We start from the raw sequence: 72,089 nt of genomic DNA on the forward strand, positions 1-72,089 counted from the left end.
CGTCTCTGGTCCTTCCCAGGAACACTGTGAAACAGGACACTCTGACCTCAGGGGCCTTCGGTTTCCCTGTGTCCTATTCTCTTCTTTGCCATTGAAATCGCAGGCCCTCAGCTTCTTTTCTTTGCTTGTTGCCTTTATCAAAACTTCATCTCAGGGGGAAGAATTACCAGCAATTTTAAGATAATGGAATTCAGCACTCTCTTGCTTCCCCTCCTTCTATACTTTCACAAGTGTCTTCTTTGCTTGTTCATCACCAAGAAGGTCTTGAAAGCCTCGTGAGATGCAGGGATCTTCAGCTGCCCCTGAACTCAGTTCAAAAGACAGGCCTGCCTTGTTCTATTCCAAAGATCAGCACAGGGAATCCCATCCCTGGGTGTCCTGGGAGTCCTGGGAGTGATCCAGTCAACTCACAAATGTCACCCTGGTTAGAAACACTCAAAGCCGCACCTCCAGGAGGAGAGTCAGGGGTCACCATTTTCTGCTTTATGTCTCTTGAAGCCCAGAGTTTTGGGATAAAGACATTGTTTTCTTGACAACATGGCCATGAGAGTCATGGCAGAGAGCAACTCTCCAGGACTATGTACGCAATGACCAGCAGCACATGTGCATACACAGACTCGGCATCATACATGACCATGATAAGCCGTGATCGCTTGGGATGCGCTGGAACTCCTGTAACCTAACTCAGAAAGCCAGCGATAATCCTTTTCAGTCCAGGGTTGGAGCTTGGTAATCTGCCTGTGTTCTTGCTTCTTGCCAGGAGAAAACTCAATGATGTCCGGGAGATAATGAAACCTATCGGTCCATTCAGAACACTCACCGTGATGCTTTCTGCTTAAAATTGCAAGACGGCAGAAGCCAATGACTAAGGATGGGGAGGAAAAAGCAGACGAAAATAAAGATGCACAGATGACCCCCAATATTGGACTGATCAGGCATGAACACGAAAGTAGATTTCCAATGGAAACTTACACCCAGAAAACTATATTCTATGGTATTTTTAAATACAAAGTATAATATTAGAACAACAAAAACAAACAAACAAACAAAATCAAAAAACTAAAGGTAAGAACTTTGGAGCTATTGAGATGGTTCATTGGGTAATCATCGGGCAAAGGAGCTTGCTACCAAACTTAATGACCTGTCTTTAATCCCTGGAGCCCATGTAAAGGTGAAAGGACAGAATGGACTCCATAAAGTTGCCCTTTGACCTCCACAAGCATGCTATGGCATGTGCCCAGTGCCCTCTAACATGTCCTGAGTACACACAATAGTAAATGAATACTTTTTTTTTTTAAATTCAAAAAATGTAAGCATTCTCAACTGTAAAGTGGCAGTGGTAATGTACTTTGGGGATACGCTGGGGCTTCAGATCAGAGACTCCATCGTTCGAACACATGCCCGGAGCACAGTAGGAAGTGTTTCTCCTACTATAACCCTCACTAAATAGGGTGGTACTAATTAAGAGTTTAATGGAAAGAAATTAAAAAAGAGTAGACAAAGAAGAGCATCTGTGAAGTGAAAAGTGCTGTCAAAGTAGAGACATCAGTCGGGAAACATATTGATAAATGATAAGCACACCTGCACATATGGTGCACGCAAGCATGTCCAGCACGTGTAACTGGAGCTCCAGAAAGTCAGAAAACCAAGCACATGAGAAACTGAGTGTGATGCCAGCTGACACAGTACTGAATTAAGTCCTCAGTTTAAGGATTCTTAAAACCGTAAAGTGTCAGAGAGATACAGCACATCTAGGCAAGCATGCCCTAGTCAGGTGGGTTAGAAAGGAAACCTTGCAAGCAGCCAACTGGAAAAGATTCCTTACCTCCAAAGAAGTGACAGGAAAACTAACAGTTAACCTCCTAGCAGTGATGAAAAAATGGAGGAGCATACTTTACACACTAAGCAGCAACAACAACAACAGAGTTGATGATGTTGATGACGACGACGAAGGCAAAGACAAAGACAACAGAACGTCTATAATTCTGCATCTGGGGGAAGAATCCTTTAAAACAGAAGGAAAATACATTCCAGAAAAGCACAAGATAATTTCTCATCTGCATAGCTGTACTAAAATAAATACTTCAGATACTCTGTGAAAAAAATGAAGAAAGGCAAGAAGCAACATGTGACCTGGGGGCAGTGGGAACCAAGCAGTAAGGCGCCTGGCCCTATGTAGCTTCCACTGTCAAACAACAATAACAACAACAAGGACCCTAGCTGGTCGTTAAGCTAGCATTTAAGAGATGCTTAACACAAATACATAAACGACAGGTGCAAAGATAAATCTGCTTTGCAGCCTGGATCTCACTGTTCACTATAAGTTTTGATGTATAAGACAGTTCAAAGTAAAGATGGTATTGACAATGTCATTGAGAATAAAGAGTTGGTGTTTTAAAATCAACAAGTAAATACAGAGATGCTGGCTTTCTGGGTAGATAGCAGGGCAGGGAAGTGTGTGTGGGCAGAGCACTCTGAATCTGGAGGTTGTGGAAGAGGAGTCTGGTCTTTGGGACTGCTCCATCATTGTTTGCAGCAGCTCCATTGTCACTTTCCATCCTACTTTGCCCACATTCTCCAAGAGGCAGTTGAGAGCATCATGTTTCAGAAGCCCCTGAGGAGAGGTTTGGAGTAGTCGGGTGCTTGCTACCACATTGCCTAAGAAATGGTAGCAAGTCCCCATAAATAAATATTAGACGCTAAATGCACCGAGCTTGGCTTTAAGCTGTTTCTGAGTCTTTCCTCTTTGCTGTTGCCAAGCAGCTCTTGATGAGTTGGCCCGCTCCCACCTTTCCAACTGTGATCTCAGCTCAAGGAAAATAGTATCTGGATTCAGAACAGCCAATTGTTATATTTTTGTTTGTTTAAATTACCAGATTTTATCCTAGGCTTGTGCCAAGCACATGAGGAGAAGGGAAGCCCTGAGGTGCCAGGCACTGCTCTGCTTTGATAGCTGAAGCAGAAGCAGGCATTGCAACCAGCACGCCCATTGGCTGACATCCTTACATCCTTCTTCTGTAGCAGGCATTGCTTATAGACGTGAGCCAGGGTCCTCAAAGGCTGGAACAGCTTCTAATCCTCAATGTAACCACCTGACAGGGGCATTGTTAGAATGAACCCTGGTGCAAAACTCTGACCAGAGCACCTAGTGTGGGTCCCTAAGCACAGAGCCAAAGCCGTGAGCTAATAACTAATTCTTTAAGGCAATGCAAGGTAGGCTTTCTGAAACAAGTAACTGGTTGTCCTTAAATTCCCTTCCCATTTTACAGATGGAAACACTGAGACTTAAAGAATGAACCGCTTAAGATTGTATAGGTAGTAAATGACAAGGCTGAAATGAATGAAACTAGCCTCTTCTCATCTGAAAACCCTGCTTTCTCCATGGGTCACACAGACATCAGAGAGTAAAACGGTGAACTGTGACATTGAAAAGCAGACCTGCTTCAAGACGGACTTTTGTGTGTTGCATCTTCCACAGCAACCGACCCCTGACCCACCCTAATGTCCAGCCCACACTTGCTATACCACTGACCACCCCCCCACACACACACACACACATCCAACACACACTTTAATCTACTATGGACTGTAATAGAAGATCCACTGACTTCAACACTCTCCTTTGGATCTTAGGAAGCTTCTCTTGTGTTCCCACCGCACCACACCTTTCTTTTCAGAAGCAGGTCTGTCTCACGTTCTTCAGGCTACCCCTGGACTCCCTGTGTGGGTGAGGATGATGAATCTGATCTTCCTGCCTCTACTGTGTGCTGGGGTCCAGGTGTGTGCCTCCATGCCCGGTTTACAGCAATGCTGGGGAATCCAACCTAGGCCTGTGTGCATGCCAGGCACACTGCAGACTGAGACCCTCCCCCAGCTTACCCACCCACATTACTTCTGACTGCCACACTGACATCATTACAGTGGATTGAGCAGATCTAAAGACAAATCTCACAGCTTTCTTTCCTCCTGCCTGGCCTAGGAAGGGACAGTTTCATGTCCTGTAAGCCTTTCCCAGCCATTCTTGGTGGAACTAAGGGTTCTCATCTGGAGCTTGCCTTGGCTCCATGCAGATATTTCTTTCTAGAGCACCTGGGAAGTGGGCTTTTGGCTCTCTTTCAGACCTGGGTGACTTTGAGCTCTCAGTGAAATGTCCTTCCCTTCATAAGCAAACATTTCATTGAGTGCTTGCTTATAAGGCCCCTTCTGGCATCCTCATGGGATGCCTGGGAGGTCAGATGACCTTGTCTGGCTATCCTGGATTCTTGCAGACAGTGCTACAGGAGCAGGTCAGCTCCTGGATCCCTGGGCCACCTCTCAGAGCCCAGGAGCCACTGCTGACTTTTAAGAGTGTTGTGTTTCCATTGGACATAGTACTACCGGAGGATCCCGCAATACCTCTCCTGGGCATATATCCAGAAGATGTCCCAACCGGTAAGAAGGACACATGCTCCACTGTGAGCGCCCGACTCGCCAGCAAGAACGACGCCACAATAGGATCCTTCTGCACACATTTATTGGGAGAGCATTGACTGCATAGGCGAAAAGACCCTGAGCCCAGAAATGGTGCTGCTTATATAGGCCTAGGAGTGACACGTCCATACCTGATTGGTTATGCTACCAGTACCTCATTAATATGCGTCAGGCCAGGCAGTGACTCGGCAAAAAACTCTTATGCACATGCACACATTGGTTGTTTACCCGTAATCATGGACATCAGCTTAAAGAAACCAGCGCCATCTTGTAATGGCGTTTGCAGCTTCCCACACTCCACTATGTTCATAGCAGCCTTATTTATAATAGCCAAAAGCTGAAAAGAACCCAGATGCCCCTCAACAGAGGAATGGATACAAAAAATGTGGTACATTTACACAATGGAGTACTACTCAGCTATTAAAAGGAATGAATTTATGAAATTCCTAGGCAAATGGTTGGACCTGGAGGGCATCATCCTGAGTGAGGTAACACAATCACAAAAGAACTCAAATGATATGTACTCACTGATAAGTGGAACAGCCCAGAAACTTAGTATACCCGAGATATAAGATACAATTTGCAAAACACATGAAACTGAGGAAGAACGAAGACCAAAGTGTGGACACTTTGCCCCTTCTTAGAATTGGAAACAATCACCCATGGAAGGAGTTACAGAGACAATGTTTGGAGCTGAGACAAAAGGATGGACCATCTAGAAACTGCCATATCCAGGGATCCATCCCATAATTAGCCTCCAAACGATGACACCATTGCATACACTAGCAAGTGTTTGCTGAAAGGACCCTGATATAGCTGTCTCTTGTGAGACTATGCCGGGGCCTAGCAAACACATAAGTGGATGCTCACAGTCAGCTATTGGATGGATCACAGGGCCCCCAATGGAGGCGCTAGAGAAAGTATCCAAGGAGCTAAAGAGATCTGCAACCCTGTAGGTGGAACAACACTATGAACTAACCAGTACCCCGGAGCTCTTGTCTCTAGCTGCATATGTATCAAAAGATGGCCTAGTCGGCCATCACTGGAAAGAGAGGCCCATTGGGCACACAAACTTTATATGCCCCAGTATAGGGAAATGCCAGGGCCAAAAAGTGGGAATGGGTGGGTAGGGGAGTGGGGGGGAGCATATGGGGGACTTTTGGGATAGCATTGGAAATGTAATTGAGGAAAATACCTAATTAAAAAAAAAAAGAGTGTTGCGTTTCTTTGATTGGCATCTTCAGAGTGTCTGGGTCCCAGAGACTTCCAGATGTTTGTCTTTAATATCCAGAGCTGGATTTCATGGGCAGTGTCCTCCTCATGGAAGCATTCCCATCTCCCAGGGCTCTTCTCACAGGCAGAGATGATTTTCTGATGACAACTGTGGCTTTGCCAGGGACACTGCTGCTCCATTCCCAGCCTCACCCTGTCCTGTACCAGTCTGAGATTAGAGTCAGGGACAGAGCTATGATCACTGCTTTAAAAGCAACATAGGGTCCTGAGGGTTGATGTAATCCCCCCACGGTGGTACAACTGTTCTTTGGGCTAGAACAGGACCAGAAGACCTTCACTCCAACTTCCCATCATCCATCCACACCAACTCCAACTCACTTAGTTTAGGTTTGGTGTGTGCCCAGCAATCCTGGTTACACAACCAATACCAAGCATGTATAAACAGATGCAAGAGTCTTGCCTCTGAGAATCTGTGATTCAAAATCACAGGACTTGTACATTGTACAGCCAGATGTCTTTAGAAATATGGGAAAGAGTAAAGGCATAGAAATAGCTCCTTTCTGTGATGTTGTTGTTTGTATATTTTTATACCAGAGCATGAAAATCTGCTACCTATGTCTGGCAAGAACACATTTTGGGAATGGTCCTTTAAAAGCGACACACTAGGAATGACTAATTTGTGGCACGCGTCCCTGGAGATGTTTGTGTGCTGCACCATGACGCTCTCATGGCTCTGCCCAGGTTGCCCAGATGCAGTCTTGGCATCTTTTCTGGCACAGCCTTCAGCTCAGCCACACTTGTCACACGGGATTCTAACGTGTGGGCCAATCTCAATTTGCAACATGGGTGCATGGTAGAGCCGTAAGTTTGAGTTGAATGATGTGTGTGTTCTCTACCTTTTGACATGCTGCTCCTTCGTGATCGGTCCACTCTATCTCCATGTCCATGTGTCTGTGCATGTAAGCTTGTCTTCATGTGTTCTTGTGCATGCACATGTGTGTATGTGTCTACGTGAAAGGGAGTGGTCAAACTCAGGAGTTATTCCTTAGATTTCTCCCACCTTGTTGGAAACAGGATCTCTCATTGGGACCCGGGACTTGGTATCAGGCCAGCCTGGATAGCCAGAGTTCTCCAGAGATCTCCCTGTATCTGCTTCACCAGCACTGGGGTTATAAACACATGCCACTGTGCCTTGTTTTCTACTTGGTTCCTGGGATGGATTGCAGGTTCTCCTGTTGGATTTCCTCAGTCCCAAGCTTTCCCCTTTCTCCATCCATGCCCCACCTCATTTCCCAAACAAGAGCAGGAGAGCTAACTTCAAGGGGGAGGTTACTTCATCATGGTTTGTAACAGAAGCATAGCACCTGAAGACCACAAGCAATGGTAATTTCTCAGGGAAATTATTTAATTTGACAGACTCTCTTTCCCAACCACCCCCAATTCTTGGGGCAGATGGCTTTTGTGAGGGCCCCTCCTATTCCAAAGCCAGATGACTCAAATGTATGCCAGCCTCTTCTTGACTCCTGGAGAAAAGCCCCTGGAGAAATTTTCTCTTTCCCTGAGGACAGAGTCTTGAAGATTGAGTCAAATCGTTGAAAAACTATTTTGGGTAAGGGGAATGCTTTCAGCCAAGAGGTAAGCAGGTAGGGAGGTCCTTGAAGCAGCAGCCACCATCTTCACCCTCTTTAGAGACATGTATCTTTGCACATCCCATTGTCAAGGTTAGGTTTTACAGAACAAAGATGCTGAGAGACCTGGACTTGGTCCATATCTGCCTGGAACCTCAGGATGTGAGCTTATTGGTAAATGGGTTGTTTTAAAGAGTTGTTGAAAGATGTGTCAAGGGTGACTCCCAGGCTCAATGAGATTGTCCATTTAACAGAAAAGGATACACAGAGAAACCCAGAAGAAAGTTCTGGGACCAGAGAGCAGAGGCTAGAGGATGCAAGCACAAACCAAGGATGATTAGCAAAACCCAGAAGCCAGGAAGGGATGAGAAAGGATCCTGCTCAGAATCTGTAGGGGAACAATGGCCTTGCCAATCTCTTCTGGCCTCTAGAATGTAAGAAATGTATTTCTGTTACTGTGGGACATCCCCATTGTGGGCATATTTTACACTAGTACATCTTTCAAATGACACAGCTGTCCCCAAAGCCGCACTCATGCTTGGCTCTTGGATGCAAGGAAAGCCATTCCAAGACTGCAGGTTAGCCACACTACAGTCAAGGATGTCGAGACAGCTTTGCTTGCAGCACAGCAGTCGGGTATAAAGTCCTGGCAGCCATGTTGATGCTGGAAAGAGGCTGAACTTTGAACTCTTGTCAATCTGCTACAAAGCTCAGAACTTCTGAAGGGAATTGGAGGCCACGGCAGCTGTGTGGGCTCTAGCAGCTGGCAACCCCCACCCCCAAGAAAAAGGAGGCAACTGCAGGGCCACCATGTGCTAGAAAGTAAGCAATCAAACATATAAAAAACAGGCTGTGGGCGTAGTTCAGTTGGTAGAGTGCTTGTGCCCAGCATACACGAAGTTTTGGGTTCTATTCGAAGCACTGCATAAACTCCTAGCTCTTGGGAGGTGGAGGCAGGGTCATCCTCAGCTACCGAGTGAGTTTAAGGTCCGCCAAGGCTACGTGAGGCCATGCCTAAAGCAGAAAAACAAACAAGCAGCACTGTGTAAATCAAGACCAAATGGAAGGTAGAGCATGAGGTTCAGTCTCTTTCTCATGGCTCAGAAGAGCAGATCACCCAGGTGCTCGGTTGCCAGGTACTGTGTTTCACACCTGGCTTCACTGGTCATGAGGCACTCAGCCTGAGAAAACAACCTAACAATTAGTAGCTCAGAAGGAAACTTTTCTTTCCATTGTCTGATATATTTTCCAAGGCACGATTTCTTATTGTTTTCTGAGAGCCACTAAATGCAGTCTGCATTTCATATTTCAGCTTCAGGGATCAAAAGGCCCTTGCGTTTCTCTCACCCTTTCCCTGACCACAATTATTACTGGAAATAAAAGAAGAACCATCTGCTGCCTGTGATGTGTGCTTTCATTAACCTACCCGGAGTGCCAAGAAACCTTTGTCCCCTTTGGAGAAAAAAATACATTTCCCAATTTTAAAAGTCCTTGTTATGATGACTTAAGCCTCTGTCCTAGCGTTTATTTCTGTCCAGTGGCTAGAGAAGAAGGCATATTCTCCCCCGGAGAACTGAGATTCCAACCTCAACAGTCACCTGGGGTTCGATGCTCGTGTGTGGGGGTGGGGTGGGGGGGCTTCCCAGTTAAGGGCATGGTGCTGAATCGATCAAGAATAGAGGGATCTGGGAGCTAACCTGAGAAGTGGACAGTAGAGCATCTGATGCCAAGATTCCTTGTGGGCCGCATTCCCTCCTCTTCTCCAGTACCAAGCCTGTTAGTTGTATTACGTATGCAGCTTGGTCCCTAGAACTTCTGTGTGAGCAGCTCAGAGGCATTTGTCAGCTCAGAGACATTTGTCTGCAGGCTCCGAGCTAGGCCATGTAGGATGAAAGACAGAGGGAGAAAGTCGTGGGAAGGTGGGGACTTCTTGCTTTAGTGTTCAGAAAGGTAGTGCTGCAGCTCCCGGGATGCCATAGAAAGGATCTGCTGATCCGCAGAGGTGTGAACGTTGCTGACACAGGTCTCTCTCAATGGCTTTGCCATTCACACACCACATAGCTAATGGACGATGCAGAACGTGGCTGAGTCTTGCCATGTGTTAACATGGATTTCAAAATGGGCCATTTCGTATTCTTGTGATACCAAATCTGAGGGTTTTGCTTATTTGATCCAGAGTTTTACTGGGTAGCCCAGGTTGGCCTCAGAGTTTTACTGGGTAGCCCAGGTTGGCCTCAGATTCACAACCTTCCTGTGTCAGCCTCCCTGGTGCTGAAAGTACAGGTGTGTACCACCATGCCAGGCTCAAACTTACAATATTGTTTTTCTTAAAAGTTTCTGGAGCCATAGTTTGATCAACTGAAGCTATTTACAGAATTTATTCAGACCAGCCATTAATCTATTTCCTGGGATTATATTTCTCAGAATACTGTGCTCCTACTCCAGAAGGCTGGATCATGGGACTGCCTGATAAAATCCATACTGAAAGGTGGGAGAGGGGCACTCAGGAGCCTGAGATCTGATGTGTCTGATCCTGCATCCTGCTGTCCTCCTACCTGCTTGTAGCTGGGCAGCATCCCTGGCTAGGCTCACTTCCACAGTGGGTGGCTGACCGTGCTATCCCCAGGCCTCATGTGTTCCTAACATTTCCTTGTCCTCATCCTCAGACCAGTACGTACATGCCCCACTGGTTCTCTTTGGAAGGTTCAAGCCCATCCCCAGCCACCAAAAGCTCACCAATGAAAAAGAAGGACAACCTCTAAGTGGTTAATCTGCTCTTCCCAAATAATAAGCTGAAACAACAGCTCCTTTTCCCGGGGCTGTAAGGGGGCAGGCTGAACAAAACAAATAAACAAGGTATGGCATCCGTTAGTCATCTGACTGAGGTAAGGCTTAGCTACATCCTTAACACATGTGTGGTTTATAACATGTGTGTATCTTATTTAGGGCCTGAGCCAGAGCAGCAAGGCCTGTGCACTCCTCCATGGAGTCATTAGTTCTGGTTTGATAAAATTAGGTTGTTTTCATTTCCTGTTAGAATCTTTGTCTTGATCGTTTAATTTCTTTCCAGTCAAAGGCAAGAATGGAGTTGGGCGTGCAGGTTCACATTTTGACTGACATGACTGAGGGCGTTTGAGTAGCAGGTCCATTGGGTGTCTGTGGGTCTCAGCTCCCAAGGTAAGAAAGAGAAGTGTTGCTGTCTGGAGCAGCCAGGAAGGCTGGTGCAGAGCTCAGGGCACACTGGTAAATCTTAAAGAGCAGCCAATCACCCTCCTGTGGTGGTGTGGATTCAGAATAAAGGCTTGTTGGCAGTATGGGCAGAGGTGATGCAGAGACAATACCGAGAGGGAGGCCAGGTTCCCCTTGGTTGTTATAACCTTGATGTGTTATAAATCAAATCGAGGCCATGTGTCTACGGCTGGTGTAGATTCAGCTATCGATTGCCCAATAGAGAGTGAAAGGATCAAGTGTTTCCAGGGGCTGGGAACAGAATGGCAGCCTCCAGTGAAGAACACATCTCTACTTCACTGTCTTCTCTTGCCCTGTCCTGTTCCCTCCCTCCCTTCTCCTCTGTTCTCCTCTATCTGCCCTATGAATGGGGCCCACAAGGAACCCTACTTTATCTCCAGCCCCAAAAGCTGACCTCCAAGAGGTGTCTGTCAGAAGACAAAATTCTAAGTTCACCTGCAAGAGGGACTCAACAGCCAGAGTGAGGTTTGCAAGCCGCTTTTCCCGGATTAACTAATTTATTCATTCACTTTACATTCCAATCGCTGTCCCAATCTCCTTCAAGTTCCCCCATCACACACTCCCTACCCTTCTCCTCTGAGAGGCTGGAGCTCCTTCCTGGGTATCCCCACCCCTCCATCAAGCCTCTGCAGGGCTAGCTGCATCAGGCCAGACAAGGCAGCCCAGTTAGAGGAATGGATGCCACAGACAAGCAACAGCTTTAGGGACAGCCTCACTCCAGTTGTTCGGAGACTCACATGAAGTCTGAGCAAGCTGGGTTTTTATTACATGAAGAAGGTTATTCTGGTGATAGTGATTCAAGTCACACTCCTGGGATAGAGCCAGAGCCACGCTGATAAAGAGACTCCACAGATAGCAAGCAATGTCTTCCCACCAGGGCTGCAGGTACTGGATCACGAACGCTCTGACTTCAATTCCAGATCTGAAACAAAGAGGGCAGACCCTTCCCTGAGTTGACTGGCTTTGGTCCTAGTAATTCCCTTGAGAGTTGTGCAAGAATCCAGCACCAAAAGGTAGAGATTAGATTCTGTTTATCACAGCTGTGCCAGAGAGTTACATCCACCCATTGGAAAAATGCTTTCAACTGGAGCTAGAGACATGGCTCACTGGTTAAGAGCATTGACTGCTCTTCTAGAGGACCTGGGTTCAAGTCCGAGCATGCACATAGCAGATCACAACTGTCTGTTACTACAAGATCTGACACCCTCACACAGACATACATGCAGGCAAAACACCAATGAACATAAAAATAAAATAAAACAAATGCTTCCAACTGTGCAGTTTCACAGAATGGTGCTGAATACTGAGGTAAAGGGATTTAAAAAGAAATCAAACAACAACAATAAAACAAACAAACAAACAAAAAAAAACCCCAGGATGATATCCAAGAGAAGGCTTCTTACAAAAGCCAAAGCTATGATTTATAACAGGCATTATTTTACATAATTACTGCAATATTGATTGCACACTCAGCGATGTGCTTAAATTAAAGACAAGTTAAACCTGGTAACAGCTCTAGAATAATCTAAGTGTGGACATTTACCATTCAGATCTTTTCACAGTCATTTAATGGGAGCCTCGAGGATGCTAGGCCATGTGTTGAGTGTTGATTTTATGCTTATAGAGCTCCTGCTGCCCTTTCTCCTGACAGAGGGCCTGAGACAGACACCACAGCGCAATGTCAGCTCCACAATTAGAACATGAAATAAGTCCCACAGTCAGTGTCTGGAAAGTCCTCCAAGATGAGGGACTGGAAGGAAGGGGAGGACCTTAAACAGGAAACAATCTCGGGCAAGTCTAGATGAAAGACACTTTGGGGAATAACATGCAAGCTGCATTTTATAGTAAATTCCAAAGGCACTGGATTCCAAATTCTCACAGACACTGGTGAGACAGGTCAGTGGTTAGTAACACACTCCGTTCTCCCAAAGAACTGGAGTTCAGATTCCAGCACCCACAAGCCGTACCCAACTGCCTGTAACTCCTGTTCCAAGGGAATGCAATGCCCTCTTGTGGCCCCTATAGGCAACTGCAGTCATGTGCACAAACCAACCCACAGACACATTCAAAGTAAAATAAAATGCAAACGTGTATGAAGTTACATTCATAACCACTTCTTCAAGTGGACTCTTTAAGGGCTGGCTGCTGTTGAATATTGAGTACATCATTTTGTATTTAGGTGTGGAGGCCTGACTCTCCCCTCAGTAAGACAATAAAGGAATACAGAAGATCTTTGCAGCTATACCCCAGTGTGCTGCTTTACCCACTTATTGAGTAGAACTTGCTATTTTCTTTTTTAATTTCCATTCCCTCTTTCTGTTTCGGAATGTCCGTTTTTATTTTTTGTGAAAATCTGTCTGGTCATTTTTTAGAGCCTTTATTATTTTTGTAATCCCCTTTTCTAGCTTTTAAATATTTTTATTTTTAATTGTGAATATGCATATGTGTCTGGGTACAGATATGCACTTGAGTCCAGGAGGCCAGAAAGTATCCCCTGGAACTGGAATTACAGGTGGCTGTGAGTCTCCCAGTGTGGAAGGGCAACCTGCGTCCTTAACCACTGGGCCTCTCTGGAGCCCCTGGGCATTTTATCTCTTGTTATATGTCCACTCCCACAGCTTCACTGTCTCTGCCGCCGTTCCCGGAGTTTCCGGAGTTCCCGTAGTCTGTGGTTTGGTATCCCCGTCGTTGCTCTTCCTCCCTGGGGCCTAAGTCTGGGATGCTTTTATCCACAGGGAACTCAGATTGGCTTCCGCTGAGGGAGGGGGCACTTGCCCAGTATACTTCAGGAATCCACATCCCCACTCTCTTTTCCCCTGTGGCTCATCTTAGACTACTTAGCCCATGGTCCGTGGCAGCTCTAGCTGGAGGAGGATCCTTGTCTCCTGTTTTCATCCTCCATGTCTCCCTCAGATTCACCTCTTTCCTGCCTGGCACTTATTCTATCTATCATATCCAGCACTTCTAGACATCTTCCTTCCAATTACACGTGTGGTGTTCTCTGTATGTTGTAGGGAAGGAAAGAACTCTCACCCCCAAACACTCACACACCTTATCTACCAAGCACAGGCCTTTGCGTATGGGAAGTATCCATCATGTAACTAATGCTTTGTTCATTAATATTTAAACATGGACCCTGGCAAATTAGTGTATATCTTTGCCAGTTTTCATCTTGAACCAATGCCCTGTCCTGTGTGCTTTTCTAATTATCTGAACTTGTAATTATTCGAAGAGCTTCCTCCCTTCTGTCACAAGTGATGAATTCATTGTTGGTTCAGCTTCGAGCACCGCCACCACCTCCCAGCCTTTGCCAACTGTGGCTAACGGTGGCTGGGCCCACATCCCTGTTTGTTTGTCCTAATGCTCGTTACTGTTTGGCTCTCCTCTACCTGCTGCCAATGCAGAACTATTTATATCAACACAGAGACGCCTTGGTGAGCTTCGCTGTGATAACACATCCTCAGAAATCCTTCCATCACAAAGGACTTTGCCCCAGTTCTCCTCCTAGAACTCCTCTCCTGGCACTGACCCAGGGACCCTCCCCAAGAGGAACTCCTGGCTTCCCCAGGGGAAGTGGCAGCCACTGGTCCATCAGCTTGGATGATAAGTCTTTGCCTTCCAACTGAAGGCCCTGGAATGAGACATGCAATGGAACTTGCCCAAAGAGGTCACGACAGCTGAGTCACAGAGAACAGCATTGAAACTGAGATTCTGAGAGGAGAGTGCCCACTGGGAGTGGAGCCAAGGTGCTGAGTCATGCCCTGGGCTCTGCATCACTTGCTCTGTGTCAAAGCTTCTAAAAGAAGGGGATGTCGCCCTTCCTTGAACATTATACCACAGAGACACATGCCCAGGTATTACACAGCACCCCATAAATATGTACATGTTTGATGTATCAATTTTTTAAATAGTGTGTGTGTCTGTGTCTGTGTATGTGTCTGTGTGGTGTGTGTGTGTGTGTGTGTGTCTGTGTGTCTGTGTATGTGTGTGTGTGTATGTGTCTGTGGTGTGTGTGTGTGTGTGTGTGTGTGTGTGTGGTGTGTGTGTGTGTCTGCATGTAGGTAATAAGACAACTTGTGAGAGTCTGTTCTTTCTTTGTACCGTGAAGACTCTGGGTGAGGACTGTGAGAATTGAATTCAGGTCATAGGTTTGGTAGCAAACATCTTTATTCTTCAGTTGTTTACAACAAAATTAGTTGATTAAAAATGACCAGCATTTCCTATCCAAATTTGTTTTTTATGGTTATCTTCTTTTGACTCAAATAAAAAGAGGATGGAGAACACTTGTCTTCCCAGGGCCAGGGCCTGGCTTCCAGTTCTGCAGTTCAGACGCCAACATGATAGTGCCGTGAGAATATTTATTGTCAGTGTTGCGTTTTATAAAAAGAAAGAGACCAGAGATACGTTTGGTGGAGGCAAGCCATGGTGTAGGGGAAGAAGGTGCCTCTGCGGGGCCAACGCTGAGGCATCCCTTCCCCCCTGAGGTACCAGCCAAGTATGGTATAGAATAGAGTTGGGGTAGGGAGGGCAGGCATGAGCACGTGGAGAGAGAGGGAGAGGGCCATGAGGAGACGGGAGGGGCGAAGTATAAGGGAGCGAAAGGAGAAGAGAGCAAGAGAGAGAGAGGGAGGAGAGGCAAGAGGTCCTGTTTATGGTGAGTCAGGCACACCTGGCTGTTGCCAGGTTATTGTGTGGCAGAGGCTAGAGGAAATGCCAACAGTCATCAATGTGACATTTGGGCTATTGGCGTTCATCTATCCATATAATTTATTACTACCAATATTCCATATGTTGGTATCAGGACCTCTGAAACCCATGACATCACATAGGCAACAGCGCAACCCACACACCTGTTGCCAAGGCAACAGCCACCATATTCCCAGATTCCACTTGGCTCCCACCTTTACCTGTGACTATGTCACCATCCATATATAAAGGAAAGCTCCTCTGATCGATCTCTCTCTCTCTCTCTCTCTCTCTCTCTCTCTCTCTCTCTTCCCCCTTCTCTTTTCAATGTCACCTTGCCCTTCTCTCTCTCTCAATAAACCTCAGATGGAACTGTTTGGCCTGGTGTGGTCTTTCTGGAGCCGCAGGACAATCATACCACCATCCTTAGACACAGGACAGAGCTCCAATCAAGGTGTACTGGCCGAGTCTAATAGGACTCCACAGTCACCAGTGTGAAGAAATCAGAGCAGCCCCCGAGAAATCAGGCCGAGGGAGTGGAGAGCCAATCCACGATTTTCAACTGAACTGAACACATTTGTATTCTTGTTAGCATTCACAGCAGGTGATGTATGAAGGATGCCTGGGAGCTGGGCCAAAGAGACATTTTAAGACCTAGCATGATTTTGTGCTAAAAATAAAACTACCAGTCAAATTTACTTATTTATAAGTCAGTTGTGCCACTACCGGGGCAATGTGAGACCTACTCCGGGGAAGCTGCTCATCTCTAGCCTCGGGCCCACGTTTCTAACAGGGGAATATCCACATTGCACCACTGGGTCAGGGTTGAAAATCAGTGGGTGGTAAGTTTCAACACACTCGCCTAGAAACAGCCCCAGGGCTGCTCACACACTGGGGCCTGGCAGGATACTGGTGCTATTTACATCCTTGTGAAGGTTACTGCTCCTGCCATAAACACAGTATGCGGTCCATAAGCACAAACCTCCAGCTCCTGGCCCCACCCTTTCTTCTCTGCATCACTGGCTACAGTGCACTGCCCTAGGTTAAGCTTCCCTCTGCTCTGAAGGGGTCGCTTTTCTGAAGGTCACTGGAATCAATATGACAGTGTGGACTTTCAGCTTGGAACAAGCAGGCAGATGTCAGTTGTCCCGTTCTACTCATTTCCAAAGAAAGGTAAACAGACAGTGTCACGGGGTCTGTGGGATCCAATGCGTACTTACACCAGCTGCTCTTAACACACCAGCGTCTCCAGGAAAAACAGGCAACAGTATCTACCTCCCGCCTTTGTTCATTAATAAACATTTTAAGGGATTCCTCTCACTTGATTTTTATCATGGAATACTTTTAAAAATAGGAACAGAAATCCAAGCCTTTAAAATTTAATGGCTGATCCTATTTCTTTATTGCTTTCAAGTCTCCTAAGCTATTTCCTTTCTTAATTATCAATAATTAACTTTTTTTTTTAAAGAAACCAAGTAGAAGGAACTGGAAACAAATCTCTATGCCTCGCCTCCCCCTATGCTCCTGCATCTGTTCCCAGGCACCACAGCCTCTCAGCGTCGCTCAGAAGAGCTAAGCTTCTCCCATATCTCCCTGTACCTGTTTACAGGCTCCTCTTGCTTCTTCAATAGAGGTCTTCTCTATAGGGAGGAGGCTGTCTCACCTCTTCTATCCTACACTCAATCAAACCAGCTTCCTCTTCTTGCTTCAACAGTACAGCCACCACTCTGATCACAACTGGTGTGTTTATAAAAAGATAAAGAGGTATAAGATATGTTCTATGGGAGTGTGGTGAGGTATGGGGGAAGGGGATCTCTCAGCGGGTCCAGGCCAAGGCATCTTTTCCCCCTGAGAGACCAGCCACATGATGGTATAGTGTAGAATAGAGTTTATTCAGGGCATCGGGAGGGGAGTTAAGAAGGTAGTAGAGGCAGAGAAAGGCAGAGAGAGAGAGAGAGAGAGAGAGAGAGAGAGAGAGAGAGAGAGAGAGAGAGAGGAGAAGGAAGAAAGGAGGAGAGGAGAGGAGAGGAGAGGAGAGGAGAGGAGAGGAGAGGAGAGGAGAGGAGAGGAGAGGAGAGGAGAGGAGAGAAAAGTAAAGGCCGGCCATAACCATGTGGAAAGAGGAGGGGGGAAGGGAATGGGGAGAGAGAGGGGGAGCAAGAGGGAGAGAGAGAGAGAGAGAGAGAGAGAGAGAGAGAGAGAGAGAGAGAGGCGGCAAGCAGCCCCTTATATAGTGGGCCAGGCCTACCTGGCTATTGCCAGGTAACTGTGGGGTGGACTTTAGACAGAATGCTAACAACAACCATTGTCAGCGGCAGTGTCCAGTATCTGTAGAGAATAGCTACAATGTCTATAGCCAGTGGTGTCTTTACCAAGCCATTCCTGTAGATGACTATGGGTTATTTTTCCTGTTTCTAGGGCTCCCATTCACACCTGGTTCCCCATCCCTCTCCATCTTTCCTGGAGCTTTTGATAAACTCAATTGAGGCTAGTGAGATGGTTAAGGGGATAAAGAAACTGACTGCCAAGTATGACAACCTGAGTTCAATGCCTAGAGGACACACATGCAACTGTTCCTTTTGTGATCCCATTTTGCCTTAAGGTAACCAGAGTTACCTCTAATGTTTATAATAAAGAGCTTTTAATCAATTTACTTTGAGAGCGAAGGGTTGAGAAGGTTGGTATGGGGAAACTAGACTAACCAACTCCTATAAGTAGCTTAAGTTATAAACATATAAGCAGGCTGAGGGGGTGTGGTTCAATAACAGAGAACTTGTCCAGCATGTGAAAGGCCATGGTATTTCTAATGCCTAATTAATTAATTGATTGATTAATTAATTGAAATAAAGTAGACAAGATTGGGGAGAGACTGCTGGTTCTTGCCACCAGGAGGAGTGGGAGGTTCATTGTGGTTCTGTTTTTAGGTAGCTGATAATGGTCTGTTGCTGCTGCAGACATCAGTTTTCCCCCAGGGTTACCATCTTCCTGGGTTGCTCTGTTAGGCTTGACCATGGTGCTCTTCTTGTGCCATTTTGCTCACTCAAACCAGGGACAAACAACCCACATAGAATAATGACCAGATGCTATGGACACAAAAGAGTCCACACTAATAACAAAACAAACCACTCACAGAAGCTAAAAGTCCTTGATCACTAGGAGCAAGCAAAATAAATCCCATTCCTTTAATGAGCTTTACATCTGGCTCCACACAGTTGAGGCTGTGGGAACTTCAACACAGCTTTCATGAAGAAAATGTCCTCAGCATCCACAAATCATTACTACAGTTGTGGAAATCCAGAGGAACCCACACCAAATGCCATCCAAGGCAGCATCGACCATCCTGGGTTTTCTAAGTAGAAATATGGACTTCTCAGCATCCACCATTAGGAGATTAGCTATATAAGTAGTGTGCACATGGAAGGAAGTAACACCCAGCAGTGAACAGGGAACTTCATGATGCTGAGAGATGGAGCAGTAGTTGAAATTCTGCTGAGCAAGCTCTGGAACAGTAGTTTGGATCCCAGAACGCACATAAATGCTGGATAGCTATGTCAGCTCACCCGTAATCCTAACCCCAGTAAGGCTAAAGTCACATTACAGAAGAGGAGAGGGGAAGAATGTTGATATCATAGGACCAGGAAATCAGTTTCTCAATCCTATCTTCTAGATAAGTCAGGATAGCTACACCCATGGGAGCTCAACAACATGGACGCCTAAACAAGGGTTGCACAGTGGCCTTGCCCCAGATGAAGAGCTACAGCAGTGAAAGAGGGAGAATTAGTGTTCTCCAGGCATGAGGCCCCTAAGTGGTGATCTAACCCTGAGTGGTCAGCTCTCATACATACAAGAAGTATGAACTAGGCTCAGCAGGTTGTATTTGAGAGGCAGTGGCAGAGAGGAGGGGGATAGAAGAGGTTAGACAAAGGAAAGAGGGAAATGATATAATCATACTTTCATTAAGAATAAGATAAATTTTAAAAGTCTGTATTCTAAAAACCAGTTTTTATAGCCAGAATTACATGTGTGCAAAGGGGAGGGAGTGGCTAAGATCCCCAGAATGAAGGAATGAGCATTTCTACCATGTCGTTAATATTTTAATAAGCCAGATTGTGGAGACATCTCACAGAGTAAGGGAACGGCTGAAACAAAGGGTTGGGAAAGAAGGGTCAGCCACAGCCACAGGCGCTTTCCCAGTTCCTTAGAGGTGAGATACCAGTTTCCCCACAAATGCCCTGGAGATCAGCACAGACACAGATCTGGCCATTGTTCCCATTCATACAGCCCTGTGTCCCAACTCCTGAAATCTGAGTCTGTTGACACTAAGGATTTGCCTTCCACTGTTTATATTCCACGATCACTGAAGGGAAACATGAGCTGCTGCCAATCAGGTTAGCCCATGTCATTTCCTGCTTCTTGTAATAGGTGAAACTTATTTAGGGGGAAAAAATTGGTTTCTGCCAGTGCTTTCTTCTCTCTGAGTTCCTGGCCTTGTGCTCATAACCTACAGCAGTTGGCTTTAATTGACAATTTGACATAATCTTGAATTACCTGGGTTTTAGTGAGGGATTGTGCAAATCAGGTTAGTCTATAGGTTTGTCTCCTGGGAGTGGATGTGAGTGTGTATCTTCATTATGGAAACTAAGAGGGAAACCAATCCACTGTGGGTTCAGCATTCTCTAAGCAGGAAATCCTAACCTATATGAGTAGAAAAACTGAGTCAAACACAGCATATCTGCATTAATTGCTTTCTGCTTGACTGCATGTGATGTTACCAATTGCTTCAAATTCCCACATCCTTGGCAACCTGGTGATGATGCACTACAATCTACAATTGTGAGCCAAATAAACTCTTTTTCCCTTCAAGTTGCTTTGGTCAAGGTATGTCATCACAGCAACAGAAAAGGGAATTAAGAAACTGCTCTTTAAACAGAGAATTCTCAGTAGAGGAATTTTGAATGGTTGAGAAGCACTAAAGAACTGTTCAGGGGGCTGGAGAGATGGCTTAGAGGTTAAGAGCACTGACTGCTCTTCTGGAGGTCCTGAGTTCAATTCCCAGCAACCACACAGTGGCTTACAACCATCTGTAATGAGATCGGATGCCCTCTTTTGGTGTGCCTGAAAATAGCTACAGTGTACTTACATATAATAAGTAAATAAATCTTTAAAAAGAAAAAAAAAAAAAGAAAAATGATCAGTGTCCTTAGTCATCAGAGAAATGGAAATCAAAACGACCTTGAGATTCTACTTACACTCATCAGAATGGCTAAGATCAAAAGCTCAAATGTTAGTGCATGCTGGTGAGGATATGGAACAAGTAGAAAACTCCTCCATTGCTGGTGGGAGTGCAAACTTGTATAACCACTTTGGAAATCAATTTGGTGGTTTCTCAGAAAATTGGAAATAGTTCTACTCCAAGACCCAGTTATACCACTCCTGGGCATATACCCAAATGATGCCCCACTATAGCACAGGGACACATGTTCAACTATGCTCATAGCAACTTTCTTCATAATAGTGAGAAACTGGAAACAATCTAGATGTCCATCAACTAAAGAATGGATAAAGAAAAATGTGGTATATCTACACAATGAAATACTATTCAGCGATTAAAAACAAAGACATCATGGATTTAGCAGGCAAATGGATGGATCTTGAGGATATCATCCTGAGTGATGTAACCCAGACCCAAAAGGACATACATGGTACGTACTCACTTACAAGTGGATATTAGCCATAAAATACAGGATAACCGTGCTACCTCCACAGACCCAAAGAAGCTAAACAAGAAGGAAATCTCAAGCATGGATGCTTGAATCTCACTTAGAAAAGAGAATAAAATATTTATAGGAGGCAGATGGAGGAAGGGAACTGGGTGTGAGAGGGAATGGGGAGGGGAGGAGTGAGGGTGGTTTAAGGATCAGGTGTGGGGGCAGACAGGAGAGAAGGCCAGAGAGCCAGGAGAATGAATGGAAATCTGAAGCTGGGGGGGCACAGGGCATCTGAAGGATGAGCCAAAGACCAGGATGAGGGAGGCTCCCAAGAGACGTTGGGTGTTACCCTAGCTGTGACTCACTACACTGGGGCTATGGAACCTGAAGAGTCCACCTGCTGTAGCCAGACAGAAACTCCAGTAGAGCAATAGGGAAAACAACCCACCGACAAAACTTTCAACACAAAATGTATTCTTTCTATAAGAAATGCAGGCACTGCCGGGCAGTGGTGGCACATGCCTTTAACCCCAGCACTTGGGAGGCAGAGGCAGGTGGATTTCTGAGTTCAAGGCCAGCCTGGTCTACAGGGTGAGTTCCAGGACAGCCAGAGCTATACAGAGAAACCCTGTCTCAAAAAAACAAACAAAAAAAGAAAAGAAAAGAAAAGAAAAGAAAAAAGAAAAGAAAGAAAAAAGAAATGCAGGCACTGGGACAGGGGGAGACTGGAGGAACAGCCAAGCAATAACTGGCCCAACTTGAGACACATCCCGTGGGCAAGTGCCAATCCCTGACACTATTAATGATATCCTGCTATGCCTGTAGACAGGAGTCTAGCATAACTGTCCTATGAGAGGAACCACCCAGCAGTGGACTGAAACAGATGCAGAGGCCCACAGCGAAACATTGGAAGAAACTTAGGGACTCTTATGGAAGAGTTGGGGAAGTACTGAGGGAAACGAAGGGAATAGGAACTCCACAGGAATTCCAACAGAGTCAACTAACCTGGGCCATTGGGGGCTCTCAGAGCCTGAACCACCAACTGAAGAGCATAGATGGAGTGGACTGAGCAAGCCACTGCACATATGTAGCAGATATGCAGTTCAGACTTTGGGTGTGTCCCCCAACATCTGGAATGGGGGCTATCCCTAAAGCTGTTGCCTGTCTGTGGAATATGTTCACCCAACTGGGCTGCCCTGTCTAGCCTCAGTGGGAGAGGATGGACCTAGCTCTGCAGAAGCTTGATGCGACAGGGTAGGAGGATACTTAGAGGAACTCCAGCCTCTCAGAGGGGAAGGGGAGGTGGGGATAGGAGAGGGACTATATGAGGGGAGACTGGGAAGAGGACAGTGATAGAGATGTAAAGTGAATAAAAAAATAAAAAAGAAACTGCTGTTCCCCCAACAGCCCAAAATATTTGAATAGGAGGGGTGTGTGGCTACTATAGAGTTCATGATGTAAAACTACTCAGAAATTAGCTCTGTGTTCCCTCCACAGCATGAATGGTTGTTGACCTTGTACCCTATGAAGAACTGTCTGCACACATGGTAGGCAGCTGTAACACAAGCACATCAGTAGGATATAGCAGGGACAACAATAATCAATTAGTGTATTTATCAATATCCCATAACCCTTAACTCAGCCATTACATTTTTAGGGCATTAGCCAAAAGAGATCATTAAATATTTTCAAACATTTTTGTTCCTTGCACTTGTTAAACAAAGGAGCAGTTAATAGAAACATAGAAATCCCATGAGGCATCATGAGACTCTCCCATGGGACATGCATGAGTGTTGAGGGCTTGCCGACAGTTGGAAAAGTTTCAACTGGAACAAACAGGATATGCAAGTGTAACCTATACCTAGCAGTCCTATACTAAAAAACATCTCTAGTGTCTTCCAAACTATACAGACAAGAAAATGATCGGCCAAGGGTTGGAGTAGGGTTGGGTAAAATCTCAGTTACAGAATGAAAAAAAAAAAACCCACTGTGTGTGTGTGTGTGTGTGTGTCTCCATGAAGTGTATATGAGGTATAAGCCAATGCACAAGTGTAGACAGCTATGTGGAATGGTTCCCTCCTCCCAGCTTTACTTTATGTGGGTCCCAGGGGCTAAATTCAGCTCACCAAGCTTCACAGCATGTAGTCCACTGAGCTTTCTCACCAGCCAAGGATCTTAAGCAGCACAGATTGTCTCGAACTTGAAACCCTCCTGTGTCTACCTCCCGAGGACTGGGATCACAGGAGCACGTGACCATAGTTAACCCTTTAAAGTTAATAGACTGAAGAAATACTATGTGTCTAGAATTAAGGGATAAGGTATCAAAAGAAACCCAAGTGGGGTGTCAGAGATGGTCTAGTCCAAAATGCCTGAGGAAAGGAACATGCTTAGCAGGGGGCTTTGACATCCTCAAAGGCAGAATGTTTCAGAATGTGTTGTGAGGGGTCACCATGTCAGCTCTTAGGAGACTCAGTTAAAGGGGAGGTGTCCCAACTCATCACCTTCCCATTCTTAGTCAGACCTCAGCCTCCAAGGATGGTGCCATTCGATGTGAGGCTTGAACACCAAGTTCACTTCCAGGGCAGGCAACTGGGATGAGAATGATGGACCCAGAATCCCACTGTGAATTTCTGTTCATTGGGCTCAGAGCACTGATCTCTCTGATACCTTAGAACACTAGCAGAAAAAAAAAAAAACCCAAAACATTAGAGTAGGTGACCTCAGATATTGAATTCTAAGGTCCCATGATATGTAAATAAATTTCAGGTAATTTCCCTTTTTAAAAAATGTACATCAATGAATTATGTGTTTATTTATTGTGTGTTCATTATTTTCTCAGGATATAATCTCAAAAATAGGTATATGAAAAGATTTTTAAAAGTCTAAAGAAGTTGATCTTTTAAAAAAATTCTGGTTTTATTTAATGTGTTTTTGTGTGTTCAGGCAAGTGTGCCACAGTGTGTGTGTAGAGGTCCGAGAACAACTTAAGGAGTTAGTCTCCTCTTGTACTACATGGGAATCAAATTCACTTCATCAGACACGACTGTGTAACCTCTACACACTGAGCCATCTCCCCAGGAACCAAGACTGAATAGACATGAATAATGGCAACTGCAGTTTAGTAAGGGAGGCATAAAAACAGGCCAAAGCAAAGAGACTGCTATAAAGCTCAGATCTTCTCACCATGCCTGGGCTCCCCACCCTCTGGACAGTTTCCTCCCCCAAAGGGGAACACAGGAGAGAAAGCCAGCTTTTTATTTGTTTGGTTTTGTTCTACTACAGTTGCATCCTATGGCCTATGTGACAACTTCAGCTTTCGGAGAGAAAGCCAGAGGGCAGAAAGCTCACCTGGGAGTGGGAGTCAGTTGAATTGTGTCTTGTCCCCATTTCTACTTTGAAGGCCTTGTCCCCAAGGATCTTAGAATTAGACCATATTTGGAGACTAGATTGTTGGAGGAGCAATTAATTAAGACTGGGCAATCCTGGAGAAGGGTGAGTCCCTCATCCACTATTATCGAAGTCCTTATTAAAAGGAACAGTTTGGGAAACAGTGGACTAGAATCTGCTTCCACATGATTCAGGGAAGGAGAAGAATCAGAATAAGAAAAAAAATAGAGTCCACTCTAGAGACAGTGCTTCGGAATACAACAGTCATGATAATAAATGGCCAATGCGTGAGACAGAAGCCAACTCAAGCATACTATCACTGCATGGCACCCAGAGAAGTGTGGGAAGTAGAAAGACAATGCTCATCACAGAGGCCTAGAAAGAAGTGGATTTAACAGTGAGACTTAAAAGGATCTGCTGTATTCATCATGGTTCACCAGCAAACCCCTAAATCTAATGGGCAGAGGGGGAAGAAAGAACAAACAACAATCCAACAAGAAAAACAGCCCATGAAATTACAAGAAATAATAAATGTCTCTCACCATCTTATCTTAAATGCAAACAATCTCAACTGACCAAAGAATAGATACAGACCAGCCTGGCATAGTGGCTCATGCCTTTAATCACAGCCCTTAGGAGGCAAAGGCAAGTGGATCTCTGTTAATTCAAGGCTAGCCTGGTCTGCAAAGTGAATAGTAAGACCCTAAAGGTCCTGCTGGAGGAGGAGGAAGAAGAGGCGGAGGAAGAGAAGGAGGAGGAAGAGGAGGAGGAGGGAAGAAGAAAAAGATGAAAGGGGAAAGGGAGGGGAGGAGGGGGAGAGGAGAGGAAGAGGAGGAAGAGGAGGAGGAGGAAGAGGAGGAGGAGGAAGAGGAGGAGGGAAGAAGAAAAAGATGAAAGGGGAAAGGGAGGGGAGGAGGGGGAGAGGAAAGGAAGAAGAGGAGGAGGAAAAGGAGGAGGAGGAGGAGGAGGAGGAGGAGGAGGAGACAGATTGACAGCCAAATTGAACTAGATCCAGTAAGCAATTCTCTCCAAGAAGTGCACAAGCTGGTGAAAACACCCAAAAATTGGCAGGCAAAGCTAGAAGTCAGCCTACCAAGAATGGTAGAACAAGTTTGTGTAGAAGTTACAGAGAAAGTTACTACATGTTAATGAAGGTAACAATTCAACAAGAAGATATAACAAGTGTAACCATAGACACTGAATATTGAGGCTTCTATTTCCCAAAAAGCATTAGCAGTGTAAAAAGTCAGAAAGAGTCTGACAATAATAGTGGGCTACTTCAACACTTCACCTTTGATTGGTCCTCTGAAAGTCAGCAAAGAAACCTCTGAGTTAAGCCACATCTTATCTAGCAGATCTAACAGATACTCTCCAGAAGATTTCATCTACTAGAAATTGGCTATATATTATTCCTAGCAACCCATGGAAGCTCCTCAAATATACAGCATTCTACATCACAAAGCAACCCTGAACAAGTAGAAAAGAACCAATTGTATCACATCAGATCACAAAGGACTAAAAGTAAGGGAAAAACCAGAGACAGTACACCAATATCTGAACGCTGAATGACACGCTCACGAAAGAGTACTGGGTCATTGAACAAATTAGGAGGAAATTGAAAAGTCCCTGGAATCAAATGAAACAAAAGTATCTCTTGCTAGAATCTGTGGGATATAGCTAAACCAGTCTAAGAAGAAAGTTGTAGTTATAAGTATTTAGAGTAAGAAGAAAAAGGGATTTCAAATAAATAATCTAATGATGCAGCTCCCTGTGTTAGGGAGAAAAGAAGCATGAACAGGCCACCCCCAACACCATGGGCCAAATAAACAAATGAAGGTCAGGACAAGAATAAACAAGGTAGAAATTATGCACAGAAAAAAAAGAGTAAGATTAAAAGTATCAATAATGGAGTTAACCCTTGAGTTAAATACGTTTCCTGAGCTTTGGTACAAATGAGGCATTAGTGTAGAGCTTATGACTCCAGGACTTACCTTATTTATATGAAGGCTTTTAAAGGGATCTTTAGTAAAATAATAACCCCCCTCTTTATTGTTTGATTTAAATTTAAGGCATGCCTCTCTCAAACATGTAATTAAAATTTGAAGCCAAAAAAAAAAACTCATAGAATTATTCAAAGTGGTGGATGGATTTTTTAAAAGATAAAAATGTTTGACAACTCCCAGCTAACAAAAAGAAAGAAAAAGACTCAGATAACAGTATTAAAAATTAAATGGGGTATCTCTACAGATTCCAATAAAATACTTTTAGATTTTATATTAAAAAAACTAAAAAAAATCTGGGGAAAATGGATAAATTTCTAGATTTATGTAACTGACTAAAATTCAGGCAAGAAGATATTAAAAACTTAGTGACCCATAACAAGGAACAGCCTTCAAGCAGTAATAAAATCTGCCCACAAAGGAGAGCTGGGAGCTGCTGAGTTCTACCGGACCCTAAGAAAAAACCTATTATCAATAAACTTCAAACTGTTCCACAAAATTGAAAGGAAAGGCACATGGCCACATGCGTTTTATGAAGCCATTATTGCAACGATTCAAAAAAACAGGTAAGGGCACAGCATGGAAAAAATAGACCAATATCTTTGACAAAGGTAGATGCAAATATTTTCAATAAAATTCTTGCAAGCTGTATTCAAAAACACAATAAGAAGAAAAACCATATACCTAGCACAGGGTGATTTCATCCTAGGGAGGCCAGGTAGGTTCAACAGACACAAATCATACATACATTTAATATGATATAATGTAATATAATAATATATAAATTATATATATATAACATAAGATTCCAAATAGTCAAATAATCCTAATCATATATAAAACAATACATATATACAATTTATATACAAAATTACATATTGTGATAATATAATATATAATAATCTATATGATTTATATACAAAGTATATATAAAATATATATGTATACATATACATACATACATACACACACACAACATAAGTAGACTTGAGGGTAGAAATCACATTGGCATCCCATAGTAGACTCAGAGAAGGACTTCGACAAACCTCAGCATCCCTTCATGATAATTGCATTGAGGAAATAAAAAATAGATGGAACATATCTCAACATAATGCAAATTATACACAGCAACTCTACAGTCAACATTGTGCCAAATGGGTAAAACTGAGACCATTTCCTCTGAAGTCAGAATAGATACACTGATGGCACACATACTGTTCATTTTCAATGCAGAGCTCAAAGTATTACCTAGAGCAAGAAGATAAGAAAACAAAAAACTGACACAGATAGGAAAGGAATATTCCTACTGGAGGATAACATGGTTCTATGCTTAAAGACCCTAATACTCCACCAGAAAAACTCTTAGAAATAATATATACTTTGATAAGTAGCCAAATACACAGCATAAAATTTTTACCTATTTTATATTTCAAAAGTAAATATACCAAGAAATAAATCAAGAAAACAATATCATCCACAATAGATCTTTTTAAGTATCTAGCAGTAAACCATAATAAAGGAGATAAACACATCCACAGTGAATATCTTGGGCACCGAAGAGGACACCAGACAATGAAAATCTTCCCATGCTTATTGATTAGCAGAATTGGTACAACAAAAGTGGCCAGGTTACTGAAAGTATTCTACAAGCATAATGCAAACTTCCTTGAAATGACAGTTGTATTCCTTACAGAACTAGAAAAAGATCAATCATAAAATTCATATAGATGCCAGCAGGATTCCAAATAGCCAGATCATCCTAAGCAGAAAGGATGATGTTGGAGGCATAACAATTTGAGATCTCAAATTGTACTAGAGAGTCACAGAAGCAAGCACAGCATCCTAAGGGCAGAAAACAATGTGCAAACAATGGAATAGAATTGAGGGCCCATCAATATACCCATATATCGATACAGGCACAGCCATCTGATCTTAACAAGGTGACAGAAACATACACTGTGAAAAAAGATAGTAGTTTTAACAAATAGTTCTGGGAAAGTTGATCTCCACCTGCATAAACATGAAATTACATCTATATCTCTCACCATATACAAAGTTCAGTATAAATGGATCAGAAAACTTATTATAGAATATGGGAGTTTGAAACTTCTAGAGGAAAATATAAGAACACTTCAAGATATAGGTATCATCAAGAGCTTTCTGAAAAAGACTTCAATAGCCCAGAAAATAATATTGAGAAGTGAAGATTGAGTGACACAGGGTAAAAGGGCATCTGCACCCCAAGGGAGACAACCACCATAGCGAGGACACAGACACTAGATAGGACGTCTGCTGCTCATCACACCAGGGATTGATATCTGCTATATATAAAGAACTGCAAAACTTAAACAGCAGAAAACCAATCCACAGGTCATCCAGACAAAAATGAGTTAATAGTTATCAGAAGAATAGATCTGTTAGGGAGACTGCAAACCAAAGTAGCCTTGGTGGAACTCAGTGTTCAGATGCCTCAGAAAACAGGAATCACAACTACCATATGGTCAAGTATACCACCCCTGCATATCCATTTGAAGAACTCTAAACTGACTTATGACGAAGATAACTCACACAGCATGTTTATTACTGCACTATTTGCAACCATGAAAAAAAATGAAAACAGCCTATATATGCATCATAGTTGAGTGGCTGAAGAGAATGTGGTACAACAGAATTTTATTCAGCCATTTAAAAGCTGAAATCATGACATTTGCAAGAGAATGGGGACAACTGAAGACATTTTATTATGTAAAATAATCAAGCTACAGAAATACAAATATCACATTTGCTGTCTCATATGATGATCTTGTCGTGTCTGTGTGTTTGAGTTTGTGTGTGTGTGTGTGTGTGTGTGTGTGTGTGTGTGTGTGTGTGTGTGGTGAAATTAGAAAAGTACCCACAAGATAGAAGGAGGGATCTGTCTTAAGGGAAGAGAGAAAGAAGGAGGAGGGGGAGGAGGAGGAGGAAGAGGAGGAGGAGGAGGAGGAGGAGGGGGAGGAGGGGGAGGAGGAGGATTAGATTACACTTGTCATGGAAGCAGAAGAAAGGACCTCTTTGGGGAGAAAGGGAATGATAACTGTTCACGTGATGGGAATGGAAGTGGGGGAGGAGGATGAATATGAACAAAATATAATAATATCTAGTTATAAGTCATTATGACACTCATACTTTATATACTCACTTAAAATTAAATTTTAAATTAAATTTTTAATGCCTTTAAAAATGAGCAATTGACACATAGACATGCTCACAGGGAGATCTCTGTTTGCCACAGCTAAGGAACTAGCAGAAACTAGATAAGCTGCTTAGAACAGACACTTCCCTGTTAACCTTCAGGGGAAGCACTGTGCTGTGACCTTTCGATTTTAGACTTGTGACTTCCAGAGCTGTGAAATGGGTTCCTGTTATCCTAAACCATTTGGCTTGTGATCAGTCCTTTAACATAACGATGAACATAGCCGCTGAACACTAACACGCAAGCCTGAGCTGGTGAGCAGGTCCAACTTCATACCCATAGATGGACTGAAACAGTGGTCCCTACTCATTCAGTGTGAGTGCAGTGTGTGTGTGTGTGTGTGTGTGTGTGTGTGTGTGTGTGTGTGTGTGTAGAAAGGTTAATCCAGAGTCACCTGCCACACAGGAAGCCTGCTGCTGGGCACAGTTGTCCATTTTTATACTCATGACACACCATCATATAAGTAACCCATAACATTGGATGTATCGGGGAGGTAGTATCATTTATTCCCTTTAATGCAGTGAGGAGATTAATCATTTATTACATCAAACAATTGAAAACCTCTCAGAAAGCATTCTCATCATCCTGAGACTTGGCAATGGAAGGTTTGTGTCCCACAGTCTGAAATTCTTGAATCTTTTTCATCTTTGGCAAAGGAAACATCATGCATTTTAAGCAAGGTGTTTGTGTTTTTTATTTTCTTAAAATCCTCATTTGTTCAAGAAAGCCCTAAGAAACCAGCTGAATTCTGGGAATACAAGACAAACCTCAGTGTCAGAATTCTTGGACTTCCTTGTGGAGTTGAAACTGAGTGAATTACCTGCTGGTTACCATTGCTCAATTTCTAACTCATTAGTCATACTTAACAGCTCCTCTTTCATTTCCACCAAGGACCTCAGAGTGGTTTGCAAAGGAAATTGTAACTTCACAATGAGCTACAGGAAGATTTACTATATTTACAACCAAGTAGGGCAAAAAAAAAAAAAAACAGAAACAGACACATGGCCTAGGTGTCTACCCAGGTTGGTTGGATACCTGATATATTGCTGGTCCTCACCAGCTAGGCCTGAACAACCAAACTACAGTTGCTTGAAGGAATTTCTGGCCAGGTATTACTCCCCCGAGACTATGCCACAAACACTGGTAAAGTCACCTGCTGTTTTCACTGCTCAGGTTTGAGGCAGAGCATATGCCACTGTTGCTAGGCCACCACATCTCCTGTCTGTCAGCACAAGGCCAAGGTGACATTGTAACGTGTGGCTACTGGCTGCCGAGGTGAGGTGAATGTCATTTAAACCCTGGAGATGGTTCCTGCTGTTGGGCTGTGTGAGTCATCATGTTTCCCAAGGACAATGGACATCTGCTCCCAGCAAGGCTAAGAAACCAAACTAATCCAACAGCAAGAGGATTTCTTGAAACTATCAAAACAAAAATGGCACCCTGGCTGTTGCCTCTGAAGGATTTAAGTCACACTTCTGGGAACATCTCAGAGGAGGGGTCAGATGGACAGTAGGAATGAAAGGATGAAGACGCATGCAGTGGTGCTGTCTTCTGCTGTCATGGACATTGCAGTCATGAGCACAAAGCTGTGACTGCTTTCACAAGACCAGAAAATCAAAGAGAGGGCTCGAAGGAAAGAAGGAGGCTGGTGGAAGTGGAAGATAATGAGAGAGAATAGAATATATACTAAGTGTGCCATAGGTAAATATAATCACAATGAATGGAATACAAATACAATACTGCCAATACATTTAAATATATGTTTATAAATAAAAAGGTCTCTCCCCTACGTCTCCCTGATCAACGTATTCCCCTCACTGCTTCCCATGTCCATGTTGGGATGCTGATGAGTCTAAGGAGATTACCTTGCCTCCTGCTCATTCATCAATATTCTTCTTATTTTCCACTATTCCGGTCACAGAGAAAGACCAGGTTACATCAGTTTTGAAAAATGTCTCCTGTTACCTAGAGAACGTATTTCATATAGAAGCATCCTCCAATCTATTCTTTTCCTAGTTTTTAAAAGTGATGACAAGAGAGAGCCAAGAATGACCTCTACCATGCAGCTCTACTTTATAAAATTGTATGTAAATTATGGAATTGGTGAGTAGTAAGGAATAAAAGAAGTTTTCATACAAAGGAAGAAGAGATGTTCCCAGAAGAGCTAAAATGATAGAAGTCCCAACAAAATCAGATATCTAAGGCTTGGAATTTTAAACACATGAACTGGACACCCTTCCAGAGGTGGGTTTTCTTGTATATTTGAGTGTTATATTGTTGCAAATACTCTAAAGGATGGAAGCAATACAACTTTAAAATAGTGAGGGATGGCAAATGCCATTTGGTAGAGTGCTCGCCTATCATGCACAAAGCCCTGGCTTCAATCCTAGCATGACACAAAGCCAGGTATGATGGCACATACCTATAATCCCAGTACTGGGAGGTGTAGGAGGTGGGTCTGATGCTAAGGTCCTGTTCCCCAGTTGGTTCTTGATCGATCAATAAAAATGCCAGAGGCCAATTGCTAGGCAGAAGGAAAGAGGACTTCTGGGTCCCTGCAGGCAGGTGAAGAGATGCAGAAACAGAAAGAGGGATTTTCCCCATGCTTTGGAGGGAGACTCAGGACCAGCCTCAGATAGGAGATTAGAACTGCAACTATGCAGAGGGCAGTTTTGAGTTGTTGAACAAGGAGAGGGTAACTAAGTTAAGGGCAAATTAAGAGGTGCTGAGCTCAGAGTATTAGAAAGAGCACACTAGCTGGAGGAGTTTAGAAGCGCCCAGCAATTGAGTCAATAAGACAGGTTGAAATTGAGCTGTGTGTGTGTCCAAGGTTTTCATCTGTGAATCTAATATTCTCTGGGCAGGGGCTGATGGCATGGTTCTCCTGGAGCTTAAAGCAGGGTAGCAAAAACTACATGCTACAGGGAGGTAAAGTGGGGAAGAATAGTTCAAGGTCATTGTCAGAAACAACTAGTTCAAAGCCAGCTTGGTTGCTATAATAGTTGGCTTTAATGTCAACTTACCACCGATCATCTAAATAGAGTGACTTGGCTCCGATCCACTTGACTGATAAGGCTAGAGTCACCCCTAGTGTTGGTGACACAGAACTCTGGTAGCAGCCTAGTTAAAAGGTCATGTCAGAAGGAATACCATCTCACCCTACACTCTCTTGCCTCCCCTCTTATTGCTGCTCCTGGTCCCTTGGCTGACATCAGAAACAGCATTTCTGGGCTTCTGTCACACAAGGAAGACCAGTGGGAACCTTGTATGTTTGGTATTCAGATTGGGACTGCCGAGGTTCCTACCCTTGTGGACTGAGCAACTACTGTGTTGTCAACTCCTCAGTGAGAGGCAGTGATTCTGGGACCACTCTAGCCTCAAGGACCTAGCAACTACATGGGTCTCAGCCTCTTGAGAGTTATTTAGCTGTTGTTACTATTTTACCCTAAATTCACACACACACACACACACACACACACACACACACACACACACACACACACACTCCCACGCATATTTGCACACACAGTCATCTGATTGGTTCTGTTTTCCAGAGAACCCTGACAAGTCCATCTCAATGAGACGCTGCCCCAAAGTTTCCCTGAAAGTCAACTATTTCTTCACTGTTTCCCATAAGTCTCATTTTAAATGTAGGGGATGTGCTGTACATAATTGTGCAGACAGACTTTCACTTTCACACTATCTGAAGTCCCAGAGCATTAGTGCTACTGTGCATTCCAGACCCATCCATGTTTGCTGACTCGTCATGCTCAGCACAGTAGAAACACTATCGCTCACTTGCCTTCATTTCCTGGTACAAATACCAACAGGAAGGATTTCCCTGTGAGAGTTGTGTTCTGGTGTTTGAGTATTACTTAGGAAAATTCCTAGCCTCATAATGATTGGCCTGGTGAGAATTTGTCTTATTTGCTCTCTGTGAGTTGAAATGAGTTTTCGTTGGAAAATTTCATAATAGCTCTGGAGGTCACAGGGAGCATGAGGCTGTTGCAGAACCAAGGCTGCTGACCCAGTGGCTGGCACTGAGTGTGCTCAGGCCACTCTTCATCAACAGAGGAGTGTTTTAAAGTCACATTCAGTAAAGGAGAGTTGTCTGAGACAATCCAAAAACAGCTTACAAATGGCTAAGAAAGCCATTTTTTACCTTCAGTGACTTTTTTTTCTGTTGTCATACAGTGTTTTATGAAAATAAAAAGTAAAGTGTTTGCTATTTTAATATATCTGTGACTCATCAGAAAACTACTTCCTGGGCTCTCAGTTTGACTTAGAGTCACACAGATTCAATGAATGTTTGCCAAATTGAAGAAAATGATTCTTTTATGTGACTTCAATACACTTTTCCATTTCACAGTAGAAAGACAGCACAAACAGGTAATAACCTGTTGTCATAAACAGAAAGATTCCTGTATTAGCTGTCATTGCAAAATAGCTTAGACTCTAGATTGGTGAGCTGACGGTCAAAGGCATTGATGTGTTTCAATACAGAAAGATATTTATAATGATTTATAATGGCATCATGATCTTCCTCCCGACCCTTCCCCCCTCCCTGTGTGCTCACACACATGTGGTTGCACAGGGATCACCCTGGAGTGTCATTTTTTTCAGGGCTCCACAGTTCTCCATTTCCCTAGTGCTGGGATTTTAAGGTGCAAGGCACACACTTGGCTTTTTATCAAATGTAAGTTCCAGTGAACTCAGTTCCTCAAGCCACATGACAAGCACTTACTGACTGAGCTACCTTGCTTGCGTTCATAGTAGCATTAATTACAATTGCAAAGGAAAGAAACTACTCTTGGAATTAATAATGTACTTGATCCACTCAATCTGTTGTGCAATCATAATTCATATTCACAAAGACATTGGATTTACATAGCATATAACATGAGGCATTTTATACTTTAAAGGGAAGTATTATATACAATTAAATACTTTAAAAGGAAGTACTATATATAATGTGCTGTCTATATGTATATATTCAACATCACAGTTTAAAAGTTACGGACATGGGCTAGGGAGATGGCTCAGTGGTAAAGTGCTTGCAGTACAGGCATGAGAACCAGAGTTCAGATCCTCAGCACTCATGCAGAATCCAGGCTTTGTGGCATGTGTTTGTAAGCCCTGTGTTGGGAAATAGAGACAGAAAGATCTCCAGGAATTGCAGGCCAGCCAGATGAGCCAAAACAACAAACAGGTTCAGTGATACACCCTGTCTGAAGAAGACACTTAATATCAACAACCTCTGGCCTTCGCATGTCCAAATACAACACACACACACACACACACACACACACACACACACACACACACACAGGGACACACACGGACAATGAATGCACATGCTTATACATCCATGAGCACACACATGCATATACACGTGTGCACACACAGTTTTTTTTTAACATTTAAGTTTGGTTAGTTTTAAGTGTCAGCACAGTCTAGCATTCCCTGAGAAAGGAGTCTCAACTGAGGAATTACCTAGATGAGACTGGCCTGTGGGAATGTCTTTAGGGGGTCATTTTGTATGTTAGTTGGTGCAGGAGAGCTCAGTCCACTGTGTGTGCATGTGTGTGGGGTTACATCTTTAGGCAAGGGCTCCACGATTATATGAGAAAACAAGTTAAGTAAAATCCAGCCTGAATGCTAACAAGCAGCATTCTCCATGGTTTCTGCTGAACTTTGACAGTGAGTTCCCTAGCAGAGGTAATGTTAGACACAAAGGCCTGCCTTCAGGTTCCTGTCCTGAGTTCCTGCCCTGACTTCAGTCAATGATGGAGTTGTAAACCAAACCCTTCCCCCGCCTTTTTATCTGTTTAGTTGCTTTTGATTAGAGTATGTTATCACAGCAATAGGAAGGACAACAAGATAGTTATGAATCCAAGCCTACAATCCTAGTACTAAAAGCCTGAGGCAGGGGGATTGCTGCAAGTTTGGAGCATTTGCTAGAACACATATCTCATGGAAACACTGAGCCTTATTGTTTAAGCTCAGAATTTAAAGCTAGATTTCAAACATCAGAGAATCCTAGATCTCCTGGGGCACAAAAATGGGGAGCCAGAAACACACTTGGCTGATTTAGAGTTATTTTGCTGTATTCTCCAAAGCAAGGAAGGTAATGCTGTGAATAGCAAGGTTCAGATTTTTTGTTTTGCCTACAAAAATATAAAACACTTGGAAATTAAAACACACAAAGAATTAGTGGGACTCTCCATCTGTTTTTTAATAACCACTATTTTTCTGGATATAAAATAATGTATGACTATAAATAATGTAGGAAATTAAGCACAGTACAAACTCTGCTGTAACTCTGCCATATAACCCCACCCACCACTAAGGGAGGGGAACCTGCAGTCTCCCTGGCAGAGAATCTTGGTAATGCAGTCTCTGCTTTGTAATCCTGGTTTGGTAATACAAGCCAGGTGCTGGGTTCTGCAGGCTGGCTCTCACTCCCCATTCCTGTCACTCAGTTTGGGCATTGTGTAAGGGACCAACTGTAATCAACACGTCAACGAATAGGGATGGCTCAGTCCCTACAAAACTTCATTTATATCTGGGTATGGTGGCATGAACTTTTAATCCTAGCACTCACTCGGGAGACAGGGTTAAGTTGATCTTTGTGAGTTCTAGGCCAGATTGGTCTACATTTCATATCCTGATCAGGGCAACAAAGTGAGGCCAGGTCTCACACATTCTCTCTCTCTCTCTCTCTCTCTCTCTCTCTCTCTCTCTCTCTCTCTCTGTGTGTGTGTGTGTGTGTGTGTGTGTGTGTGTGTGTTTGTGTGTGTCTACTACCTTCCCAACTCTCCTTCCCATGCCCTAAATAAACTCTATTCTATACTATACCTGTCCTGTGTCTGGTACCTCAGGGGGAAGGGATGCCTCGGCATGAACCTGTCAAGACACCCCTCATCATACCTTGCTCTACAAAACATATATTTGGTTTTGTTTTGTTCTGTTCTGTTCTTTTTACAAAATACAACATTTGGTGCTGTGACTCTGATTTACAAACTCGCAGGTTCACATTTCCACTGCTGTATGGAGTTTTCAGCCATTGGGTTGCTCTCTCCATCCAAACACCAGCAAATTGGTAAGCTTCCCATATCCACAGTCTTGTTTTAGGACGTCTACCCTTGAGTGAGCTTGCTCTCTCTCCCTCACGCTGATGGAAAATCCTAGGCCTAAGCAAATCAATTAGGCTCTGGCCCCACAGCTTGGGTGCTGGTCCTGCCCCCTCAGATTGCTATGTGATGACCTGGTAAATCTAGCCCAGCTGCTAGGTATTAACTATTAATTTATCCTTGGGAAAGCAATAATATCATAACCTCTACTCTCACCCATTGGGTGTCTTACATTTGTCCAGGCTCCCAACTGAGATGCCTCCATCCTCACTCAAAGGGAATGTCAGGGAATGTCTTCACCGCTACTTGCAGGCTCCCTACTGGGATGCCTCCATCCTCACTCAAAGGGAATGTCTTTAATGCTACTTGCAGGCTCCCTACTAGGATGCCTCCTGATCTTAAAGGCTTCTGAATTCACAGGCTAAATCTGGCCCCAATACCACTAAATAACAACACTAAATGACTGCTTAATTCTACTTTAAAAACAAAACAAAACAACAAAAAACAAAAAGACAAACAAAAACACCCCACTTCCAACTCTAGCCAATGGAAAGATTTCTATGTAGGCTTCTCCCCACCTTTGCTCCCAACCACTTTATTCCTGGGCTCTTTGATTTATGCCCCTCCTCTTGCTCTCTCACTTCCTGTCCAACTGGACCCCACTAAGCACGACTTGCTGCACTAGAATGGAATTGCTGGGATGCAGGCAGTCCTAAGCATAGCTACAGGCTCCCACACTGTTCCTGATAGGCTCCTGCTGCTGCTGCTCCTGCTGCTGCTGCCTCTCGATTGCCCGCTCTCCACTGCTGCCTGGTACCCTGCATTGCCAAACCCCTGCCTCCAGTTGTTTGCTCCATTGGACATCTTTTTTTTTTTAATTTATTTATTTATTACATCTAAGTACACTGTAGCTGTCTTCAGATGCACCAGACAAGGGTGTCAGATCTCATTACAGATGGTTGTGAGCCACCATGTGGTTGCTGGGATTTGAACTCAGGACCTTCAGAAGACCAGTCGGTGCTCTTAGCCACTGAGCCATCTCTCTAGCCCCTCCATTGGACATCTTACATTTCTACTTCCTGAGACATTTTTCTTCCACTGCAGCCCACACTTCCATGATCCCACAGCCACCAGCCACCACCGCTACTGCCAGCTGTATGCTCTTAAATCCCTGTGCATCACTTAGACCCACCATAGTGACAGCGGCTGCCAATGATGACACAGAGAGATCTCCCATTCCATTCTAAGGTGTAACAAACATGTGACTTTTCTCCACAGGTATCGCTAGTGCTTCAGCGCCATCTTAGATAAGGGTAGTCACATGGCTGCCTATAGCTTCAGAGCCATATTGATTAAATGCAGACCCATGACTGTCTGTCATCTCTGTTATGGGCAATTCCCACGCCACTGCCTTCTTACCTTAGAACAGCCTGACTTAAGTACTCCAAAGACAAAGACGCTTTTAAATTAAGATAAGGTTTTCATATGATTTCTATCCTGCCTTGATAAATACTGGTTTTAATATTAATTTAAAGATTTACAACAGTAGAAAGGCTAAAGTACAGGCAGTAGCCTTACAGGTATGCTTAGCTTTGCTTTTGTTATTGTCGTTACTGCTATTAAGTTACAATATACTCTCTTTGTTTACCAGACACATCCAGAACAAATAATTAAAAACAAACACAGATTGTTTGATTCAGGTATGTTTAATAGACAAGCTCTTGTCAGAATCTGCTAAAATAAATGTTAAATGTTTATGCTTACTCTGATAGACAGAGACTCCCAAATCCTGACAGTAACAACCCCCCCCCCCCCAAGGTCTCCAGGAAGCTCTGGGCACAGGAACAACACTGCCTAGATTGGACTATGATAGCCACTGAAAAACACTGCTCCATTGCCTTGCCCACTGCCAGGGCTTGGCCTAAACTGTGGACAGAGGATACTCAAAGAATTAAATGTCTCATATTGCTGAAGACAAGATGAGTCATTTCTCCCATGTTCTTATTCCACAGGAAAAGGCCTCTCATCTTCTGAGCCTGATGGCCATACTGACTCTGCCCAACTTGCCACAGAAACCACAGGGACCTGGGAACTGTGTAGGTAGTAGAGTATAGACCAACCTCTGTCATTTTTATTAACACATGACATCTAGATTATAATTTGTTCTTCCCAGATTTCTGATTACATTGACAGCTAAGCTAACTACAGCTTGACAGCTAGAAAACAGACCTTACTCTAAGGTAACTCACCATCACATTCGCTTATTAGTTAATTTGTTAACTAGTTAAGACTATCAGATCTCTTAGCAAAATAAAAGATCGGCTGGCCTTGCTCACACGCTTCATGATAAAGGACACACAATTTCAGTTGTTACACATCTGTAATTCACAGATGTAACCTTCTGTTACTTCCTTAACTAAACGCAGTCTCCAGTGACTCAATGCTTCATATTTCCTCCCTTTGCTATGCCATTGTCCTAACATTAACCAATAGAGTTCTTATAAATAAGCCCAGCTCTAATAAAACACTCCACTAAATAATCCAACTTTTATAATCACAAGTACAAATTTTAAGTTTTCTTTGATTATCTTTTTTTTTTTTTTTCAATTTTTTCAAGACAGGGTTTCTCTGTATAGCCCTGACTGTCCTGGACCTCACTTTGTAGACCAGTTTGACTTCGAACTCAGAAATCTGCCTGCCTCTGCTTCCCAAGTGTTGGGAATAAAGGTGTGTGCAACCACCGCCCGGCCTTGATTGTCTTTTAACTGTAGACTTAAAGTATTTCTCATGCTAAAGCTAAACTATCAGATATCATACTTCAAAAACTAAGTTTCCTTTGGTTGTCTTATAACTATAGACTTATAAGGTATTCCTCATGCTAAACTATATGATCAACTACCATAATCACAAGGTTAAGGTTTAGTGTTTCCTTTGTCTTTTAAATGTAAACTTAAAATTATGATAAATTAATATACATCCAGTCTTCTAGACAGAGGGAAAAGGCCCTTCTTGCCCCTTCTGCTTCACCAAAGGTTTTTGTCTTCCCTAAGCTCATCTTAAATACTGTTACAACTTTATCTCTTTTGTAAACGTATAAGCTCCAGGAAACCCACTCAGATCTACATCTCATGGACCAAATAGATTTCATCGAGACAAATACACCTGCCAACCAATAGTCTAAGTTTCTACCTGTTACCCATTCCAAAGGGTGGGATTCCTCTCCTGTTCCTTGGTGTCACCCCAGCCACCAAAACCTAAGGGTTTCAAATGTACAGCTAAGAAATTTTTTTTCTCCAAAATGTACTTAACTTCATTCTCTACCTCGTGTGTGTGTGTGTGTGTGTGTGTGTGTGTGTGTGTGTGTGTGCATCTTGTCTAGTTCAGGCATGTACTCAAAATCTACATCCAGGACAGCTCCAGAGAAACAACCCACAGATGCTCCAATCTTCTCTCATAGGCACAGATGCTTCTACAGGACCTGCTCCTTCCTATCTACCCATAGATGGTTCCACAGACATTGGATAGCAAGGAAACAGCCGAGCTAAGACTTGACCAACATCCCCATCCCATTTCCCCGAAGTCAGCAGGAAGTAGCTAAAGATCATGATCACCCTATTCCTGCCTCACCACCACTTCCTAATTTCCCCCTTTTTAATTAAACCAAAATGGAGGAATGTTAACAGTTACCTAGCAACAGCCAAGTAGCCTTGGCTTGCTATAAAATGGACTATTTGGTCTCTCTTCTCTCTCTCCTCTCTTTCTCTCTCCCTCCCTCCCTCCATTCTTCTTTTGCTGTCTCTAGTCCCTTCTCAACTAGCCTTCCCATGCCCCCAAATAAATACCTGTCATATGGTTGGTACATCAGCGGGAAGGGATGTCTCAGCATGAGCCTGCCAAGGAAACTTTCTCACCTCACCATACCATGTTCTACAAAACATATATTTGTTTTTTTAATAAACCACAACAAAGAACAATTGTAAGTATATGTTCGCTGAACATTAAGCCTTCAGAACAATGAGAAATGTCTATTGTCACCCAGTCAACGATGTTTTTATCACAGTGGTCTAAATGGACTACACATCTCTCTCCAACCCATGCCCCTTTTTGCACAATGTCTCATGATGCCCTGTATCTCATAGCCAAGAAACTTTTAACTTCTAATTCTCCTGCGTCCACCTTCCCAGTGATGGGATTATAGGTATACACAACCGTGCCTGGTATATGGGATACTGGGGATCGAACAGAGTTGGGTCTTTGTTCGTGCTAGCTAAGTACTCTGTCAGCAGAACTGCATTGCCAGATTGAATAAAAGCTTTTAAATGGAAAAAAATGAGGGAAAGAATGGAAAAAGAGTAGACATATACAGGAGTAGCAACAGTTGAGTTTTCAGGAAGGATTAATAAGGAGGAGGGCTGGATGAGGGTGGCTCTAAATGACAGCCTAGGACATTTAGACATTATTTACCAGTTGGACCCATGGGTGCTAGTAAGGGACTCTTAGCAGAACCATGTCAGGATGTGAATATTCATATCTCCCTGCTCAGTCAGGCAGACAAATCAGTGGCAGGGGCTTTGGGAACGTGAGCTTTAGTTCAGGTGTTGGAACAGGCAGCTTTGCTTACTTTCCTGCTTGAAACTCTTCCTCTGCCTCCCACTGCCCAGAAGATCCAAGGTCAAACTGCAGTGGGTGCTCTTAAAGGCCTGGGTCTCTTCTGGCTCTTTAAGTGTAAATGGCCTCAACTCCCCAGTAAAGAGACACAGAGTAGCTGATGTCAGTGAGCTCTGGATGCATGGGCACCCTTCTATTCAGGCTGTCTGGGTTACCTCACTGAGTAGCCTGAATGCTTGCTACTGGCCATACCTGGCATACGAGATAGTCTTCCCTCATCTCTACATGTGGGTAGATCTACTTTTCATTCAGCTCTTAGAGTAACAGATTGTCCTGGAACCTGTGATTGGGTGGTCTTTCTATTCGCCAACTCCATGGTACCCTGCAGTTCTCCTGTGACACATATCAGAATCTATAGCTGTCATTGTTTGATCACTATGGCCCTGGGAAAACAGGAACTGCACTAGCTTCCATATCTCTTGGCCTGGATACTAAGTACTTGGCTATCATATAAACTTGCTGAATAATTGACATGGTGGTCCTAATCCTAATCGGAACTTGTTTTTTAACTTATTATGTGTGCACATGTATGTATGTATGTAAAGGCACATGTGCCACAATAAATATGTGGAGATCAGAGGACAATTTGAGAAAGTCAGTTCTCTTCTTCCATCAGGTGGGTCCCAGGGATGAAACCCTATTGTTGTTCCACCTATAGGGTTGCAGTTCCCTTTAACTCCTTGAATACTTTCTCTAGCTCCTCCATTGGGGGCCCTGTGATCCATCCAATAACTGACTGTGAGCATCCACTTCTGTGTTTGCTAGGCCCCGGCATAGTCTCACAAGAGACAGCTATATCAGGATCCTTTCAGCAAAATCTTGCCAGTGTTTGCAATGGTGTCAGCGTTTGGAGGCTGATTATGGGATGGATCCCCGAATCTTCTGGGCTCCTCCAAGGACTTGGGTCACTTCTCCAGCCAGGCCCTTTGTAGCACACGCGTCATCCTCTAGGCTCCAGATGCCTGTACTCCACTGCTGCTGCTGCTCTTGGTGGTCATCTCATGGTACTGGCATCTCCAAAACACTGCATGACCCCTTCAGTCCTGGGCCTTCAATTGCAACTGAGGCTGCACCTTCACCAATGGCCTTCCATGGCCTCTCACAGTGCCGAGCCTCAGATGCTTTGCGTGACCCCTTCATGCCTTCAAAACCAGTACCACCTGGGTGACCCTTACATATTACCAAGTCCTGCTGTAGCAGGAGTACAACCTTGGCCATCTCTGGAACACAGCCTCTTTGTGCTTTCAGAAAACACTTCCCAGAAGATGTCACCTCAATGATGCTGGTCTCTTCTTAATCACCGCTAATTTCTTAGCTCCAGCTAACCAGCATCAATAGTCCCAGAAATGCAAAGTTTTTGCTTTGGTAGTTCTGGTATCTTGTTAATCACAGCTGATTCTTCAGCCCCAGCTAACCAGAACTACAGAATCTTCACAATCAAAACAGCAATGGCCCTGAAAAGAGTCTTTCATTTTCCCTCTGAAATTTCACAAACTAGACCTCCATCTTCTGCAGTGTTCTTAACATTATCTTCCAAGCTCCTACACAACATCTGACAGAGCTCTTAACAATAGATGGATCTTCAAGCCCAAAGTTCCAAAGTCCTTCCACAGTCCTCCCCAAAACATGGTCAGGTTGTCACAGGAATACCCCACTCTGCTGGTACCAATATGTCTTAGTCAGGGTTTCTATTCCTGCACAAACATCATGACCAAGAAGCAAGTTGGGGAGGAAAGGGTTTATTTGGCTTATACTTCCATACTGCTGTTCATCACCAAGGAAGTCAGGACTGGAACTCAAGCAGGTCAGAAAGCAGGAGCTGATGCAGAGGCCATGGAGGGATGTTCTTTCCTGGCTTGCTTCACTTGGCTTGCTCAGCCTGCTTTCTTATAGAACCAAGACTACCAGCCCTGAGATGGTCCCACCCACAAGGGGCTTTCCCCCTTGATCACTAATTGAGAAAATGCCTTACAGTTGGATCTCATGGAGGCATTTCCTCAACTGAAGCTCCTTTCTCTGTGATAACCCCAGCTGTGTCAAGTTGACACAAAACCAGCCATTACAAACATCTTCTGGATATATGCCCAGGAGAGGTATTGCTGGATCCTCCGGTAGTACTATGTCCAATTTTCTAAGGAACCGCCAGACTGATTTCCAGAATGGTTGTACAAGCTTGCAATCCCACCAACAATGGAGGAGTGCTCCTCTTTTTCCACATCCTTGCCAGCATCTGCTGTCACCTGAATTTTTGATCTTACCCACTCTTGACTGGTGTGAGGTTGAATCTCAGGGTTGTTTTGATTTGCATTTCCCTGATGATTAAGGATGCTGAACATTTTTTCCAGGTGCTTCTCAGCCATTTGGTATTCCTCAGGTTTAGCTCTGAGCCCCATTTTTTAATGGAGTTATTTGATTTTCTGGACTCCACCTTCTTGAGTTCTTTATATATATTGAATATTAGCCCCCTATTTGATTTAGGATAGGTAAAGATCCTTTCCCAATCAGTTGGTGCCTTTTTTGTCTTAATAATGCTGTATTTTGCCTTCCAGAAGCTTTTCAATTTTATGAGGTCCCATTTGTCGATTCTCGATCTTACAGCACAAGCCATTGCTGTTCTATTCAGGAATTTTTCCCCTGTGCCCATATCTTCGAGGCTTTCCCCCACTTTATTCTATAAGTTTCACTGTCTCTGGTTTTATGTGGAGTTCCTTGATCCACTTAGATCTGACCTTAGTACAAAGAGATAGGAATGGATCAATTTGCATTGTTCTATATGATAACTGCCAGTTGTGCCAGCACCATTTGTTGAAAATGCTGTTTTTTTTCTACTTAGCTCCCTTGTCAAAGATTAAGTGACCATAGGTGTGTGGGTTCATTTCTGGGTCTTCAGTTCTATTCCATTGGTCTACTTGTCTGTCACTATACATGTACCATGCAGTTTTTGTTTTGTTTTGTTTTGTTTTGTTTTGATTTTAATCACAATTGCTCTGTAGTACAGCTTTAAGTCAGGTATGGTCATTCCACCAGAGGTTCTTTTATCCTTGAGAAGAGTTTTTGCTATCCTAGGTTTTTGTTATTCCAGATGAATTTGCAAATTGCTCCTTCTAATTCGTTGAAGAATTGAGTTGGAATTTTGATGGGGATTGCATTGAATCTGTAGATTGCTTTTGGCAAGATAGCCATTTTTACAATGTTGATCCTGCCAATCCATGAGCATGGGAGATCTTTCCATCTTCTGAGATCTTCTTTAATTTCTTTCTTCAGAGACTTGAAGTTCTTATCATACAGATCTTTCACTTCCTTAGTTAGAGTCAAGCCAAGGTATTTTATATTATTTGTGACTATTGAGAAGGGTGTTGTTTCCACATTCTCCATGTTCTCTGTCCCAGAAGGTCTAAAAGCTTGAGGCAAGGCAGTTTGTCCACTCTGGGACATAGAGAAGCAAAGGTGGGTCAGGAACAACTATGTCTAATACAGCTTCCCAGTTCCCATTGTCAGGACACTCAGCAAGCTCAGAGGTCAGCATCATTCTTCGTCCCAGCATCAACATGTCTCACCAAACACTCTGGCAGCTAACATGCTCCTTCAGCAACCTGCAGAAAAAAAAAAAAAAAACACACAAGTATGCCCTCTTCCCCATATTAAACACATGATTGGGATCATGCCATATGCCAGTAAGTGGATCCTTCCATTTCACCTAGACATAAGTATGCCTAGTTGTAAGGTGCCATAGACACTCAGCAGAGAGTTCCTTGGCTTCCAAATTTAAAATTTTAAAATAAGGAGCATGATTTAAATAATTGTGTGGTGTATGGGGATACAACGTCCCCTTTTTTATTTTATGAAGATACTGTTTTAAAGTTCAACAATACCTGTTTCTCAATACTTGTCCTTGAGATTATAAGGAATCCCAGTAACATGGGTAATGTTAAATTGTCGACCAAACATCTCAAATGCTTGTCTGCAATAACCAGTTTCATTATCTGTTTTAATCTGATTTGGAACACCAAGCATAGAAAAACAACATAGGCAATGACTATTTTTAGGAACATTTTAGTAGCTTCTCCTGTTAAAGCAGTTGCAACAGGAAAGCCTGAAAAGGTGTCAGTAGTCGCATGTACGTATTTTAATTTTCTAAAATTAAAATTTCAGAAATATGAGTAACAACCATTTGCCATTATTGATTAGGTATAAGTTCTTAAGGATTAACACCATTATGTGGTACAGGAAGAAACTGAGGATATTGAGGACAAGTCTTTACAATTTGATGTGTACATTCTCTAGAAATACCAAACTATTGTCTCAAGCTATTATTGTTTTGATGATGTAAAGAATGAGATTGTTTGACCAATTGTTGTTCCTGTGTAAGGCCTATAATCTGCCTGGTATACAAATCTGCTGTGGCATTGCCCTCACTAAGTGTGGGGAGCCACCCTCACATTCGCCGTTACAAGATGGCGCTGACATCCTGTGTTCTAAGTGGTAAACAAATAATCTGCGCATGTGCCAAGGGTAGTTCTCCACTCCATGTGCTCTGCCTTCCCCGTGACGACAACTCGGCCGATGGGCTGCAGCCAATCAGGGAGTGACACGTCCTAGGCGGAGGATAATTCTCCTTAAAAAGGGACGGGGTTTCGCCATTCTCTCTCTTGCTCTTGCTCTCTTGCTCCTGAAGATGTAAGCAATAAAGCTTTTGCCGCAGAAGATTCCGGTTTGTTGCGTCTTTCCTGGCCGGTCGCGAACGAGTGTAAGAACTAAGGGGTCAGGGCAATCCAGTATGAGCTCTTAAATGCCCTATAAAATAAGGAACTGTAGGCTCTCTTAAATTGAGTTGTATTTGCAAAATTTGAGAATTAGAAGTATCTAGAAAAGGGAACAGTTTCTTGCAATTATAAACCATGGGCTAAATCTTGGCTGTCAGTATACAAATTAAAAGCTTGATTTTACAACATTTCAAAAATAGTAGTTACAGCATGGAATTCAATTATTTGTGCTGAAGCAGGGGGAAACTCAAAAGAATGAACACGTGATCCAATCACATATACTGCCTTCCCATTAAATGAGCCATCTGTAAATACAGTAAGTGCATTTTCTATGGGGTGCATGCATAAATTTACGGGAAATACAAAAGCATGCATAGAGGAAAATTGTAACAACTTATCTTTTGGATGATTGTCAATTTTGCCTGAAAAGTTCACACATGCAATAGCCCAAATATCAGTATTCTTCAATATCCAAATTAATTGCTGTTTGGAATAAGGAATAAATATTTTATCAGGTTCTTTCCCAGAATACTTTCATGATTCTTTCCTACAATTCTGTATTAACAAAGCAACAGCTTCATAATAGGGTGTTAAAACTTTCTTTGTAGATGAATCCACATTAATGGTTCCTTTTGACAAAGGACTGCTGTGAGTACATGAGTAGCAATAATGTACACAAACAGCCAACAATTGATCAGTCTATATAATGTATCTGTTGTTGACTAATAGCTCCCTCTACTTTCTGCAAAGCTATTTGTCCCTCATCAGTTAATTGCCGAGAGGAATTAAGATTTGCATTCCCCTTGATGGTGTCAAACAGAGGTTTAAGTTCTGTGGTGAGCTTAAGGTAAGGTCTTAGCCAATCAACATCTCCTAACAACTTTTGAAAATCATTTAAAGTAAGTAAATTATATTTTCTCACTTGACTTTTCAATGCCACAATTTGTTTAGGATATAACTTATGCCTCAAATATTAAAAAGATATTGTCTTTGAACCTTTTCTGGAGCAACAACTACTCGAAAATTTCAAGGTTCATTGTATAAGAGCAAAGGCTTGTAGTAAAAAAAACGCCTTCAGAGGTATCAGCTAATAAAATACCACCCACATAATGAATAATATACACTGGAAGACTCAAAGTCCTACCTTCTTGTATTGAAGCAGCAACAAAATTTTTTACACAGTGTAAGGGCTATTAGCCATTCCTTGAGGCAAAACTTTCCAATGATACCACTTCATGGGCTCTCCAAAATTACACCAAATGCAATTCTCCCACATTCACCAGGATGCAAAGGAACAGTATAAAAACAGTCCTCCATATCCATGATAATTCTAAATGCATTTCCTGGAATGGCAGCTGGAGAAGGCAGGCCAGGCAGCAATGCCCCCACAAGTTCCATAGCCTCATCAACCCTTTGCAAACCCTGCAACAATCTCCACCTGCTTGATTTTTTTTTTTTCATTTTTCTTTTCCTCTTTTTCTTTTTCTTTTCTTCTTGTTTTTGTTTTTGTTGTTGTTGTTTTTTTGGTTTTTGGTTTTTTGGTTTTTTTGAGACAGGGTTTCTCTGTATAGCCCTGGCTGTCCTGGAACTCACTTTGTAAACCAGGCTGGCCTCGAACTCAGAAATCCGCCTTCCTCTGCCTCCGGAGTCCTGGTATTAAAGGTATGCACCACCACGCCCAGCTGATTTTTTTTAAAATTACTAATATGTGTGAGTTAGAATCCTGAGCCTGTGATTGAACAGCAAATTGCAGCCAATGGAACACTGGCAGTTTAACTATAATTTTTAAGTTTCTTTTGCAACACTAGAGCACAACCATAATTTTGGAAAGCAAAACTCAACCTCCAATGAATAATCCAGACTCTCCAAAAACACCAAATGAATCACCTCCATGCTACAAAGTTTTTGGCTGCCAGTTCCTGCACACAATAGAATGATGGTGCAGCCTCTAATACCTCAAAGAGACACTGCTCTAAATCCTAGTCTGATTTCTAGGATAAGAATTACATAAAATATTGTCCCAATTTAGAGACCTGTTTTCCTTTGTGGCTCATGCCACAAAAGTTATTGTTTAGAATGACTCCAACCCTGAGTTACCAGTTTTAAGCCAACTTTCTGTTACCAATGTTACAAATGTTTAATCATAGCCAATAACTTATAAGCAAATACTCTATAGCCAACACATGCAGGGCATATTTATACTTTTAAAACCAGTCAGAAACAAAAATAAAATGCCATACACATCTTATATATTTAGACTAGACAACATTCTTACTTTTCTAGCTGTAATTTCATGTGAGGCACAACTTGTTACCTGCTGAACCCAATAATCACAGTCACAGAAATTTTTGTAGAAAAAACAGCCATCAATTCCCTTGCCATAGATGCCAAGAAGCTGCTGGCCCCTTTAAGAGCAGCTTGTACAGACAATCAGCCCCCAGCAGGGCTTCTCCAGCTATACTAGACTCCTAACTACAGGTGCAGGGCTACAAAGGCCAATTGAGACTGTTGTTTTTTTGGTTTTTTTTTAATAAGTTAAAACTAAATCGAGGGGTGAATAACTAGCAGATAAAGTTTTAACCATTTTTTTTCTTTTCAACATGAAACACAGAACAACATTCAAGCAACAAAACAAAAACTCAGACATAAACTGACAGACATGGACAGATTGGTGCACCAAAGACAGAGAAGAGACAGAGAGGGAAGAGAACTAGATGTGACCCAGATATCCTACCTAAGGGATCCAGAACCAAGCATTCCTCTAGTAAGAGCCAGAGAGGAGGCAGGACGTCTCCCGACCTCCTCCTGTCCCTAGGAGAGTTCTCAAACAGCTTACATTCATTTTCCTTCTCTTTCACCAAAGCATCCCCAGATAGGCGGGGAGGACTACTTTTCTCAAACCCATTCTCTCTCATTCTAGGATAACTGTGATTATCCTAAAAGCATCTATGAGAATTACCTATGCTTCTCTAGATTTTATCACAGCTCTAAACACATACATAAAACACTTTTTACCATTACCTTGTCCTCCTACAAGGTTTATTCACTGCTGGCCCAAATCTTTTTTTACTTTTATTTGTGAGCATTTCCAATTCCCACGGTGTCCTTCACTGTAGCCCACCTACTGGAGCTCCAATGTTGAGGCTCCATTTGACCATGCCAGCTTAGTCAGTCGACAGATTCTCCAGTGCCTGGCAAATACAGAAGTTAGAAGATGCTAACAGTCATCTATTGGATGGAACAAAGGGCCCCTAATGAAGGAGCTAGAGAAAGTACCCAAGGAGCTAAAGGGGTCTGCAGCCCTACAGGAGGAACAACAATATGAACTAACCAGTATCCCCCAGAGCTGTGTCTCTAGTTGAATATGTAGCAGAGTTTGGCCTAGTAGGCCATCAATGGGAGGAGAGGCCCTTGGTCTTGTGAAGATTATATGCCCCAGTACAGGGGAATGCCAGGGCCAGGAAGCAGAAGTGGATGGGCTGGGGAGCAGGGTCGGGGGAGGGTATAGGGGATTTTCGGGATAGCATTTGAAATATAAATGAAGAAAATACCTAATAAAAAGTAAATAAATTTAAAAAAGAAAAACAAAAAATGAAAGAAAGACAATTAGACAACATTGTAGCATGACCTCAGCCCATTCTGAGGCTGAGGCAGGTTTATTTTTTCCCAATCTGCTTTTATACCATTTTAACTACACGCAAGTAATAAGGTCAGTTCTAGGTTAAGGAACAGGCAAGACAATAAACAGAGTCTCATGGTCACTCCAGTGATCACTGTTTCTAAAGGCTTATCAGGATGATCACAACAGTATCTGAGCCTACTTCCCTGTCCTTGTCCAAACTAACATTCTTGCCTGAAGCCTATTTCTCTGTTCTAGCCTAAAATTAGATTCCTGCCTGAGCTTGCTTCCTTGTCATGGCCCAATGTCAGATTCCTGCCTGAAGCCCATTTCCTTGTCCTTGCCCAAAGTCAGATTCCTGCCAATCGGCCCCAGAAGCTCTCCACCTATGATTTGTCATCAATTTGTTTTCTTAGGTTTTGAACTTTTTCACCTTTGGATATACTTGGTTCAGAATTAATTTCATATTAGGTGGGGGCTGGAGCGGCAACTCAGTTTGAGGTAGTGTACATAACACACACAAAGCTCTATGTTCAATCCCCAGTATTACAAAAAAACTGAAACTAACTTTTAAATATAAATAAAATATGTTTGTTTTTAAGAAAAGCTTTTGCTTTTGTAGAAAATTATTGAGTTTGATGCATACAGAAAAAATTTCAGTGTACAAATTATTGGAAATAATCTGTCCAGGATCTATTAGGTGCAAATAGAAATAAATGTTGCAGTTACTATTTTTAAAAATATTTTTATTAAAATATCAAACATTAAAATAAGAAGAGTAATATTGTCTTCATTTTGTTTTCTGTTGCTTTGATAACAGGAAATATGCTAAGAAAACCAACTTAAAGAAGCTAAGGGTTTTGGTTGTTTATTTTTTTAACACAATTCATAGCTTATCCTTGTGAAAAGTCAAGGCAGGAAGAACTTGAAACAATTGTTTCTAACATGTCCATAGTAAAGATCAGAGAGCAATGAATTCAGCTATGCATGCTAGTGCTCAGTTCAACTTTTCTACTCTTAAACATCTCAGAATCTCCTGCCTGAGGAATTATGCCACCCATAGTGGGCAAGTTCTTACACCTCAGATACCATAGTCAAGGTAATGCCCACAATCTAAGCTGATCTAGGTAACCTTTCATCGAGATTCTCTTCCCATGTGATTCTTGATTGTGCCAAGTTGACAATTAAAACACTCTGTCACAAATATAAAGGACCTTCCCTCTTATCAACTTTGTGTTACTACAAAAAATGTCTGAGATATTTAACTTATAAAGAGAATAGGTTCATTCTGCCTTATCCTGTTGAATGTCCCAGTCCATAATCAGATAACTTCTTGATTTGTGTCTTTGATGAGGGCAGCATATCATGACCAAAATACATACAGCTGTAAAACACTGTAGATGTTAAGAAGTGAGGAGAAAGAAGGAACAGCCAGTGTCCCACGCTGCATTTAGGGTTATGCCTTGGATGTCCTAAGAATCTCCTACCAAGCCCCATCTCTTGAAAGTCCACAGTATTTCCCCTCATTGTTGCCTTGGGCACTGGGAGACACTAGATATTCTCCCCATCACCAGGACCAAATACCCAATGAGAAGCAACTTTAAGGAAAAGGCTTTGGGGGTCCAGTCCATCATAGTGGGGAAAGCATGGCTATCAGAGGATAAAGTGATATCACATTGAGTCTGTGGTCAGGAAGCAGAATGAGACGAATGCTGGGACTCAGCTCCCTGTCTCCTTTTATTCAGAACTGCACATCATGAGATGCACCACCCACAATCTAGGCAGATCTTTCTTCTTCAGCTTTCTGGGAACATCTTCATATAAAGACTCAGAGGTGTGCTTCCACGGTGATCATATTTCACTATCAAGACTGACTACCATAGAGGCCTTCAGCCTCCAAACTATTGCACCCAGCCCTGACTTTTAGGTCCCTGTCCATCTCACAATGACAAAGTATCATTCTGTCTCTAAGAGTTCTCAGGTTAACTGTTGCGGCATTGATCAAAAGTTCAAGTCCAACTATGAGTAGTGGCACATTCCAGCAACAAGGAGACTGGGCAGAAGGTATTTAAGTATCTCAGGTCAAGGTTAGTAGTGGCTACATAGTGTTTGAGGTGAGCCTTGCCCTTCCTCTACTTCCACACCCAAAGAAAATTCAAGAGCTTGAAAGACAAACTCAATTATGCGTCCCTGATTACATATGAGGATGAGGTGTGGGTGAGAAGAAGTGTTACAAACTTCCCAGATACCTGATGAAAGAGACTCAGGCTAAACATCCTGATTCCACTGGGCTACTCTCTAGGGCTTACTTTGCATTTATTTAAATGTTTCCCTGGATAATTCACTGTTGCTGGAACTTCTATCTTTCTGGGGCCCCCACTGTGGCTTTATGCCCACAACTCTATCATGTATCATGTGTCAGGGGCTGCCTTACATGGACATCAACACCTAACACACTGCCTAGCTTCCCAAGCTTTCTCTGAAATCTTGATGGCAGCTCCAGGACCCCATAACTCTTGCATTCTGCGTTTCTGTAAATGTAGCACCTCCCCGGAGACACTCCAGGGTCTGTTGGCAACTGCACTGCACCTGCACCTGCCTGAGCCACAGCTGCTTTGCAATCGATTTGAGTTCAGCTAGGAAAACCTTGCAGTTAACAGTTCCAGCTATGAAAGGCGTTTAGGCCCTTGAGTGGCATGTAGAGCCACTGAGATACGCTGATGGTGTTTAAGACAGGCTCAGGGCAGTGCTGTGTAAGAGTTGTGGCAGATTCAATACACACAGAATTTTTCTAGTCTTGCCCTCAACTGTTGCTTTTAAAATTAAATACGTTTCCTGCAACTTATCTTTCCTCACTCCCTGGTTCATTCCATGGCTTTTATACTGCTTTCCTGCACCAGCTTGAAATCACGCCATTGTATCTGATGAGATCTTGGGCTTCTAGAAAAAATGATCTGGAAATGCCATCTGGCTAAACCATTAGATGTGTCCAGGCAGACACTCTGCAGATTATCTCCAGGAAGGAAGAAAAATAGATGAGCGTCTTAGAACTATTTATACAGTCATCCTTCAGGCTTTGGCCTGGAAAACAAGAAACTGGGACTTTCAGGTTTTTTGATTGCCTCCCCCACCCCCGCCGCCACCACCCATATTTTGTGAAGTTTAAAGTATAACCATCTGTTTCAAGAGATATAAAAATCTTGAATTCAGTCTTTCTCCACATCAACGGGATACTAACCCTTTGGGAAATCTTGTACTGACGTGTTCTGCTAATTGTGGCAAAACCAGAATACCACAGCTCATTGTCTGCGCACTTCATAGGCTTTCTCACGGCTGCTGAAGGAGCACTGGTCTCTGAAATGCTGACAGTGTTTCTTCCCTGTTTGATGATGGACGGTGATGCAGTCCTTACTGTTTATGTTTATTCTGTTTAGAACATGCTTGCTTCAACAGCTCACATGCTAACGTTGGAGCGCTATTGAGAGCATTAGCATGGCCTCTGCGCAAGACTGACCCGCATATCTGGGAAGTGGTTTATATTTAAAAAAAAAAAAAAATCACCAAGACAATTGCTGGTAATTCAAAAGCATTTGGTGATCAATTGAACTTGCATTCATTCTTATAGCATAAAAGGATGTGTGAGTGAAGAACACTGCTCTAAAATTCACCATCAGAATTCTCATCCCAGGCCTAGTCGGCCATCACTGGAAAGAGAGGCCCATTGGACTTGCAAACTTTATATGCCCCAGTACAGGGGAACACCAGGGCCAAAAAGGGGGAGTGGGTGGGCAGGGGAGTGGGGGTGGGTGGATATGGGGGACTTTTGGTATAGCATTGGAAATGTAAATGAGCTAAATACCTAATAAAAAATGGAAAAAAAAAAAAAAAGAATTCTCATCCCAGCTCCACTGAGCACCCACTCCATTAATGTGCTAGATTCAATAGTTTTCCCAAAAGTCAGAGGCAAAATATGACATTATGGCTACAGGAGACCACCTCGGGAACCTCTCTGCACTGTCTCCTTAATTTTTCAAAATTCCAATTCACTCTTTCTCTGTCATCTTTCAGAAATAATTTCCTGTTCCATTCTACTAATTGTAGCGGTTGGTGTTCTCTTGCAAATTGTGTTACCACTACCCCCCCTCCCCAAAACAACAACAACAACAACAAACACGTTGCAGTGTCCTACACACAGGCTAAAAGAAGCCTGCCCCCAGGCTGGATTTGATTGTGGTACAGCCAATGGCTGGGCAAAGGGGCACAGGACAGGACCCTTAGAGTTGTGCGGGGTAAGACGCAGGAGGAGGAGGAGGAGGAGGAGAAAGCTAGAATTGTGCTGACCCAGGAGAGACACAAGCAACAGACTTAGAGCTGCAGACGGAAAATCATCTGAAATGTAGGAGTAAAGCAGCCTCCAAAAGGGCCGCCCAGAAGCGTCTTGGGCAGCAAAGACCAGTGGGCTTCGCAGAAGGTAACAGGGCAGCAAAGTTAAAGTAGATTTAAAAGATGTTGAGCCAGGAGTACCAGAGGGAAGGACATGCTAGCCTCGGAAGGCTTACAAGTGCCCAGCCACTGAGCTAATAAGCCATGTTAAAAATAAGCTTTTGTGTATGTGTGTGTGTGTGTGTGTGTGTGTGTGTGTGTGTGTGTTTCATTCGCAGATCCAAAAATAGCTCCTGGGCAGGGGTGTGCGTGAGACCTGCCGGGAGCCAAAGCAGTGTAACAAAAAACTCCCGCTACAACTAATAAGCTCGTATTGAGCCCTGTTGCCTATTAATAAGCTCTCATTGAGCACCAATTGTTTTCTGAGCAACGTGTTGAGTGCTGAAGATAGAGATATACACTAAGAACAAGCCATGTAGAGCACTACCTACCACACAGTAAGAGTGTTCCAAAGCAGAGTTGAGGGATTGGTGGGGAGGGGCTACTATTCATAAAGCAGAGAATCATACATTCTCCCACACTGTAGGACTCGGCTATTTGGTAGTTAATTCCTTCTTATTTTATTATTGCACCTACTTTTAAAATCTCTGTATGTTCAAAATATGCTTTTCATCTTCTTTTACTCTGCCTGTCTTACTGCGTGTCTCACAGATAAATATAACCTTTCCTTGCACCGGCTGGCTGGATTTGTTGGAGATGTAGAAATCAGGGGGAAGGAAGATCTGGCGCAAGCAGAACTGCAGCAGCTGCCTGAGTTAACAGGCCGAAGCCAGAGTGTGGAGACAAAATTGGCAGCTATGTCACACTTGCCTAGCAAATATGCCTCAGGCTATCAAGGGAAAGGAACAACAAATGACTCAGGACTAGGAAAGCTCCCCCTAGCTACAAAGAAAACAGAGGGGAAGGCCTGGTAAGGTCTTAACAGGACTCCCAACCACAGGTACCTCAGGACACCGGTGCTGTGTCTGTTCCTACAGATGATCAACTTTAGAGCCCCGTAGGTGGGACATAGGACAAATCAAACGTAAAGGACAGGAGTGAGGAGGTGGTTTGCAGGTGAAGAGACTGTGACTTTGAACTATGATGTAAAAGAAACAAGTGGTGGCCCCCTCTTCACCCCTGCCTCCCCACCCCCATGTTAGCAGTTAGTCTGGGTGTGGTGCCCCAGTCCTCCCGGCCACCACCCCCATACCCCTGGCAATGGACAAACACCTTGTTTGTGGGGTGTTCTTATATCAGTCATGGGCAGAGCAGATGGCAGTTTTTTTGTTCATCCTGACTTGATGCCTGGCTTGAAGGCTAAAGTTGCTTTATGCCTAGGCTTTAGAAAAATCAAATTAAATTAAATTGAGGCAGCGCTGCACAGGAGAAGGAAGACAAACACCTGTGGGCGACCATACCTACCACCCACAAACCTGCCCTCCAGCACATGGCACAGGCAGGCCATAGATACCTGCTTTCTGCTGCAACACACAGCACACAACACACAGCATGGATAGAGGATGTCACCCAGGGGCCACCAACCGCACGGCCAACCTGCAGCAGGAGCCACCACAATGTGTGAGCATGCGGTGGGCAGATGGAGAGAAAGTCCCATCTGTGGGGCAGCTTGAGCATTATGAAGAGAGATGGATCTGGAGACTTGAGGGTAGAGAGGAGTAGCCTGTTGTGAGTGGCCAGCCTGGTCACCTGGAGTCATGGTGAGGTCCCCGCTGGAGTTGTCACTGAGAGCCAAGTCTGGGTCTGTGGCTCTGCAGCAGCATGAGTTGATGTTGATGTCTATGGCTCATATTACCACGACAGAAGATGGGCACATCCCTGTTTGAGGCAGTCACAGGGACCTGTGGATGGCTAGGGGCTGTGCATAAATTCTCCTTGTCCCTCACTGGATGCAGTGTTTGGGGAAAGCTGGCCCCACCTCTCACTGGTGGGAACACTCGGTTGGGAGAGTGGGCCCTGCACCTCACCGAGGCAGCACAGTGGAGCTAGCCCTGGTGGGAGCAGTGTGGGAGTGCTGACCCTGCCACCCATCTGCCATGGGATGGCACGGGCACAGAGGTTGATGCCCTTCATCCCACACCCTGCCACCTCTGGTAGTTGGGAAAGCTCCCCACGGAGTCATGGGCTCAGGAGAGCTAACCCTGTCCATCACCAGCTACAGCACTCAGGAGAGCAGACGCTGTACCTCATCTGGGCAGCACAGTAGAGCTGGACCTGGTGGAGAGAGCACAAGTGAGCCAGCTCCAAGGGCACTGGGAGAGCTGGCCTCACCACTCATCTGGCATGAGGTGGCACGGGTGTGGGGATGATGTCCTCCACATCACCCCCTCACTACCTGCAGTAGTCAGGAGAGCTGGCCTTGGAGGCATGAGAGCAGGACAGCTAGCCCTGCCTCACCTGGGCAACACAGCCCTCATGGTAAAGGCATGGGTGAGCCAGCCCCAAAGGTGTGAGAGCCTGAGAGAGCCGGTCCAGCCCCTCACAGGCTGCAGCCCTTGGGAGAGTGGGGCCCTCACCTTGACTGAGAAGCACAATGGAGCTGGCTCTGGAGGGGTGGGCATGAAAAAGTTACCCCCCAAGGGCATGAGAGAGGAGATCAGCAGAAGGCAGCAATGCCAGCTGATGCCAGCATTGGGTTTCCTAGCTGGAACAGTGCTGGAGAGCTCATATGAGGGGGTGTGGAGATGAGCTGGGTGGGGGTGCGTGATGGGAAACTCACAAAGAACCAATACAAAGTTTAAGACAATAAATAAAATTACAACAAAAGAGATATCTTCACTGAAGGAAATGTGTTTCTTTTAGCAGAAAAAAAAAAAGAAGTTGCACAAATAGTACTCTAGCTTGTATTTAATTTTAAAGTTTATTGCACTGTAATTTAAAAATATTTTTACTACTCTTCATTTGTAGAATTTATTGAAACATATTTAATGTATTCTACTAAAGCTTTTTCTGTGACAGTTTTAAAACAAGATGCACCATTAAGTTTTATACCAAAGGAATCCATCTATTTCATTGCTGTGCCCTTAGCACCAAAATTGTTCTGGCCCCCAAAGAAGCATTTAGTGGGTATTTGTAAAATTAATGAGTGAATTTACTGACACACAAAACTATAACTTTGCCTGCTGAACATCTTAGGGAGAGTATAATTGAAATACATTATATATTTTCAAAGCATGAGCATGTTGTATTAATGGGAAGTTAAATTTATTTTCCTTCAGACTACCCCCAGTGTAAGATTAACTGTAGTTCACTGCTTAATATGTATATAGGGAGAACGGAATGTTTTTACATTGTGCTAAGTTGCTGACATGATATCTAAACTAATAATACACAGGAGCTATGGGTACAGGCCAGAAGGTCTCAGGACACAAATCCTCCATGTGGACCTGCACTTGGATTCAGAGGGCTGCTGTTACAGAGATTTGTACCAGGAGTGGGGTCATTGATTCTGGACACAAGCCAAGGATAGACACTAATCATTGTGCTGCCTGCGTTTACCTGCTCATTTAATTATCTACTACTGAGCTCTGCACTGAGGATTTAGAACACAAAGTAAATTGTTAAATACAATCAACCAAAGAAGCAGATCTGTGGGGGGATTGATACGCTAAGACTGTGCAGATATGGACTCGAGTCCTAAGAAGGGCCAGCCATCTCAGCCTGAAAGGCAATAAAAGACTCACACGTGATTAAGCTGATCTACTAGATAGACAAGCAGGTTGGCTCTCAAAGGACTAGTGGTACAGTGGTCATCTGGAAGAGGATGCAGTGACAGAGTTCATATTCATTTTCCAGAGCTGCTGAAGCAATACATCTCAGACTGGGTGGCTGAACAACAGAACAACTTTCTCACAATGTTGAAGCTAGATGTCCAAGGGGGAGGTGCTGGGTGGGGGGACTGGCTTCCTCTGAGGCCTTTCCTTTCCTGCTAGGCAGCCACTATCTAGTTGTCTCTTCTCTCTTCACCATGGCCTGGCATCAGTACATTCTGCTTTTTGTATGTTATAATGTAGCCTAGAGCATGATATAGACAAGCACTCTGCCACTGAGCTATGTATGTCCCTAGCCATGATCCTACCTTTCATTTTGAGGCAAAGTCTCATTAAGTTGCCCAAGCTAGCCTTGAAGTCCCTCTACAGTCCAGACAAGCTGTGGCTTTATAATCCTCCTTCTTCAGTTCTTGAAGAGCTGGGATGGCACCTCTGTGCTATAATGCCTAGCTTCTTCTTCTTTAAATGTAGAATTATTTTATGTTCAGGTTGTAGGTTTTTATCTTTGTAAAGGAAGGTCTGCCTGTGTCATATTTACTTTAACAATCTGAAGAGAACACTGAAAAGTGTCCAAATAATATTTCTATAAACTACACACAATCTCATCAGCATGAGGCATGAAGCATCTCAGGTTTTCACACTGCCTTATCCATTCACTTAAGCTTTAAAAAAATATATACTTTAGATTTTTCCATTTTCTTTTGTTTTTTTTTTTCTTAAATAGAACATGGCTCATAAATGACAACTTTTTACAGAAATGTATATTTCTTTGGTGTTGTTTTTTAACTGTTCCAGGGAGAAAAAAGAGGGATCTTTAAAAAATAAATTAATTTAAAAACTTCACAAATAAAATTATTCAGATACTTATTAACAATGACAACACTCCATCAACCACTCATAGCACATGAAGCAAATTTCTACAAACCGTGGCAGGGGATGGTGTCCTTAGGGTCCCTAAGAATAAATTAGTAATCCTTGGTATATGTGTTGGATGTTTCTCATGTGCATGGGAGATGTGTTGTACCAATGGAACATAAACTAAGAGCTCCTCTCTCCTTGGTCCTTGACCCTTCATGTCCTGGCTTGACAGCTCTAGCAAAGGTCACATTTTCATCAGTATTTGGTGGGAGCTATGAACCGTTTCAAATTTAACATGTATAGTAACTCCTCCATATGAAGTAAATCATATACTTTATATTGTCAACTCCAGATGGAAGAGGACTCAGTGCTCAGGACACAGGTGAAAATGCACTAAAAATACAGAGACCTTCTTTAAAAACAAACAACAGGTGGTTAATACAGTAGCAAAAGAAGGGTTGGCCTGTTGTTTTGTTTGGGTTGGTTGGTTTTGGTTGTCATATAGTTTTTGTCAGTGATGTTTTGAGACAGGGTTTCTCTGTGCAACAGCCCTGGCTATCCTGGAACTCACTTTGTAGACCAGATTGGCCTCAAACTCACAGAGATTGGCCTGCCTCTGCCTTCTAGTGCTATTACCAAAGGCATGTGCCGCCGCCACCACCCGGCCTTGGGGTTGTTGTTGTTGATGATGATGATGATTTTTTTAAGTGTTAAAAAATAGGCAGGATGCCACCTTAATACCTCCTCATATGTCACTGTGCATGCTGACATAGCTAAAAATATGTATGGTAAAAAAACATAACTCCTTATTACTCAACAAGTTTAGACACAGCAAGAGGACAGGATCAAAAGTCCCCATTTTAAAAGTAAAACAGGAAAAGAGAAAGCCCTTAAAGTGCTTCCAGTATATACGAGATCACCATCTTGTATATACGAGATCACTGAGGTCACCATCTTCCTCCCGGCTGTCCGCTTTTCCATCTCTGTCTGAACCATCAGAGCAGCACAACGTATGAAGCTATACTAAGGTGGCTGTAGTTTGCTTGCTTTTGATTTGTTTTGTTTTGTTTTCTTTTCTTTTATTTAAATCACATAAGATACTGAAGAAAAAAAAAATCCTGTATGAAGATATCAGGTTACAGTGAAATCAGATATTAAAGCATAGAAATTAAAATAATAAATTTTTAAAATTAAAGGTATTTTTCTTTTGTTTTTTGGTTTTTGTTTTTGTAATAAAGACTTTGGGTACAGACACGATCTAGGATCTGCTGACAATGCAGCAAGTGTGTGTTTTACAAGGAAGAGGCCTTTGCAGACTTGAGCCTCTTTATGGAGGCTCCAAACCAGGCCTCATTATGGTGTAAAGGCATCAGAGAGGCACTCTGGGACCTGGAGAGGGGCTGGTTGCTGTATTAAGTTCTCTCTCTCTCTCTCTCTCTCTCTCTCTCTCTCTCTCACACACACACACACACACACACACACACACACACACACCACACACACACACACACACACACACACACACACACACACACACACACACACAAGGTATTGGCAATGAATGTCTTAATTCCTTGATTCATTTTCCTTGATACACTCTGTACAAGTCCAGCTTGGTTGCTTTCTATTTCTTTGCTATTATTTTTATTATTTTTCACTTCTGGAGATTGAACCCTGGGCCAAAGGAAGGAAAGAAGGGAGGGAGGGAGAGAGGAAGGAAGGAAGGAAGGAAGGAAGGAAGGGAGGGAGGGAGGGAGGGAGGGACTAAGGATGTAGATCAGTGGTACAGCACTGGTATACTTAGTCCACCTTTTCCTACCTACCTTCCTTCCTTCCTTCCTTCCTTCCTTCCTTCCTTCCTTCCTTCCTTCTTCCTTCCTCCTTTCTTCCTGTTACATGGATTTAAACATTTACTCCTTTGGGGGTGTGCACATCATACATGCAAAAACCAGAAGACAGTGTGTAGGAATCAGTTTTCACTACCACCATATGGATTCTGAGAATCAAACTCAAGCCATCAGGTTTGGTGATAAGCACCTTTACCTACTGTGCCATCTTGCTTTTCTTCCCAGGAATGTTCATTCTTTTCTTAATACACATAATAATGGGTTATTATATTTGCACACATATATACAATGTATTTCAATAATATTTACAGGCCTGTCACTGCCTTGTCTCTTTTCTACCCCCTATACTCTTCATCTTTCCAATATGCCCACTTCTATTTTCATATATATATAAAAACATCATCATTTTTAATATATAACATATATACACATATGTGTATATATACACATATATGAACACATAATCATTTTCTAGTATATAACATATATACACATATATATGTTTATATATATATACATATATATGCATATATGTTTGGTGAGTTTCATTAGGACTGCTTATAGAATCATAGGAGTATAGGATTATGAAGAACACCTCTTTCTTTCTTTCCACTCCCAGCAACAATTAACTGCATACATATCCTTAGGGACAGATAGAGCTTTCCTACAAGCTCCTTCCCCTTACTTGACAGGTTGTTGACAGGCCCCGTGGTCAGGTCATGCCTGGACATCAGCATTCCACAGCATTCCTGTTCTTTCCTCTGGCTCTAAGCTGGCTTCCAGCAAGCCCCAGGGATTTGTCTGTCTGTGTCTTATCAGTGCTGGTTCACAAGTGTGCTCTGGTTGTTTGCTTGTTTGCTTGTTTGGTGGCTTTTGCTGAGGACCTGCCTCAGCTCGAGAGAGGGTCCTGAGGAAGGAGTGAATAGGAGTGGTGAACAAATGACTTGGAGTCAGTGATGGATGCAAGCTGACAGCTCTGGGTTCTGCTCAAGATAAGCTACTTTCTTAGGAAATGCATATCAATTCAAGCATTTACCCTATGTTCCCTTTTGATTATTCCATAAATCAGCATTTTATGACCTTAGCTCCTTGACTCTAAAGACAGAGCCACAAGGCCAAAGTTGCTGAAAAAAGTTCTGCTGTTTGCTGGAGCTGGAACACTGCCCCATTGTTCTATTACATTATTACCACCTTTTTGTTTTCCAATTCACTGCCTAACTTGACTGTCCTGCTCTGTAAACAGACCTTGCTCTGTAAACAGACCTTGAACCCAGAGATCTGCATGGCTCTGTCTCCTGAACACTGGGATTAAAGGCATGTACCTCCATGCCTAGACTTAAGCTTTTCTTTACCTAGAACTTGCTCTGTCCCAGGCTGGCCTTTAATTAAGAAATCTGATTTCTTTAGTCTTCTGGGATTAAAGGTGTACACCACCATGCCTGGGCCTAAGCTTTTCATGGCCATTTTTGCTCAAGATCCAGATCAAAAGCCTGTGTCTTCCAGCCACAAATGTGATCTGAATCTTGAGGCTTCATTTCTGGATTGTAGTTCATTCCAGATTAAAAGTCCAAACTATTCCTTGTTCAACTACAAACAAACAATAAGCTAACCTGGGTGGGATCTTGCCCTTACATCACTATCCCCTAAATCTCTTTATCTCCTTCTTTAATATCTTTCTGACAAAGCTGGCTCATTAGTACAGATGTCTCTGTTCTTTCATGTCCAAGAAGCCCCTCATACAATTTATATTGCATTCTTATATTTTTCATAGATGAGAAATCCTGTAGAGACCAGTTCTTACATTAATTTTATATATTCTTGAACTCATGCTTCCAGAGTTCTTACCCACAGCCTTAAGAGCTGTCCTGAAGGTCACAGCACTACTATTTTGCTGAGGAACACCAAACACATTCCTGGAATTGTGCTGTTTCTGATTATCATGGAGTCATTAATCTTGGCAGGGAGAACATTCCTCAAAAAGTAAAATATATACATTATTATACAAACAAGCCTTATCCATACAGCAACAACCAGCACTGAGAAGACCCAGGCCCTGCTGGCTCGGCTCCAGGGGTAGGAACTGTGTCACACTGTCTTTTTTGATGCCATGCCAGACCTGGCAGTTTTTTAAGAGAAAGAAAAAAGGTTTAATTAAATTAATTAAGTGTACAAACAACATAGGATTTCATAATGAACAAATAGGACTAATTAGACCTAGTGAGCTGTCTGAGTCACCAGGTCTGCCTCAGTCTCATCACTGTCTCAGGTTAAAACATGGTCCAAAGACTCCTATACTATCTTACTACTACTACTACTACTACTACTACTACTACTACTACTGATGATGATGATGATGATATATTGTTTGCATGATATAGAGAGAATATCTTATGTATTGTATGGATATATCGCCTGACAATTAAAAAACCCTATGGCCTACAGGAAAGAGTAGAATAGAAGGTTGGACATCTGGTAGGAAGAAAGAATTCTGGGATAGAACAGGGTGTAGGAGGAGTCACTGGGGAAGATGTGACGAGGACAGACACACTTGGTACCTGAGCAGAGGTAACCAGCCATGTGGCAGAATGTAGAATAGTATAAATAAACCTTAAATTATTAGCTAGTCAGGAAATGAGCTTAGCTATATGGCCTAAATATTTGTAAATATATTTGAGTCTCAGTTGTTATTTCAGGGAACTTGGGTCTGGGAAGAAAACAGGCCATTACACCACAACTTCTACATTTCCTCTTCTTCAAACTCAGAGGTTTGCTTCCATTGCTGGAAGGTGTCTGGAGGTGGTTGGGGCCAGTGGCTCGGAAAAGGTACCCTTGCACTGAGGTTAATCACATGTAGGAACAGAGTGCTTCATTTTCTCTTGATTAAGTCAGGCACAGGGGACAAAGGGTTACTCACTGGAATGAGTATCCAAGGGCTCCCAGTGAAGGCGGGGGGGGGGGGGGGGGGGGGATGGTCTTGCAGTGAATCTTCATGTGCTTCCTCAGAGAGAGTGGGTGAATGTAGGGTTTGTCACAACCTTGAATCTTACAGTATTAGGGTGCTGGTACAGCCGTGGGAGTGTTTCTTTTGATCCCTGCCATTGGAAAACTTCACAGACATCAATTTCACTTTTGAATGGCTTTTCCTCTGCATGAGTGCACGTGTGCATCCATGCACAGAGTCCTCCCCAAAGCAGACATGGCTGCTCGACTCCAGCCCGCCATGATGTGGTTCACCAGTTCATGCATAGTGCCGAAAGTTTTGGAGCAGCTGGAGACTGCTGGCCAGTGATGGCAGCACAGTCATCTCATCTTATAAGGACAACAGTTAGAATGGAAGAAGGACCACCCTAAGGACTTCTTTTAATAATTACCTTTCTAAAAGCTTTCTTTAAATACTGTTACACCCAGGAATGAAGAGTTTTCAGATGAAATTTGTAGTGTGATATAAAGGATGTGGCTTCTAAGGAAATGGATCAATACAAAGACCGTAGAACTCCCTGACCAATGATTCATGCAAGATATGTAGTTCCATTTGGGTAGGGATAAAAATATCCATTCATTGCAAGGTTGGCCCATGAATTAGTGTCACCAAGAGGGGAAAAGTAGACTTGTGCACTTTGAAATTTTACATTACAACTAGACTTAAGAAATTTAATGTTCTACTGTTGACAAGATTTCAAATATCTGAAATACGTGGCAAAGATAGGAAAATTTTCTTCTTTTCCAAACACATCTTCAAGATGAGATCATTTTTCAGAAGCATCTGCCACTGCCATTGTTGTTGTTGCTAACATGTGTTTGGGATAAGCACACGCGTGCAGGTCGGCAGGAAGTTGAGAAGAGGCTTTCGGATCCCTAGGAGCTGGAGCTACAGGAGATTATAAGCCTCCCGACATGGGTGTTTGGAATAGAACTTGGGTCCTATGTAAGAGTAACATGTGCTCTTAACTGCTGACCAATCTCTTCAGCCTCAGCTTCTTGTTCCTTGATTTCATAGGGTCCCTGGTGTCAAAATCACTGACGATAGCAAACATCTGTGAATATTCCAGTCCTTTATATAAAAAGTACGGTATTTGCATATAGCCAACACTCAGCTTCTCATAAACAACAAAGCATATCTAGACCTCTATTAATTACCAATTCCATAGAAATGTGCATAGCAACTACACTGCACTGTTCTTTAGAGAAAAAAGAAAGGGAAAAAAGGTTATACATGGTCAATACAGATGCAAGGGTTTTCTAACACTTTGCCTGTGTGTGTGCATGTGGCATGCATGCATGTGTATACGTGTGTTTGAATAGGTGTGAGAGCACATGTGCATGCATGCATGGGTGTGTGTGTGTGAAGAGGCCCAGAGTTGATACTAGTGTCTTCCAAAGTCAAGATCTCCTCTATTTATTGAGGCATTGTGTGCCTAATGAACCTGATGCCTGCCAATTCCAAGTAGTTTAGCTTGGCAGCTTGCTCCAGAGCTTCTTGTCTCTGCCTCCTGAGTGCTAGGATTACCGGTAGCTGCCACATCTGCTTGGCTTTTACTTGGATTCTAGGGACCTGAACTTCTGTCCTCGTGCTCTCACAGATTATCCGCTAATCCATCTCCCCAGTCCCCATAAATATTTCTAATCCTGGGTTGGCATGTTTCATGGAGGTGGAGTCCAAGGATTTGAAGATACTTAAAATGTATGTCATTGGAATGAAAAGGTAGCAGTGAATGGCCCTGAATAATATAAATTCCACCACTAGACATGGTCACTTATATCTTATGCTTAGGACAATGCCTAGTTCCTAAGTGCCTAATTGGTTTACAAAAGAGGTTTGTTGCATGAAACTAAAAAAATAACATTTTTTATGCACTGTAATTAATAAGGAAAATTCATTGCATAAAGTGAAAGGATATCATGTTTTTATGTGCTGTGATTAATAACTGACCATGAAATATTTATTGTGTGGTAAAAACTGATATACAAAATATTAACTATATATTTGAAGTGTTTACAGCATTCACATAGAAGCTTTAGGTGTTGAGAAGGTGTCTTAGTTAGGGTTTCCATTGCTGTGAACAGACACCATGACCAAGGCAACTCTGATAAAGGCAAACATTTAATTGGGACTGGCTAACAGGTCTGAGATTCAGTCCATTATCATCACAATGAGAAGCATGACAGCATCCAGGCAGATATGAGGCTGGAGAAGCTGAGAGTTCTACACCTTCATCCAAAGGAAACCAGGAGAAAGTCTTTCAAGCAGCTGGGGCGGCGGTGTGTGTCTCAAATCCCATCTCCACAGTGATACACTTCCTCCAACAAGGCCATACCCACTCTAACAAGGCTTCCTAATAGTGCCACTCCCTGGGCTAAGCATTAGAACTATGACAGAAGGATTATAGCAACAAGAGCTAGAGTGCTCAAGGAGCTGAGATTGTAGCTAGAATGAAAATTATACACAGAGAAAATGCCCAAACCTGTTTCCTGAGACGTGAGAACTAGAGACTATGTGTGACTAAGGTTAGAGAGAAAAGGTTGGCTGCCGGTGGTGGTGCAGTCAGTGTCCCAGAACTCGGGAGGTTGCAGCAGGAACAGTGAGAGTTCAAGATCAGCCTGGGACACAGAGAGAGTCCTAGACCAGTCTAGACCACACAGTGTAACTCTACCTTAAAATTAAACTAATTAAAATTGTAAAATAAATACAATAACATGAAGTTATCAAAACTCTAATAACTTAAATGATTGAACCAAAGCTAATTTTAAAAAATGGTTGAGCTAGGGGAAAAATTCAATATAATGTAGTCTTATTTTACAATTTTAGAGATGAGGAAGGTCACGCCTAGGGAATCATGTGCCAAGTGCCTCACCTAAGGAGGCCAAGATCCAATTCCTGTGCAGGAGCATCTGGCACTTATTTATTCTTCTTTGTTTGTTTGTTTGTTTTGGACAACGTCTCTCTGTGTGGCTTAAGCTCCCCTCAAACTTTCAATCCTGTGATCTCAGCTTCCCTAGCGTTGAGATTATGGGATGTGTCACCACATCTGGCTGGTTTATTTATTTATTTATTTATTTATTTATTGGTTTACTTACTTACTTATTTACTTATTTTTGAGGTAGGATCTAGGTAGATGTGCTGGTCTTGAACTCACAGAGAGACTGCCTTTATCTGTCAAGTGCTGGGCTTAAAAGTATGCTCCACCATGTCTGGAAGTTCTCCTTTAAAATATATGATTTCTGGGGCTGGACAGCCAGTCAGCAGCTAAGAGTAGAGATTGCTCTTGCAAAGGACTAGAGTTCACTTCCTAGTACCAGAGTCAGGCTGTCTGTAATTCTAGCTCGAGAGGAATTTGATGTCTCTGACCTCCAAGAGTACCTACCTGCACGTATGTGTACACCCCTTTACAAAGACTTACATGAACACGAATAAAAATAAAATAAATATTTAATTTTTCTATGTCTTATATAAATCATACCTGATTTTAAAGGGGTGCTAATTACTTGAAAATTAGTTATATGGAAAAATGAGATTTTGTTCTGGAATTCTACTTACAAAGAGAAGTTATTATTAATACAGCAAAAGCAAAAGTTCGTTTGCAACTCTCAGTTTGCTTATTTAACTCCACTAGCTATCACCTAGGCATGGCCATGCATACCTGGAATCCCAGAACCCAAGGGTCAGACTTAGCTATGTTGTGAATCCTAGGTTAGTCAGGACTCCATGATCTGTATCTCAGACCTGTATCTCAGAACAGCAGATGTTTTTAAATTAAAAATTACTAATAAAAGGAGCTCATATATTGAGCATCTGGTATGTGACAAACACACTTCTGGGCTCTGGAACAAAAACCATAAAAACTGCTGGGCACTCAGAGCTTACGCTGTACTCAATGGGCCAGAGATAAAGAAAGCTACTGGATGAGAACATTTCATTTTTCAAGTTATTTCTCATATAAGAGACAACACAATATACAAAGAGGAAAATATTAAGAATTTGAATCTTCTTTCTTCTTTTCTTTCTTTTTCTTTCTCTGTTTCTCTATTTCTTTCTCTTTCTTTCTTTCTTTCTTTCTTCCTTCCTTCCTTCCTTCCTTCCTTTCTTTCTTTCTTTCCTTCTTTCTTTCTTTTTTCCCCTTCCCTTCCCTTCCCTTCCCTTCCCTTCCCTTCCCTTCCCTTCCCTTCCCTTCCCTTCCCTTCCCTTCCCTTCCCTTCCCTTCCTTTTCTTTTCTTTTCTTTTCTTTTCTTTTCTTTTCTTTTCTTTCTTTTAGACAGGGTCTTGCTCTGCAGCTCAGGAGCTCAGAGCTCAGGGTAGCCTCAAACTTTCACTACACCTGCCTTCTTTCCTCCCAAGGCCTGGGGTTAAATGTGTATGCAACCATACCAGGCTAAAATGTGACTTTCTTTCACTTTAAAAGACATTCTCATTGCCATCACCAACAAAAGCTTTGCCTCTAACTTTAAAATGTTAGTTCAGATTTACTGATTTCTGAGACTCCAAGAGCCTTACATGGGGTGCTAGAACTTCCTACAGCTGCAGGTGGTTTTAGCTTTGATTCTAGCCTTCCTTCATGATATCTAGCCAGGGAAGCTGGTCCTTGGCTGAGCAGTTTGGGGGGAGAAAGATAAGTGTTTTAGTGACCAGTGGAGCACATGTTCATCAGTCCTAAATGTGATTATTGTTATTCTACATATCCATAGCTGAAAATTCAGGTGCAAAAAGACACACATTGAAGACTTGAAGGTAGTTGTTCTGCCTCCACCTTGAGAAAGAATTATCAATAGTATTTTTATGAATGCTTCAAAGATATGCAGATACATAGATACATGTATGTACTGATGGCAGAAGTGTTAGCATCTGTCCTTTTCTACTTCATATAATAAAAACATATTTCCACTAAAATATATAACACTTTAAATATATAGCACTTTAATAGTTGTGTGAGTACTATTTCATGAGTTATTAAGCCTTTATTGGGAGTGTTTTTCACTGTTATAAATATTTCACTATTTCCGAACACAATGTTGATGTGTGTGTGTGTGTGTGTGTGTGTGTGTGAGAGAGAGAGAGAGAGAGAGAGAGAGAGAGAGAGAGAGAGAATGTGCATGCATGTGTGCATGTGTGTATGTGTGCGTGTTTACCCCTCTTCCTGCCGTGTTTGGTGAGCTCCTTCTACAAGCCTCATCCATGATGCTGTTTTTAGGAGAATTTGACCTCCTCTCAATTTTTCCCTCATTGAACTCCAAACAAGTTTCCTAGATTTGCAAAAACTATGGTGTCCCCTCAAAAGTCTTCCTTTTGAGATGTGGCAGCTGTCCAGTACTGACTGACACACTTCTATCTACCTGCTCTGGAGGATCAACAGCTCTCTCCTTCATCTTTGATTGCTCAACATTCTAACAGGTGAGTAGGGGAAGGGGAAGGGAGGCTTCTGGCTTAGAAAATTTGCCCCACTTTTATCCAACACTTCCCAGATGTCTGGCAGATGTTCTACACAGCTCTCAGGAACATTTGTAAATATCAGAGAGTACTCTTCCAGGAGCTGGGTCTTGATTAGAGAGAGGTGTGAACTGGGCTGGCTCCAGTGGTTTCCCATGCCACCTGTGGCTTCAGTCTGTAACTGAAACCAATGGCCTGCCATAGGGAGCCACCACCTCAGCCTATCCCTGAGCTGCGGGTCACTAGTCAGCAGGATCCTGTTCCCCAGAGCAAACTCCTGGTATGTTTCACATGTGAAAAGCTGTGCTGTGCGGAGCCAGCAGCAGAAACAGCCGTTTCCCACCCTAACCCTCAAAGCTGCGACACTTGGACTAGGAAAGCCTTCCCCTCAGAGCTGCAACACTTACCCCAACCCTTATGATTTCTCTGATTATTTTTCAGGGGTAATTTCGACTGACTAACTCAAACTTAGTGAATTTTGAAGAATATTGGGGTGCAAAACACAGAGACCTCAAGGGGAGGTCAGCTGCCACAATCTTTCCTAGTTAAGGAGCCAGGTAGTGGTTCAACGGTCCCTCCTGTGGGGATCCCAGAAGTTGGCTGTGAAACACAAATGAGACTGAACCAGGAAAACTGTCAATATTCATACCTGGGCAGCTGTGAGATTATCCTGTTGCTAACAGGAGACCTGAGAACAGCTAATTCCAGCCTGGCTCCCACTGAACACTGAGATCCTAGGCCTCAAGATCAGTCCCCCACCCCCCACCCCAAGGAATGCAGTTGCTCTGTTCACCAGGGGAGCTGCTGGCAGGACCTGGAGTTCTAGTCAGATGTCCTAGCTGAACTGGGTGAGCCCTAGACTATGACTGTACTTTGAACAGTGAGGCCCATCTTACAGAGAAAGACAAACCTGTGTCTGAGGAGAGGAATGCTGGGTCATTCCTTGTCAGAGTTGTACCTCCCGTCTTTTGACTGACTTCATGTCACAGTGACCCGTAGCTGACTGGAGTAGAAAGCTCATTTTTGCCTTTTAATTCTTACATGGCCCATGTCCTACCTTCTAGGGTCACGGAACCAACCGGGGCTGGTCCTCTGGATCCCCTCACAAGACTGTCAGACATCAAAGGAAGAGAAGCCCTGCTGATCCCGTTATGACTCAACTCAAGCTCTGCCCCTGCACCCTAGGAAACCTTGTGTGCCCGAGGCCTAGAGAGTCAGGCAGTGTCAAGACCCATTCAGAAGGACAGATCGCTGCCCTGGAGTGAGCTAGAGGCTGTTTCAGCAAAAACCCAAGTCTCTGGACTTACTGAGCCAATAGCAAGCCCTATGGTCTGTGGACCCCATCTGTCCTGGAGTTTGTGCCTACCCCAATCCATGTTGGTCTTCAAAGGAATACTGCTAAGTGACTTAAAGATTTAATGGAGCTTGTGAGATGGCTCAGCACATAAAGGTGCTCACTACCAAGGGACAGCGCGGGTTCAATCCCAGGGACATACGTGACAGGAGAACTGACCTCAATGCAAGCTCCCAAGTGCACATGCATACGCATGCGCGCACACCCCTCCCACGCACAAATATTCAAAGCAGCAAGTCTTTCTCATTCTGGCTGCCTTGTTACTACGAGTGAAAGTATTTATAAAAAGGGTGCCCACACACGCTCTTTTCCTCCATTGCTCTTCCCTACTCTAGCTTGCTCTCATGTCCTATGTCACTGCCAGAGCTGGCACATTTCAGCTCCCAAAACCTTGAGCCCAAATAATTTTTTTATTTATACCTAGTGCCTGGTATTTTGCTATAGCAACACAGAATGGATTAACATATACGATGAGGAAACGGAGGCTAGGGTATCGGCTGGAGGGGCCTCTGAGCAGGGAAGTCTAACATTGATGGGCTCGACTTTGGATATGTGAGTCATGTTGCCTAGTCACACAAATACTTGTTCATACTCTCTCTCCTTCCCTCCCTCCCTTCCTCCTCCTCTTTCTTCTCTTCTTTCTCCTCTTCCTCCTTCTCTACCTCCTCCTCTTCTCCCCCTCCCTTCCATCTCTTATTTAAAATCTGAAATTTCACTGAGGTTACTATAGATCACATGCATTTTTAAGAACTAATAAGAATCTTGGCTACTGGATAGAGTGCACACACACACACACACACACACACACACACACACACACACAAACACACACACAATCTGAACAGCCCCCTGAATTAAAGCAAGAATATCAAGGACAGGGGCAGGAAAGCCAAGGTTAGGACCTGTCTCTAAGTCACTGTAAAGTTGTATTTATCAAGGAAGGATGCTATTACACTATTTAACGGTTTGTTGACTGGATTTACAACTGGTAAATATTTAGACATATGGGCTATAGGCCTCTGTTAGCAATCATGTCCCACACCCCTGCAGAAGTTAGGGGTCTAGGAACAGAAGCGAGCATATTCAGAAATGAATTCATAATGCTTATTTCTAAAACTCAAGAAAGGGATATTGGGGTAGTGTGGGAAAAAAAAACAGGTCTAAGAAAAGATTTTCATGGACTAAGAGGCCTGAGGAAGTCTCATTCTTTCCGGATCCTCTGATACATGTTCAATATTTCTGATTTGGTGTTTTCTTCTTTTCTAATTCTTTATAGAGTTCTCTTAGCATATTATTCAAATTCTATTTGGAAAAACCTCCCATGGGCCTTGGCTGAATTGAGAGGCTAAGGAGGATGAGGGATCTAATTAGCTAGAAATATGAGTCCGAAGCCAGTAGAACCAGAGCAGGCAGAGCCATCTGAATGTTTCGCAACTCTGCACCTACAAACTGACTAAGGACCTGGGTCACAGAGCCTATATAATAGCTCATACAGGGCAAACATATAGTATTTATTGTGAGGTAATAAATATCTTCTAGCAAGATAGAAAAAAAACTACTCAATAAATTGTTAGGTAATCATTTTTAAATGTCTAAATAAAACCATATTAATAATACAAATA

General features: G+C 43.1%; 1 long non-coding RNA gene, 1 other non-coding gene and 1 pseudogene across 2 annotated transcripts; 1 reads left to right on the forward strand and 2 right to left on the reverse strand.

Moving 5' to 3' along the window:
- Nucleotides 1-11,288: 11,288 nt before the first annotated feature.
- Nucleotides 11,289-41,951, reverse strand: Gm41927. The gene is made up of 3 exons (XR_878430.1): nucleotides 41,587-41,951; nucleotides 40,569-40,653; nucleotides 11,289-11,502 (listed from the first exon to the last, which is right to left on the reverse strand). It is a non-coding gene; the product is annotated as a predicted gene, 41927 (long non-coding RNA).
- Nucleotides 41,952-53,215: 11,264 nt separating this feature from the next.
- Nucleotides 53,216-53,320, forward strand: Gm26214. Its single transcript, XR_003949211.1, has one exon. It is a non-coding gene; the product is annotated as a U6 spliceosomal RNA (small nuclear RNA).
- Nucleotides 63,435-63,970, reverse strand: Gm18801 (predicted gene, 18801; annotated as a pseudogene).

This window comes from Mus musculus, chromosome 1 (genome assembly GCF_000001635.26).
Source record: "Mus musculus strain C57BL/6J chromosome 1, GRCm38.p6 C57BL/6J".
Classification (NCBI taxonomy): domain Eukaryota; kingdom Metazoa; phylum Chordata; class Mammalia; order Rodentia; family Muridae; genus Mus; species Mus musculus.